The sequence below is a fragment of the Dryas octopetala genome, chromosome 7, assembly GCF_963921425.1.
Source record: "Dryas octopetala chromosome 7, drDryOcto1.1, whole genome shotgun sequence".
In the NCBI taxonomy this organism is placed as follows: Eukaryota; Viridiplantae; Streptophyta; class Magnoliopsida; order Rosales; family Rosaceae; genus Dryas; species Dryas octopetala.
This window is the reverse complement of record NC_141372.1, coordinates 11,733,037-11,805,125: the sequence shown is the minus strand read 5'-3', so window position 1 is coordinate 11,805,125 and position 72,089 is coordinate 11,733,037. Positions and strand designations below refer to the sequence as shown.

Sequence of the window (72,089 nt, the reverse complement as noted above, 5' to 3'; positions counted from 1 at the left end):
AGATTAAGGCTAGGCCTATAAGGTATTCCAGAATTATATTAATGAAAAACCCATCGGCAAGCATAGAAAATATGGAGTGCAACGAAAACTCCATGGGTACACCCAAAAATTGGGAAAATTTAGAGTGGCAGTAGACAGAAGATCATCTCTAATCAGTATTCAACACTGTCATGCAAACGATCTAAGCCCCAGGTCCGCTGCACACACAAACACGCTTATATATTTATCATAAACCTACATATTGCAGTAAACAGTTGTAATTTATAGAATTTGAGGAGAAAACACCTCATGTTTACGTAACTAACTCATCCGTTTACTTCTTTATATTATAACCATGTAATGAGAAGTCTGAAAAGGTGGTGCTCAGAATAGTTCAAGGAAAGTTGAATCCTAGCAGATGTTCTCAATATTTTAAGTAGAAGATTACTTCTTAACAGCAGAAAATACAATACTTATCATCCTGTACTAATAACATCCTCAATTCTATCAATGGTATGGCATGCCAGCATGCTTGTCTAATACAAGCAGCCATAAATGTGAGCTACTTAGATATGAATAAGAGAAACCCTTGTAAGTGAAAAGACACTAGGACCTATTCTAAGAGGTTTGGCTGCAGAATTACTGCATGTTTGTTTGAAAATTCAATTTATCAAGTCTTAAGTTCCTTTTGGCATCCTGTATCAGAAGGGGGGCAAAAGAGGAAGCTAGCTTTCTCCTAGAGCGTAATGCTGCACCTAATACATACATCTTTGGACATACTTAATAATAATGGCAAGGAAAACACACACACACACAAACAACCTTTCTGGATCATCAAAATTTGTTTGTGTGTGTGTGTGTGTGTGTTTTCCTTACAAAAAAAAAAAAGTATTGAGACAAAATCACGAGGATAGCTTGAGGATATTTTAAGTATAGAGTTATTCAGAAAAACGAACCATGAAGTACATAAGCAATTATCTTAAGCAAAAAGAGATATGTTGCCGGTCATTCAATCATTGAATAATAGAGAAGAAACCAATTAATGTTCAATCAGGAGCTACTCAAAGAACCGGGTTTTGAGTCCAAATTAGTGATGACATACAATGCAGCAGCCAACCCTTGTAACATCCATGTTACAGTAGGCTATGTCCTACATATCATTAAGCAACATAATAACTGCACAAAGCAAGAAGAAAGCATGGAAATGCGGCCTCATACAGTGAAGCAAATGAAAAAAATAAGACTCTTAAAAGTATTTTCTGCAGAAATCTTATATGAAGTGATTTTTCTGTGTAACTGACAGCTAATCACAAAACATATAATATGAATCACCAAGGATGGATTAATAGATTCAATGAGCAAAAATTTTTGCATATGATTATCAGGTTATGATAGGATTACCAAAAAGAGTATGCTAGATTACAATTCATCAATATGGCTTGGGCATTTCAATTCTATTTCCAAGATTGATAATAGATAAATAACAAAGTTGTTCCAAATGAAATTTTTTAATATTGTAGATTAAAAATGTTATGTGCGCACTGCACAGGAAAAACCATTTCGTACCTTTCATTCTTACCAAACCCAAAGCGTGCACCAAAATAGAAAGCAACAGCAAGTAACCATGAATCGCTGTGAACTGCAACCAGTGACAACCAGTCCTTCTCCTGCATCCCATCCCTAGCAAAGTTTATACCTAATGCTGGCTCAGGAAGTTCAGGAGGCACTTCCTCAACAGGCAGGTTAACTTCCCATGTCTCATTAGGAAGTCCATACAGACACAAATTCTCCTTCTCTATAATCACAGAAATTTTGTTAAATGAAAACAAACAAAAATCATAAACTTGAAATGCTATTGAAATTGCGTCAAAATAGCACTTAAAATACTGAAGCACATTGTAAAGCAACTCCACATCAAGTACCATTTTGGTTATGCGTTCAACAATAAATTAAATGAGGCATATAAAAAGCATTTTCATATAGACTTGAAGAAAAAAACAAAAAAAAAATTAATAATTTTGGTATTAATTATTCTAAATATTTTACTACTCCAAACACAAAGGTAAAAAGTAATAAAAAACATGGTAACAACTCTATATATATATATTTTTTTTTTGATAGGAAAGGACTGTGTACATATAAAACTTCAAAAATCAAGTGACTAGGAATTTTCATTTTGGAACACAGAGCATAAGTTGCTTCAAAAGAGAAAAAAAAAAGGTTTTTTTTTTTGGGTAACATGCAGCAGGATCCAATGAACATTAAATATCCACAATAATGTAACCTATGTAGAAGAAAAGAAAAAACCAATATACATAACAGTGAACCCATCATGGAAGTAGTCTCAAAGGTGGCAAATTCACCTCCAATCATCTAATTGATTGTATTGACCATGATCTTACTTGTAGACCAACCTGAAAAAGGTGGTATATTCAAACCCATCTAACCAGAAACCAATTTACAGTAATATACATATCAAACTACATTTTAATGCACCTACTTTAGGACTTCAAATTTTAAACAACTCTTACAAAACATATGACAGATGTTAAACAGCCTAAAGAAACCATGAACTTATAACATTTGGCTTTGGACCTTGCTCTCTAACAGTAACATGCGTACTGGGTATATGAGGTAATGAAATTCAATGAGCAAAACCTCCAAACAAGTTAATTTTGGAAAGTATGTTTTACTTCTTAATACAGTAAGTTTTTTTTCTACAGCCAACAAATGCAACTAAAGAGAGATTCGGGATTTTATTCATGCCATTGGTGCAGCTAATTCACATTATAAATAAAACCCAATAATTAGAAATTCAAAATGAAACAAGCACATAAATGAAAATTAACACAACAAAATGACCCTTACTGCAAAAATCGGAAAGCATACACATAAGGAAAAGAAAAGAGAAACCCACCAGGATCGCACTGCTGGAAAAACTTCTGAACGTCTGAAAAAATTAAAAAAAAAAAAAAGAAAGTAAATTCATGTGGAGGAAATTGAAAGAGACCCACATATCTCTTTCAACGCAGATAGATATGTAAGAGGAGAAGAAGAAGAAGAAGAAGAAAGCGGACGAACCAGTGGTGAGGGCCTTAATCAAACCGGTGCGTCTGCCTCTGAAGTCGCTGAAGACTTCCTCCACTGTTCGAGGTACTGGGTGCGGTATGCCCTCCATTGTTGTGCTCTCTCTGTCTGTGTCTGTGTCTCTGTGTGTGTCTTTCAATCTCAATCTCAATTTCAACTGACACCACCAGTCGGAGAATACGGGTGCGAGAGGGAATTATCAGAGAGACATGGTGGTGGAAATTGAATTGGATATTCTTCTTCTGGAATGGGGAAATTAGGGTTTGTTGGTTTGGCGAATTGGGGATTTTAATTGTTGGTTGAATTTATATATATGTGTTATATAAATTAGACAGACAAAAAAGAAAAAGGGTATTCCTCTTGGCTCTTGTAAGTTGTAAGTATAAGGAAGACTGACTGGAATCGGAGACAACGAAATATATTTTAAACGACGACCAGTAATGCGAGTAGGATAGGATGGGATGATTTAAAGGAGGGGTTGAGATATGAGTAAATATATGAATATAAGGGGTTTTTACCTTTCACTTGGAATGCTACTATTCATTCACATTGCTTTCTCTCAATATTAGCTAAAAACAAACATTTGTTTTGTTCTCTCTTTCCCCTCCCTCCGCTACTCGGCCATGCTTTTTTTGTTCGCACTATTCCCACGCCCATTCCTATTTCCCCTTCCCCTCCAAATTTTAGAAGAGACTTGCTCTCTCTACTATATACACCTCTTTTCCTCTCATTACACATCCATTTAACTATTTTGTGAAATGACGAAAAACACACAAAGTTAAATTATCATAAAAGACAAAAAAGTGAAAAAATGACAAAACAACCAAAAAAAATGAACTGCCGATTCATGCTCTTGTCGCCCTACTCCCACCCACCACCGTCCTAGCCGGCAACGCATCTCCTCCTTCCTCTTGCCCTCTCTTTTTCTCTTTCTATCTTTCTCCTTCTCTTCTCTATGCTCTTTCACTTTCTCACTTTCGCAACCCCCTTGCCGGACGGAAAGGGAGGCCGACAAGAGGATTACAAAAGATAGAAAGAAAAAGAGAGAGGGAAGAGAAAGAGAGAGGGAGGAGGAGGTGCGCCTGTGACAGAATTCGGCGACATTTGACGGTTGTGTGCAAGGGTGGGTCGGGTATTAGGGTGTTTTTTAATTTTTTTTTTTTTAATTTTTCTGTGTAGGGGTTATTGGGAATTTTGGGGGTGTTTAGTAAGAAATTAAAAAAATGAAAAAAATAGTATAAGGTGTGTAAGAGTGAAGAGTGTGTAATGAGAGGAAAAAAAAGTGTGTTGTATGCATATAGCAGCCTTCTTTTAGAAACACCAATTACTTATCTCACCCATTATTATTCCCAAATTATCTCTACCCTTTTTATCTTCTACGTAGTCTCTTCCCCATTCCTCCTCCCATTTTTAACCTTAACCTTAAAAAGAAAAATACATAAAGGGAATTTCTATTTATACTCAACAAATTTCTTACCCAATCTTCTCACTACACCCATCATTAACTTTTTAATTTATTCATTTTCTTATTATACTCAACCCAATTGACTATTATACTCTCAATTTTGAATACCCAACACTAACATTGAAATTTCTATTGTAACCTAAAATAACTGATCTCACACTCAACATACCAAAATCCAAACTCAAGTTACGCCCAACTAGACCCACCACTACCACCACCTGTGCAAGGCCCCTTTCCCCTGCAGCGTTCGCTCCGTCTACCGCAACCGTCTTCTGCCGCCACCACCCCTACCAAATCGTAGCAACCCATCTCACAGCAACCTCTCTGTGGCAACCCTAAAGTTTTTAAATTTTTCATCAATTAGGTAACTTTTCTATGTTTAAGGGATAGATTTTTCATTCTTGTTGACAAATACAATGTTTTTGTATGAATTTGAAAAACAATAATTTGATTTTTTTGTGGGTTTATGAGGTTGATGGCATGATCATGGCGTGAGTTCGCTTGGTACTGATATACGGAATATGATGAAAATATTTAGCAGCATTTTTGAAACACTCCCACCGAATGACTCAAAAATTTTTTGCTTCTTATGTATATTCAGTGGGAGGGTTTCGAGTACTTATTAGTTGTTTGGCGGATTCCCACCGAATGAGATTATGTTGTTCGGTGATTGCCTGCCTGCCGAATGGTCCATTCGGTTGACACCCACCAAAATTTGTTATCATGTTCAATACTAGCCCACTAAATGAAACGTGAACTATAAATTTTCTAGGGTGTCATGCATGAAAAATTGCAAAAAAAAAAAAATGCACACATACCTTATTTGGAGGCTCCCAATGAATGATTTCACTTTGCATTCGTCTAAAAAACCTTGTTTGGATTCTATGCGGACACAAATTATTTAGGATTTGGAGTTGGTTTTGAAAGTGAGTTTGAGAACGACAATGACAGTGCAGTTGATCAATGGTTAGGTATAGAAAGAAAATTAGGTTTTTTTATTTTAAACATAATTTGTCCTCAATGGTCATTTCATCGTGGGATATAATGGTTCATGCATGGTCAAATATTTTGTTGGGTAAGAAAAGAAAATTGTTGCGTATACATAGAATTTCCCAAACAAAAAATAGGCTACCAAGCTGCCATGGGAGATGGCAAGGGAGAAAGTCGGTTGATGTGGAATTATGTTCAATCACAATCATGGATGAAAATATCCACGATATCGTCGATATATATATCCACCGAGATATCCTTAATTTCATTTATTGATATTTAAATGGGTTGTAATCGATATTTCTCCAATATTTTTATATGTCGACATAATATCGGTATATGTCGACAAAATTTCAGTATATATTGGCAGAATTGTATAAAAATTAATTTTCAAAATTAGGGAAGAAAAAGAGGAATATGATGAAATTAAACCAAATTCAGCCTTAATTAGATCAAAATTCATCCACTAACCTTAATTAATCAACAATAAACCAACAAAATAACAAAATCTAACTCAACTTTATTACACCGATATCTACTGAAATCTATATATCCGTAAATTTGATTTCTGATATTTAAGAATTTTCAATATTTTTATCCTTGATCACAACAGATGAAATTTTAGAACATGTATTTTTGCAATTCTTACAGTCGTAAGGAAAAGAGAGATGAGCTTAGAACTCAAAGGATTGTAAAATCTAAGATAATGGAAATGCAAAACAATTGCGATGATCAAAAGAGCTTTGCCCATCAATTTGCAACACCCCACATGTGGGTTTCTTGGGAGATAGGGCTGTTATGGCTCCTTCTTTCTTTGTTTATAAAATATCCTTTTTGGTAATTTTATAAAAAAGATAACGCGTGAATAATATGGATGAACAGATGCAGACTTTTTTAATTTAGCAAAAAGCGGGCCAGTTAGTTTTAGGCTTAAGAATCTTTGTCATTTTGTTTCCTAGATAAAGAATCCTTTTTTTATTTTTTTACCTTTTCAATGTTTGGTTGCTTAGAGAATTCTTTACAAATGGTGAGAAATTATGGGAAACTCGTGTGTTATAATACAAGATGTCCCGTTTAGTTTTGTCTCACTTCTTAGTTCTTACAGCTAGTATGAGTTCTATTTTCTTCTTTGTTTTTAATATGACATATGTTAGCAGTGGTGAGAGTGAGAGTGAGAGTGTTGTATGAGTTTTTGCGCTCTTGTAGTGGGCCGGAGAATTAAGAGTGAACCCATTTGAAAGTGATAAGTGAGGGCAAAGCATGGGTCTGGGTGAGGGCTATTTGAGCTAAGGGTAATGGGTTGGTGGGGCCCACCCATGTGGGAGAAAAAATGAGTTCAAAAATCGGGTAGGCAAAATGACTGAGAAGCCCTTTTGCATAGAATTGGAGATGTCGGTTTTAAAGGAATTGAGTAAAAGATGGAGGACAATTTGGTAAAATGAAGGGGAGGCAAAAAGTGGCCAGCATGCCACTATTGCACGCAGTGGTTGTCCTTTACCGCCCACCTGTGCGCGTGAAGGGGAGCATAGTCCAAATTAAAGGACCGTTGCAACTGGACAGTCCCAATTATTCGACTGTTACCCTTTAAAAAAAAACCGTTCTTTTTCATATATCCGTTGATGATCCAATGACTCTAATTAATTGACCGTTATAATTATATTAAAAAATACAAAAAAGAAAACAAAAAAATTTCAACGACTATTTCATCACTTTTCCTATAAATTGAGCATTCACACCTCATTTTTTAGCACATCTATCTTTTTCACTCACTCATCTATCTTTTGCATACTCACTTGTTGTAGAAAATTATTCTTTTCAATCATTGTAAATCCAAAGGGGAAGAATTGGTCCAATGAGGAAGAGGTAGCTCTAGTTGTAGCTTGGATGCAATACTCTAAATATTGTGAAATCGGCTCCAATCAAAGAAACAATGATTTTTTGCGTAAAGTGTACGATCATTTTATTCAAAATTGCTCTCGAGCCGTGGCTAATGGGAGACAAATTGAGGCGGTCATAGCTCACTTCAAGAAGATAGGGCAAGCCATCTCGAAATATCATAAATGTATCTTTGCGGTGGAACAATCACGCACTAACGGGCAAAGCCAAATTGATGTGGTGACTTTTTTTGTTAATTAAATTCAAATATTTTTATACCATTTATAATTCATTAATTTGTTTTCAGATTACTAGGTGAGCTTTGCCAACGCACGATACCAAGCAACCCACCCAACAAATCGTCCTTTTGGTTGGCATCATTGTTTTGCCAAGATGCAGCACTTTGTAAAATGGCAACATGAATCGTTGGGCACTCAAACAGACACCCCCACTGAGGCCGACAACCCCACTGATGTCGATGCCGATGCTGAAGCGATTCAATTGAGTGCAGATGAGGCTGCTTCGACCTTTCAACCACTTGGCGATAGTTGATCGCCTGAGGCCACTTGGCAAAAACAAGTCAAAGGGTCAGACAAGATGATACCCAAGCGGGTGAAATTGTCGAGAGTATCAGGACCTTTTGCCAATAGCAGAAAGCGATGTCTTCTTCACGCTAGCAATTGATCAAAGAGCATACCGATTTCAAACAAAAGCAACAAGACTTCAAGGTTATGAAAATGGACCTCATCAACATGCTCGGAGAACAACGAGCATTTTGGGAGGCACAACAGCGTGAAATTGTGGCAAAATAGAATGCAAGTGCTACTAACAAGACCAATCAGGGCACGTCACGCTCGGGAGGGTACTTCCCCAACACTAACTTTTCACCATATGACTAATGCTTCATTGTATTTTCAATTATGTTTGTCGTCTACTTTATATTTGTGTGTGTTTCATCAATATGTGTATACTTTATGTCGTGTAGTATTACGAATTGAAATAAAACATCCTATTATTAAATATGCCTCGGATTCCTTTACATTTCCAATATAATAAGATTCTAATTCATTTAAGTTTTCAAAATGATAAGATTCTGATTCGTTTAGATTTCACGTTTACATTACAACAAACCTAGCTAGTTCGTTGGATATATCGTTATATTTGATTTCACATGTATCTCTATAAATATCATTACTAAACCTCTACTTCAATCACACTCTGCTTCAATCACACTCTATTTCAGGATGTCTTTCACTAACGATTATGATGAAGAGGAAGATATGAGCAACTATACATGTGGGAAGATTTCCATGATAATTTCAATTGAGGCTGCCATTACTTGATATATTTATATATATATAGGTTTTTTTAAGTCAACCTTTTTCTTTAAACAGAACCTCATCTTACCTACTGTACCTGTGTTAACATGACATCACATGGGTAAAACAACTGCTAATAACACTTCAAGTTTGTTTTTCGAAAATAGGCGCTTCTAATACTTTGGACACAGCCACATCTAATTCCCGTACTAAGTCCATGTTTACTGGCAAATATTGCTAGTGCTTATTCAGTTGGCTATGATAGAATGGACTAACATGGATTTCTATGAGAAGAAAAGATATCAACTTTTATAAGAATTAGAAAGATATCCATTGGTATGAAAAACATATATATATTTCCAATTTAATTACAGCTGCTTCAGTCAGGTCCCCTATTGTATTTTTAAAGTTGTCTTGTTCATTCTTTCTTTCTGATGTTTCTTCTGTATTCTTGGCCTGCATTGTTCATCTATGTTCTTAAAATATAAATTTCTGGAAAAAACTTACATATAAATTGGTACACATTTTTTTTTTCTCTTCATTCTTGGTTTCTGTATGCTTCCCATATACATGAGTGTGCATGTATTTCCAAAAAACCGATTTTCTTATATATTAAAAAACAATTCAAAATAGACATGATTAAGTATTATATGAAATTCTTATAGAAAGAAAAAAAAAAGAAAAAAAAAACTATTATGTGAAGTTCACTGTAAACCAGGACCCTGTGTTGTTGACAACGTTGACACTGTGTCCTGCAATCTTAAGGTCCATATGCTGTGATAGATTTTTTATTGTAACTCAGTTGTAATCCTTGTAATCTGGTTTTTGGTTTTTTGTTTCTGGAAATGTTTTCCTTTTCCAAAAGCCAGACTCCATATAGTCTGCTGTTCAATGCTTTATACTCCAGATATTAGAAGTTCATAACTGAGAAGAGATGATCGAGAAGACATTGTATTTCATTTTACTGCAACTTTGGCTCATACAATATCAAATGAGCTTATGCACATTTATACTCTATAGATTATGAAGATATCAGTGTAACATTTTTTTTTGTGTGTGTGGAAAGATGTCAATAACATTGCTTGATAGAAATTAACGACACTCTGATCTTACTAGATGAGCTCGGTAGTGTATATGACATCTGTATGGATAATTTAACTTGCAATTTCAAATGGCTTAATGATACAATTAAAGATAGAATGTTTTGGATAGCATATAGAAGGTTGTGATGTGATAGATTGGGAATAATTTCAAGCAATCTGAATCCTATTGTATTTTTGAGGTGCTGGAGGTGTTTTGGGATGGACATTTGGACATGAAATTGCATACCACTGGCTGCAACTTTACAGGTCGGACACCTTGGCTGCACAAACTAAGTTCCTGGAGTGGTGGGAAGACAAGAGTGAGGGATGGTGTTAAACTTAGACTACTCTTGGAAGCAATATAATAACTCGAAGTTTCATTTCAAGCAAACACGCTTATGTTGAAAAATGTAATGGTAAAAGATTGCACTTTTGCTTTATGCTAGTTTCACTACTACAAATTCTGTTATTCTTGGCGGACAATGCTAGCATATTAGATCTGTCCGCCAGAAATGCTCAAGAATTCATGGCGGAAGTTTTGGTCCGCCAGGATTGCTCAGATGTGGCAGATTGGACCACCATGATTTCTAGTTGTGGCGGTTCTATCCCACAGGAATAAGTAAGCGGGAAAATTCCCGCCCATCAAAAGTCCAGTTGGCGGTGGAACTCAATCTTGTCGGATTGGACCGCCATCAAATATATATTTTTTATTTTTTTATTTGTTTCTTGCGGTCCAAACCGCCAAAATTGCTCCTAAGTCAATCTTGTCAGATTAGGCCGCCAGTATTTTTATTTTTTATTTATTTATGGCGACCTAAACTGCCAAGATAGCTCTTGACCTAATTCATGTGACACCTCCCCTCTTCATTTCATCTTCTCTTTTTTCTTCCTCTCCACTTTCTTCTCCTTCTTTCTCCTTCTTTCTTCTTCTTATTTTCGCCTTCATATATTTCATTTCGATCTTCCTCTTTTCTTCCGAAAATTTTCTTCTTCTTCTTCTTCTTAAAATTAATTTTCTGCATATTAAACTTAATTTCTTATGGTTCCTCTTCTTTTCAAGTGCGGCAATGGCAATTTGCAGAGAAAAGATCGATTGGTAGCTAGGTTTGATTTGGGTTCCTCTTATTTGGAACTCAATTATGTGCATACTTTGAGTTTTAGGTTGATTTTTCAATTTAGCCTTTGATTTGGGTCATTGATTTAAGATTTGATTTAAATTTAATATTTGATTTTTGTGTTTATTTTGCAGGCCAACCCATGTTAATCCTTTGGTGCAACAAGGTTTGGCTAAAGATTTTGATTTGGCAACAAGGTTTTTCTATGCCTTAGATATATATATATATATTTTTTTTGTTTTTTGTTTTTTGTTTTTTTTTTTTTTTGTGGTTGTATGTTGATGTGTTGATATATTAGATTTGTGTTCATTTTGTGCATTGCATGTTAGTGTTAATATCTTAAGGGCATGTTTACCTAAAGGGAATGAGAGCATGAAAATGATTCTCATTCCTATGTTTACTAACATTTGGGAATCATTCTCATTCTTATTCCCGTGTTTACTTAACAGTTGGGAATGAGAATGATTATCATTCCCTTGTCTATTTAACAGTTGAGAATGAGAATGATTCTCATTCCCTTATTTACTAAACTTGGAGGGGAAAATGAATGCATGTGGGGCCCACCAAAATCAGGAATGAGAATGAGATTCCTTAGGGGGGCTCCGAAATGAAGGAGGGGAAATCGGAATGAAATTTTTATGTCCAAAATGCCCCCACATTTTTTATGAAAAACAAAAAATATCCTTAATTTTATCATTTAAAATGAATATTTAAATAAATATTCATCTTTTTGAATATTTATCATTTACAAAATTGTGATTAATAAATATAATGGATTAAAAATTTGATAGAAATATAATGGATTAAAAAAATTGTGAATATTAAATAGTTGATAGAAATAAATTGTAAAGTATATTAAAATTGTAAATATAAATAGTTAGCAAATGGATTAATAAATAAAAATATTAAAATTGTGAATATTAATAAATACAAATACTAAAATTGTGAATATTAAAATTGTGATTAATAAATATAATGGATAAATAAATAGTTGCTAGAAATATAAATAGTAGTAAAATGAATATTTATCATTTAAAAAATTGTGATTAATAAATAGCATCTAAAAAATATAATGGATGTTGTATAAGGGCATTTTAGTAATCAAACTCATTTTTATTCTGATTCCTACTAGTTAGTAAACACGTTTATGGAAATCAACTTTATTTTCATTCTCATTCATAACAGTTAGTAAACACATTAATAAAAATAGCTGATTACGATTCATGTTCATTCTAATTCATGCTCATTCCGATTCCAATTTAATAAACATACCCTAATAGAGTAGTACATCTTTATTAATTCTTTATATAATTGTATTTTTAATTTAGACAATAAGATTTATTTATTTAAAGTTAATTAATGCATAAAATTAATTATTTAGCTAACATAATACTTAAGTTTAAAAAATTCATGTATCCACCTTAAAAATAAAAATAATAAGAGACAAATTTAAAATTTTAAAAATTTGGTTAATTAGATAAATAAACATACAACTTATTTGTGAGTTTAATTTATTTGTTCCACTTCAAATTGAAAATAAAAAATAGAAAAGTTTAAAAAATTTGGGTTAATTAGATAAGTAAACATAGAACAACTTATTTGTGGATATAATTTATTTGTTACACTTCAAATAAAAAAAATGGTTAAGTAGATTAATAAACATACAACTTATTTGTGAATTTTTTGTGAATTTAATTTTTTTTGTTCCACTTAAATAAATAATCATAATTTATTATTGAATATTTTTTTAATTTAATCTAATAGGTATGGATAGATACGCCTGCATGATAGAGATTGAAAGATTGTAGGCTTCAGGGTTTAGAGTTTTCATCTAAGAGTCGACGTAATCTCTTATAGTTATTAGGAGGTAAAGCATGGATTAGAGTTGGTTGGCCATACCGCGACAGTTAGATGCATACACAGATGCAATCAATTTGTTTTTGGATCAAGCAGTTGCAAATGGTGTTGGAACAGATAAGTTCAAATGTCCTTGTAAAAATGTTGCAATCGATATATCCTAGGAAGAAAAATTATTGTGGATCATCTTGTTTAACATGATATGGATAAAGATTATAAAAAAGTTTGGTGGCGGTATCATGGGGAGCCATCGGAGCAAAGAGGGGTAAATGTTAAACTATTTTTTTTTTCCCATGATGTGTATTTTATGTTCTTAAATTTTAATTACAAATTTATCTAAATATATGTTTATTAGGTGTCCATAGAGAGTTCCGTTGACTCATGGGTTGAGTCTAGAGCGGATGACACTTCTAAACTTCACACAGAAGTGTATGTTGAGGAGATGGGTCCTGAGTGAAAAAATAGATTTCGGCTTTATGGACATGGGGTGACACCTGATATGGTGCCTTATGCTAAGGCACAAGCTAGTAGTTCTTCTCAGAGATCATCAAAGACAAGAGAAGCTCTTTTGGAGGCACAATGCCTCAAATGGCAGAGGAAGCATGACGCTCTAAGCAGGATGCCCAAGCTGAGGCAATTGAGCAATTAAGGACTCAGTTACAGCAGCAGCAGATGATGATGTTTATGCAGCAACATCAATAGGTGATGATGCAGACATAGAACCACCCGCAAAGCTTGCATCCACAGCAGGCTTCTGGCCAGAGTCATCCTATACATTCTCCTTATGCTATGTATTCCATGAATCCTATGTACCATATGCCTTTTATGCTTCACTCATCGATCGTTGTAGATGCCAGGATATCGACCAAAAGTACTTTCACAGCATTCACCTAGTGCCTCACATCATTCTACAGGTGTCTCAGGTGGTGGATTTGCGGGATTGCTTTCCAGTCATATAGCTGATGAGGACTTTTTAAGACATTTCAGTCCACAGGGAGGATCAGGGTCATATTCAGCCTTTGGTTCGGGTTCTGCTCATGGACTTAGTAGATCATTTTAGTTTGTATAAACTTTTTTACTGGCGGATAATTATTATTTGAAATGTTTTGTGAATTTATTAGTTTATTTTATATTTATATAAATTATTTCAAATATAATTGTATTTTTTTTGTATTAAATGATCTGGCGGTTATATCTGCCAGAAAATAATATTTTCATATATTATTACTTTTCATGTCGATTATATCCGACAAGAACAATAAATATGCTGGCAGATTGGTCTGACGCGAAAGCTTTCCTGTCAGATTGGTCGGACAAGAATAATAAATATGTTGGCAGTTTAATCCGACGCGAATACTTTTCCCGTCGGATTTAAACCCTGATGCCTTGTCAGCACAAAATTAATTTCTAATCCGCTAGGAAAAGTGCTTTCCCTGCGCAATCAAACCTGTCGGAGACCCTTTCCGCCAATGCTATGCAATCCTAGCGGATTTTGCAATTTTTCCGCCAGGAAATTCTTTTTGCTAGCAAATTGAGACCGCCATAAATAGAGTGTTTTGTAATAATGTTTGTTTTATTCGAAGCTCGAGGAATTATCTGATTCTTTCTCAAAATCAATATGGAATCGAAACATTTTGTAATGTTTTTCTTTGTTTCGCTGCTTTATATTTCTCTTTGTAATAGTTTGAACTTTGTAATTGATGATTGTGATGATTTTTCTGTGGGCTGAAAATAATGCAGCATTTGGTGATTATTTAGATGTTATGGGTGACATCTCACATATGGCTGCTACAGATACATGGTATTGGTATCAAGCAAAACTACATTCTCAATAGGTTGGGCATTATATTAAAGAACGTGCATGGTACGATCAAATTTGCTAATGCCTTAAGGCTTTTATGGGAATCCCTGCCAAGAAATCTAAGGCCAAAGGTGCTGGCATGAACAAATTCGTGGTTGGTTGATTTCTTGAGTACAACTGTAAAAGATGGTAGATTAGATCCTTGGTCAGACATTAGGTTTATTTATTTTTCAGCCACACACGGTGGCTTAAAAATGTTATCTTTTTTCGAGACGTTATTCAAGTGATGGGCATTTGAACATTGTTTTTCTCTTCAACAAATTGCAATTACAATTTACACCTATGAGGTTTGGAGTGTTTCACAATTTGCACTCTACTGTTTCAATTTTTTCAATTTAGTACCTAATATTTTCATTTACTTACAATTAACTATTGTCATTTGTCTGACTGTCTAATTAGACGTTACTTGATGATGTGGCACTTGCGGATCCCACATTTTTGCCGACCCATAAGGCCAAATGACAACTCTTCATGGACATTTTCAGTAATTAAGTTTGATATGAATTTTGGGAGGTTGTTCAAAAACCAAAATCCATATCAAATAACTAAAGCACTTCTTATGAGGGCATTATTGGAAGTTGTTCGGCCTTACGAGTTAGCAAAAATGTGGGACCCACAACTGCCACATCATCAATTAATGTTTAATTAGACGATTAAATAGACAACAATAGTCAATTGTAAGTAAATCAAAACATAAGGAACAAAATTGAAAAAATTAAAACGGTAGGTTGCAAGTTGGGAAACACTCTAAACCTCAGGGGTGTAAGTTGTAATTTGTTCTTTTTTCTTTGAGTGAATAGCACCATTGATCCACCTACTTTCTAATTTTCCCACTTTGGTCCACAATTTAATTTTTGTGCCACTATATAGTCCAGCTGCTTCTTAACGTTTCCCATTCTGATCCATTCGGTCAATGGTGTGACAACCGTCTATTTTAGTCACGTGCCGCATATGTAGGCTACTATTAAAGAAAAATTGGGACTTCACACAAGAACATTCTTCCCCAACCCCTGACCATGAACAACCTTTTTCCCTCCTGCCAATTTATTGTGCCATCCCCACCAAAACATCTTTTTTTTTTTTTTTTGCTATTTTTCTCGGCCATTAGATCCATTGTTGGGGTTAAGTAGCCCTAAAACACAACAGAGATATGAAATTCAAGATCCATCTTTGAAAAATGCCAAAAATTCGAAACCCCACAGTGATTAACCTTGTTTAATTAGATTGATCCAATGAATTTCAAATTTAATCGCAAGTTTTTCCCAAAAACCCTTAGCCCCACACTTATTAACCTTGTTTAATTAATTAGCTTGATCCAATGAATTCTAAGTTTAATCGCAAGTTTGTCCCAAAAACCCTTAGCCCCTCCAATTTGATCGAATAAACTAAGTGCAAAATGACTTGAACACCTTTTTGCCCCAATTGATCCCATTTGACCTTCCAATCTCGCATGAAGTCCCAATTTTGCCCTCAATAGTAGCACATGTGTGCGGAACGTGACTAAATAAAATAGTTGTCACACCAAAACTGACGGAATGAACCAGAATGAGAAATGTTAAGAAGCAACTAGACTATAGTGGCACAAAAACTAGATCACGGACCAAAGTGGAAATAATATTTAGAAAGAAGGTGGACCAATTATGCAATTCACTTTTTATTTTTTTTCACTCATGAATTGATTGAATATATTGTAACTCTTAGGTTTAAGTTTAGGGTTTAAGGTCCAGTACTTATCACTTTATTCTAAAACACAAGTTAAAACTCTAAATCTTAAGTCGTGAGGTTTAAATACAATCAAAAATCAGTTTAATTGAACCTATGACTCTTGAGGAGTTACACTTTGTTGAAAGGGCAAATGATTATTTTGGTCCCTGTAGTTTGGTTGTTATTTCCATTCATATTGTTTCAATTTTTTCAATCAAATACTCATAGTTTACATTTTTTTTAAATCAAGTCTAAAATTAAAATTTCGTCCAAATTTAGATGGTGAAATCCTTGTTTTTTCCAACGCGGGAGTGCAACTATACTAATTTTATGACAATTTTGCTTCTAAACTCACAAAGGATAACATATATTGCACGTGGTTTTACATGAAAATCATGTCTAAAACTTGACGAAATTTGATTTTGGACTTGTTTCTAATGAAACCTAAATCACGAGGGACTTGATCGATTGAAAAATTGAAACAACATGGATGAAAATTGAAACAATGGTCAAACTACATGGACCATGCAAAATGATCATTTTCCTTTTTGAAAAGTGTAATTTTGTGAATTACTAAGAAAAAAATTTACATTGACTTTTCAAACACTCATGCAAACGCTCTTAAGACAGCATAAACAAAAAAGGATCTTCATTCTCTAATGCACCAGTACATAGATCAAAGTTTTGACGCGGGAATTAGTGATGCAACATAGGTGATGAATCTAAACTAATGCACACAAAACCCTATACTTGTTGATCCTCTAGATTGTGAATACCAAGAGGAGGGGGCTCTATAACCTTGTTGATCTGGTAGGATACCAAGTTGATATGGGTTTGAGAAAGTTCTCAATTTTTCATTATCCAATAAAACTACCAAACCAATTCCAAAACATTAAATATCAACCAAACCCTAGGGTACTAGAAAAGGTAAACGCATCATCCAAACAAAATAAGAAAAGTAATAACTAACAATTACAAAATTGCCCAAAAATCTAAAAAAATAAAAATTCAAAACGTTGATTTGACCTAGTAAATAAGCTTATTCGCCCAAAAAATTGAAAATAACTTAAAATGCTGAATTTGTCTCATCTTTCTTTTCTGAAAAGGTATAGTGTGCAAAAATCGATTAAACATCAAGAACCTAATTTTCAGATTTGTGTCGATCAAATTGAAATAGATAATTATGCACAATGCAGACCGCATCGATCAATTAGGCTTCTCTACGAGAAGTTGGATCTCCAGAAGTGAACTCTACAGGTTAGGACTCTAATTTTGATAATTCATACGTACTGATCAAAAACCCATATATAAAAGCAATATGTAGGGCGAGCAAGTGTTTCTTTGTTGGTGCATGCGCGTGCAAGAGAGGCAAGCAGACAACATTGAAGAAGAGAAATCTAAACAAATATACTAGCGCCACGGGCTAGGTCCTACTTTACTGATTTTTTTTTCATACGATTTGGGTAAATTTGAGCAATAATAGTCTATTTGTTTTAACTTATTTTCCCTGCGGTTTGGCTATATATTGTTTTTGAGTGAGCTAGCCAACTTGATTGGGCTAATTCCTCTATTTATACAAACAACAAACGATTTGAGCAATAACATATGTAGTCTAATTGTATATCAGTGTAGTGTATGCACAATAGAAAAAGTTTTTGTAAGTAGGATTGTAGGAATGCACGTATATTTAAAAGTAGAATTTATTTTAATATATTGGCTAAAATAGTATATTGAGTAATGTCTGTGAAAAAAATAGTGTTGAATTCATAATAAATATATGTGGGAACAAGTGTAAGTAAGAATAAAATTCAGTATTAACTCCAATGGCTACGGCACAAAAGTCATATATTGTGGTACGCATTAATATTTAATTGAACACACTGCCTATTGCCAAAACTTTAGCTAGTGTTTGCATCATGATGCATGGACCTCTCTAGCTAGCTCTAAGAAATCCACGAAACCAAGCTCAAGCTCAGCGTGACGCACAGCCGCCCGCAAAGTGCACACATGCGGGTCTCATTGACTTGTCAGTAGTCAGTACAATAATTACATATGCAACCTACTACGTACTACATTATATATATATATATATATATATATATACTACCAATTAATTCACACTCATGCTTATGCCCCATCCATCGAAGACTTGATCAGCTCTACTACTAGAGTACTACTGCTAGCTGCTGGACCATATCCCAATGAGAATGCTATATGCATGCTCTGAAGTCTGAATAAATCTGAATTTGTGTGTGAGTGTGTGATCAGAGAGAGCGACAGCTGATTGAATCCAACTCCTATATATACCATCACATGAAGAACAATATATGTATGTCTCTATTTATAAATTAATGTAAATTAATGAATTTATTGGTGTCATTCATTCTAGCTAGAGATATGTAAATGCCTCATGGTGCTCTGACCCATCAAATTATTGATGTTTCATTTACATGTTGATGACCTAATTTAAATCACGCATACCAAGAATATGCAAAAACAAAATTTCTTATATACATAATATATATATAGCGGGCCAGGCCCCTATACTCACCAACCAAAGAAATTAAGAATGGGACAATCTTAGTTTCCTAGCTAGCTGTCTCCAATTTGTGCATAAATATGTAGACTTATTAATCACCTAGCTCTCTCTCACTCTAGAGACATCAAGAGAGAGAGGGGGGTTAATTTCCCCTACTCCTTAGATCCCATTTCAGGCTAAATCGTACCTAGCTAGGCATGCAAATTAACGAAATTAAAAGGATCGAGGATTTGATTTGATGGTGATCGAGGAAACCTACAAGAATAGCTAGCTCACTGGGTTGGGAGCCCTAATCAGTTCCAGTCAACGTGTACTAATTATAAATTTGTGATTCCACTACTCAGCTAGGCTGCGTATGTTCAAGGTTCCTGGAAAAGAAAAGAAAAACAAAAAAAAGCCAAAAAGCTATATAGCGAAAAGAAGATTGACTCCATATATATGACTTAAGTTAAAACCCTAATTTAGCACCTCATAATTCACCCATATATGTATATATATTTCGGTTTGTCTGCTTTTTGTAAGGATAATCTTTGAATGATGTCTTATAATATGAATAGTTTCGATCATTAAAATTCGTTATTGGATGAATAAGTGAGCGATGAATTCGTCGCTCTATGATGAGCGAGTGATCATTATTGTATATATATATATATACACACACACACAAACATGTACTAATTAATTAATTAGTGGCCATGAACAAAAGGTAATAGGAATTATATGAAATTAGGCTTATTCACACCATTGCCCCCTGTAAGATACACTTTTTTTCACTTTGCCCCCTGAAACTTAAATCTTCTCAGTTTGCCACTTGAACTTCACAAAGTTGTTGCAAAAGACCCTATAACGTTAACTCTGTCAATTTTTCCGTTAAAATAGCTGACATGACACCTATATGGCATGAGTGAGACCCTTTTTTAGTTATGTAAGATCCATGTAGACAAGCAAAATTATAAAAAATTGACATGGATCTTATTATTTTTAGTTTAAAATTTTTTTTTTTGTCTACATGGATCTTACATAACTAAAAAAGGGTCTCACTCATGCCATATAGGTGTCATGTCAGCTATTTTAACGGAAAAATTGACAGAGTTAACGGCATAGGGTCTTTTGCAATAACTTTGTGAAGTTCAGGTGGCAAACTGAGAGGATTTAAGTTTCAGGGGGCAAAGTGAAAAAAAGTGTATCTTACAGGGGGCAATGGTGTAAATAAGCCATGAAATTAATACCCCATTAATAAAACCCAAAACCCTATCAAAGCAACATAAATATACGTATGTATGATCATATATATATATGGATTCCAATAATCCAATATGAGTCACATCCCACATATATATAAAGAAAAGAAGTATAATTAAGAACATTAATCATTAATTAGAGTCGATATATATATATATATATATATATTCTAGAAATTAATTAAGGACTAGCTAGGTTTTGCTAGATAATTAATCATGATGGTTCAATATATATTAGGATTTAGAAGCTAGTAGCAAGCATAATTAATTAAGTAGTACGTAGTGTACCGATCTATATATCACATGTATATATAGATTGATCTTATGGATGAGTAAGCTAGTTGATTGATTACTTGAATGGATTGTTGTCGTTGTTGTAGTGCTGGTGATTATGATGATCCCTTGGGGGGTTTGGGTCTGAGAATATTGGATTCCATTCCCAAAGGCGGTCAGAGAAAGCAGTTGGAAGCGCTGCATTGGGGCCGCCTACGCCCAGCTGAGCGTGTTGTGTGGTGGACGGCTGTGATTGCGGTGCTGGGAATAATAAACTGGAGATCATCAAATGGTTGTTGGCCTGTTGGTGGTGGTGGTGCTGCTGCTGATGATAGTATTGTTGGTGATTGACAACACCGGAATTAGCTGCGTGTTGGGGTTGGAAATTGAAAAGTCTATGAAGGTCATCAATTGCATTAAGATTATTAGAGCTGGAGGAGTTAACAACGGCAGAAGAAGAAGCAGCGGCGCCGCCAGCGAAGAGCGTTGCTGCAGCTGATGAAGTAGTGAAGCAATTAGCTGCTTGATTAGGATCATCATCAGGATCCACAAGTACTAGTGGATGATGAGCTGAATATGCATTATTATGAGTTGTAGAAAGCGCAACAACTGTACTTGTCACATCCGAGTTTCCGCTGCTTCCTTCTGTTTCGCTCATCATCATCTTTTGATGATGATCCACCTGCTGCAGCTGATGAGGATGATGATGATCGCCAAGTTCAATTTGCTGCTGTATATGTGGTAATTGGGCGGCGGATCCGAAAGCCTGGAGTTTTTCCATGACACTGTGAACTGTATTAATGCTACTGTTATTCATGTGCTGCTTTTTATTATTGTCGACCGACGTCGTCGACTGAGCTGCCAGTGATCTGGATGTGGATGCTCGGGAGGCCGCCGCGGGGAGACACCGAGGGAGCGATGGGTGATCTTCAACTCCGGCTCTCTTGTACACTCGGCAAAGCGATATTTCTCCCTGCACCCAAATTAAACGCGCATATATATATATATATGCAATTACAAAATAATTATATATCCATCCAATGAATACATGGAGATAATTAAACTACATATATATTGAAAAATTCTCTGTGGTTCACTCAATTAATCTAGCTAATGAATTTTAGTAACAAAGATCAACGGATTGATGTAAACGAATAGGGAAACTGACAATTTTCAGTCTTGTTCCTGGAAAATTTTGTTACTTTTCTGATTCTATATGTGCATGCATCTTTCAGCTGCCAAACTATAACAAAAAAAAAAAAGAGGGATCCAACCCAAGATTGTGATCAAACTAGCTAGCTAGCTAGCTAGGTTTAGCAATTAACTGAACCTTTAGGTTGTGTACTTTTTCCTACATATTCTGAAGATCATGAAAGGGGTACGAACAATATTGATTGAGCTATAGTTTGCTCTCTCATCATCGATCAGTAATTCAAGCAACCAGAAAGCGATCCTCAAAGTCTCAAAGAGTCAAAAATTGCGACCTAATTAAGTTTCATATTTCCTTTTGGTTGTAGTACTTTCTCTTATATATGTATGTATGTATGCATGTGTACCTTTTGATATCGTTCAGTTTCATGATGTGGGAGGCGATACTCGTTCATGATCCAGCTGGTTCGGATGCCCTTGGGAGCTTTCCCGGAGTAGAAAACTAGGGTTTTCTTCAACCCAATTGACCGGAAGTTCTCACTTCGGATCATCCGATCGGCTCCGGTTGCTTTCCAATACCCAGAAGTAGTCACCCGGTTTGGCCTGTCGCCGTTCCGGTATTTTCGGTCTCTTGGGACATAAAAGAACCACTCTTTCTCTCCAATTGCAGCCATAGCTGCACACACACATATATGGTTAATTCGTTTTATGTACATATACATCGAACTAACTAATTAAAGAAGAAACTAACAAAAGAAATGAAATGAAATTGATGTAATATAGATAGATATATATATGTATGTATGTATACCTGGAAGTTCCCAAGGGTCGTAGCGATAAAGATCTAGAAAAGTAATGAGCTCAACATTGAAGCGCTTGCCCTCCACCTTACGGCGAAGGTAAAACTCTACAAGTTCCTCTTCAGTAGGGTGGAAACGAAAACCCGGCATCACCATGTCATGCTGATGCTCATCATGATCATCATCATGATCGGTGGTGGCCTTGTTCGAATCGACGTCGTGGTTCATAGTGGTTGATGATGAGGTTGCTAGAGCTGCAATTGCCATAAACTGATGATCCGGCCAGCCAATTAAAAAAGTAATCAATTAAGGGTTTAGTCACTCCTGGCTTGCTATATATATTGCTATTGCCTCTATGCTCTCATAAACTCAGTAAGAGGTAATATTGTACGAATTAAGTGGTATTTGCAACTGCAAGTGGTAGCTAGGCAAAGATAAGAGGTGGTTAATATGTCGTCGTACCATGCCCTTAAGAGTTTCTGTCTCTTTCTCTCTCTAGAGTTAACAGGACAGGACCAGAGAGGAAGAAGAGGAAAAAAAGAAAAAGAGAGAGAGAGAGAGAGAGAGAGAGAGAGAGGAGTTAATAGAAAGATCTACATAGCTTTCAGGCCCTACATGGGAAGAGGTATGCGCTAAGGTGTTTAAGATGAGAAAGTGACATTTCGGAATCAGGACAGGGTGGCCACAGCCCCATAGCGGTGCCCCTGGACCTTTCTTTCATTCATATATAAAAAATTATCAATTTTAATTCTTTTTATATATTTTTTTTTTATAACCTTCAATATTCCCATTTCCCAGTCTATTTTTACTGATCTGTATCCACCGTATTATGAAAAGAGTGGCTTATAGCTAGTTTTATCTGTAGTTGTAGAAATATGAGTATAAAGTTAATTGGCAATACTTGAATGGCCGGTCCAAGATATTAAATATTGTATAATAAAGTTAATGTTCACATTTTTATTGGGGAAGACTTTTTAAGACACTTTCTTATATGCTACATGATTAAAGTCCAATACGTAAACAACTTATATTGAATAATAAAAAAATTTGGGAAAATATATATTTTAAGGCAAAATATTACATTTATGATGGTGGATGTGTATTAATATTGAGTACGTATTCCTTCACACTCAATGTAACAGTTTGACATATTTATTAATTAATTAATTAATAGTTGATTATCATAATTGATATAATAAATACATATCAATTAACTCTCAACTAAAGTGGTACGAAAGTGTGATCGTAAGATATTTTTGATATGAAAAAGAAGTTGTCTAATCGGTCGCCCGTGTAAATGTTATGCACTCCTACACCATTACCCACACATCCATACATATGCTGCCATGCCAAGAAATTAATCTACATACAAGCATTATAGTACAATTTGTAAAAATGAGACATAATTTTTTCTGTTTCCTTATGGCTTAAGGTGTCTGACCCGTTTATATATATGGTGCAATTTGAACACTATGTTGAGGCTTGTTGATGGATTAATTAAAATTTTCATTTTCTTACTGTTATTGTATTTAATTAATATTCTATTTAAGAACTAGGTTGTGTTTGAGAGTGCCTTAATATTATGTGGTATTTTTGTACATAATTATGCAACGATTTAGAGTTTAAAGATAGGGTTTTTTTTTTTTTAAGTCCACTTACAAAATATGGCTGATAATCCAGTCCACACACTACAGTAAATCTCAGTCTAATTCACTTTAATGAAATGCGCGTGACACGGAACCCACCAAACGCTCAAAAATTGCCACTGCATGTGCAACAGTACGTAGCTATATATTTGAACTGCATAAAAATAATACTTATAAATATAATTTATGTATTTTCTTACATAAACATATCAAAAACTAATAAAACCAACATAAAATACATAATTCAAACTTATAAAGTCACATACACCCGTTTTATAACGTAAACATGACTATTACTAATTGCCACTGTCCAATGGAAATCTTCTAAATTATATTATCAAACAGTGGCAATATAATTAATGGATCTTTTGAATTATCTTTAATATGCAGATGTAGATCTTCTGCTTTTTTTTTCTACTTGTTTTTGTTTGGCGTAATTATCCAATGGTAAGGAATAAAAGATGAAATGAATTCGTAATAATTTTTAGATGTAAACGAAGTTACATAAACCCTTAAATTTATATTATACCGTTAAAATCAAAATAAGTAGATAATCCAAATCCTTTAAGTATGCATATATAATAAATTCTTGTAAGAGCTAGCAAAAAAAATCATAATTTATTAATTATCTAATCAAAGAATATATATTCAAGTTGCATGTATGATGTATGAAAGTAATTGGTAAGGAGGTGGTGGTGGGGCTTGAGGGGAGCAACGCATGCATGCATTATGCCATATGCATATATGATATATATGTATAGGTGGGGATGGGGATGGGATATATACTTATACAGTGCATATATATATATATATATATGTGAGTCAAGAGAAACCCGTGATCAATCTCCATCTTTTCCTGATGTCTGATCGATCGATGATGACATCAACTATATATGTCTTCTCTAATTTTTAATATGCATATATTACTTTTTACCGACTTTATTTTTTTGTTAAGATTTGACTGTTAAACTTAATCACGCACCACATATATTAATTTGTTGAGAATTATTGATTCATTGGAATGAATCACCACTTGCATTGCATATAAAATGGTGACTCCTAGCCTCCTCATCCAATCCTGTCATCATCATCATGCATCATGGTACCATCATTTCTCACTCTCTCTCAGTCTCTCATATACATATCCTTCCAAGTTTAATAAATGTAACTTTTTGTTTTTGGCGTTTAATTTGGTTTGCTATGTAAAAGCTAAACCGTGTCGTATTAGAGGACTAAATGCATCAAAATGGGTCCGCATGCAGCTGCAGGAATCCAAGAAAAAGAAAGGCTAAGCTTAATTATAATTAAGCTAGGTCGTTTCACTCCATCTGGATATATATCTCCATCTAAATTAACTAGTCACATACTCACATGCAAGTCACACATATATATATATAGGTAGCTAGTAGACATGAGTAGAAGCGCACACAAAATTTGAACGCGTGAAGAAAAACTCCTGATCATATTAGCTTGCTTAATTAATTAGCTTAGCTAGAGATCGAGGTTATTATCTCTGGAGGCATGGATGGAAGTGACCGGGTTAGTTTTGTCATTTTGTTTCCTAAGTCTCAAATGGGTTGAAACAAATTAAATAATGATGCATATATGCCTTCCAGAAACATCAATTGACTCTAGCTTTCACCGTGGGAGGCTGCATGCACTGAATACGTTTATATATAAATACAAAGAATTTTCAATGACAATGACAACCCTTTAATTACGAAAGTATTTTAAATACTAATATTTAATTAGTGTTATTATTATTTTTAATATTAAAGAAGTGGAATCTTGTAGTATTAGTATACATGAGAATTAAGAAGATATAATTATATATATATGCTGCAGGATGAGGAAGCTAAAACCCAGCAAGCTACGTACCTAACCAGAATCATATATATATAAGTAAAGGGTATTGTAGTAGTGGTATATATGACTTTGAGTCCTAGAATTCCAACTAGAAAGTAGAATCTATAGCTAAAAAGCTAGATTTGGTTACCAATTTGGTGACATAATTGGTTAATCAAATTGCTGCAGGTAGGTGATTCATGGGGATGGGCGCATTAACATACATATTGATATATCGATCGCGCGATGATGTTAGTTAGGCTTATAATTTTCACCCACTATTACATCACCAAGCCGATCAACATTGACTTTTTAATTATGTCTCTATACAACTGTATTAATTATTTCTTAATGATCAATGCCATGAAATTAATTATATAATATTATAACCTAATTAATTAATTATTAAATGGAGTACACTATTATTTACATAGCTATCATTTTCAGGGTGGACCGACCATTTGGCCCCCTAGCTAGCTAGTAGCTAACAAGTGAGATACAGATAAATATTTTTTTTGGCCACTTAAGATACAGATAAATCTTACATTCTGTTGTATGTATCAAAAGTTGTCGTTACTCTGGAAAGTTGTAGCCCCCCCCCGCTGCCCACTCTAATTTCTTCCACACCATTGACCTCCCAATTTTTCTCCATCGCTTTTTCCTTTATTTTTAGCTTTTAGTTCACTCACTTTTCCTTAATTTTGACTAGTTTTAGATATTTCACATACAAACCAAATACTCCTTCTAAACTTTCTAATTAATTCTTTATTAATTAGTGATATATGGCTAGCTATAGATTGACTCCACCTGCATGATGGACGGAAAGGTACACTAAGTCAGAAAGTTTAATTAATTGTCAATGCCAACTGGTTTCATACTTTCATGTATATTGTAGATTATTATACATTTTCTCTTATCCGAATGTTAATTCCAAACTCTTAATGCGGATATAGGTGTTGATCCATCCGCAATTCAAAACTTCGTCTCCTCAAGCAATCGGCAACTATTCATTGCTTAGTTTTAGGTTTTCACTCTTGCATTTTAAGCTAACACTCAAAATTCGGGATAAAAGACCTAAAATTTAAATTCTAATGGTGATTCTACGATCTGAATATTAAACTTATCAGGAATGAGATCGAATCATTGAAGCTTTTAGCCGGTGCAATTTCTATAGCACCAATTGATTGACCTCCTTGATGTCTAGAAGTTATTATTATTATTATTATTATTATTATTATTATTATTAGTATTATTATTATTATTATTATTATTATTATTATTATACGAAGCCGTTCAGGTGCGAACGTACATGTGCATGTTTGCAATTAATAATGAGCGCTCGGTATAGCTGTCAAGAGCTTAGAGCAATTTTTTTGTAAAAGGTGATCATTTCTTGCAGCGCTCAGTGTTGCTTCTTCCGTCCATTTTTTAGGGTATAGGGTAAGGGTCTACCTCATACCCTTTTAGGGTGTAAAATGACTTTACTCATAATTTCAAAGTTAAACCTTAACATAAAAACCGACAAACCAAATTTGAGCACTATATGCAAAAATATTTTACACTGCTGAGTACTCGGCAACAGTCACCTAATGCTTGACGCTATGTACAAATGTTTGCATCTGAATGCATCTGTATATATATATATATATATGTATATATCTCAATGCTTATTCCATACGATGTCTATGAATACAGGCATCGATTCATCAATAGTTGAAAATTTTGTCTCCTCAAATTGATCAGCATTCGGTTAATCACTTAGAAATTAAGTTTTGAGTTAAAACTTAAAATATAATATTTAATGGTAACTCTACACCCTAAAGCAAACAACCCTGTCAGAAATATTTGAGATAAAAAATGGAAAAGACGTTGTCGATCGAAGCATAGAAGCTTATGACAATGCTAGTTCTACGGTGCCGATCATCAAATTATGTATATATAGGAGCTAGCTTCCTGGCAGTGTAAATTCTACAGCGTCAATGGATCGAAGCTGTGTCTGAAATGTTTTCAAACCATTGAATGGTTATACCTATATATATATATATCAGTAGTGCTAAATATCCCACATTTTTATACCACAATTTCATACCATCTTATGTAGCAATTTACATGACATTCATACATTGGACACTAAAAAATAAAAATAAAAACCCAAAAAAGAAAAGAAAAACTTTGTCCAATAAAATAATAACACGTGAAATGGTATAAAAATGTGGTATAATTAAGAATATGGTAAGTATAGCATTATTCATATATATATATATATATGTGTGTGTGTGTGTTACATATGTGTGTATTTAAATAAGTAAAGGGATCTCTTTATAATTGTAGGAAAATTGATGGAATGGCAAATTGAATGGGAGCCATCACCTCGTCATCTGCTAAAAATATCTTAATTCCAAGGGTGGAAAGGTTGATGCCATGGTATAATCAAGACTCAAAAAAGGAGAGAATACATGACAATTAAAAGTTGTTTGGTTTACCACTATATTTTAAAATGTGTGACATTTCTTCTCACATGTCGTGTCTCTCTACCATTGGAGCTTAATGGTAGAATTTTTCACTCTGATAACATGATAAAGTTGAGAGAAAAACTTATGTATAGGAGAGATAAGAGTTGACTTGGTATCCCAAAAAATAGATTATGTTTTAAAATTAGAGAAATTGTTATGTGATAGAAGTATAAAAATATATGTGTTATCATATTATTAAATTAAGATACTAAATCAGTGGTATCCCTATTCCAAGAAAGTTGTTCTAATAAATTATTAGTACAAACTAACAATTAAATAAGTTGTTAAGATATTTTACAATTGTTTTATAGTACTCTTTTAACATATTAAAGATTAAGGAGAAGATGGGTCTCTCTCATTCTCATATATAGCTAGGCCTGCGCTAGAAGCTGCTTATGGGGCCACCTAGAGAGAAACATATGGACTGGACCCATTAGTTGAGGGTGCATTATTAAATTTCCATACATCACAAGCATCTCGTGGCTTGGACCAATTTGGCGGTTGTCAAACCTCTTCCTTGGAAGGACATGCATGTGACTATACATATATATGTCATGTATATGTATGCGAGACACATATATATATGTACAATACAAGCAAGTTGACATATATAAATGTACAATACAAGCAAGTTGCATTGATACATATATATATATATATATATACACACACTTGAGCAGGAGTTTCAAATAAAGATGTTTTTAAGAAAATAAAGACATTTTATCTCAAAGCTATAATTCAATTATCGTAATCGTTCATATTTTAGGATATTATCATACATTACTTTTGCTAAAAAAAAATATATATATTACTTTGCAAAAATTAGTCAAATTTAAAATTTTTTAGTCAATTTATTACCATTAATATCATTAAAATTTTATTTGACGGATTATATTTGTTTGCACAATTTAAATAACTATAAAATTACCGATTTGACTAATTTTTTACAAAATTAGTGCATGCTTGAGGAGGGACGTAAAAATTAGACATTCCGATCATTGAACTACATTGTTGAGCGCACCCAAAAAGGATATTTGTAGTTTCCTTAAAATAAGGACATCTCAATACATGTACTTATAATTATATATACACAAATACCACATATTGAAATCAGATTCCGAGAGAGAAAAAAAAAATCAGAGAGATGATGAATACATGATACATATTTATGCAGCAGGTAGCAGGCATGGATCAATATTTGGCCTACCCAGACAAGTTGAGTGTGGCCTGTGGGGGTGGGGGAATTGGCCATGGCAAAAATTCGCCGACCATATATGTACATATATATGAGATTGATAGATGTCGAGAATGCATGGGAGTTATGATGTCTCTGTAGGTTTTGGTGTTGAACCGTCGAACCAATCTGCTTTTGTAAAAGGACGCATGATTTGTCCTTGTTCTTCCATTTCTACCACTCAATAAAACCTACTTGCAAACAAAGCCATTAATATCATTATTTTCCTCTTTTGTTCCTCATGCAAAATTACAAACCCTACCTTTTTTGGATTTTCTCTTTCACATCAGGAGGAAAGAATTGAAGTGATAAATTAATGAATCTACCCTAAAGTTATGTCCACCGTGAAAACTACAAAAAAATTTCAACGTGCAGGCTATAAGTTGTTGATTAGTGAAAACTTTTTTTTTTTTTTCTTCTGCCACACTAAATCATGCACCCTTATGAAGTTTGACAAGCCCACTACATACTTAGGAACAAATACGTGTGCTAGCTAAAGAGAATGGTAACTTTCTAATCGCACTATAAATTGCACTGTTACTATGATCGATAATGTCATGCACCTTCTCAAGGCTAAGCTTTTAGGTTTTTATGGATTTTAAGCAACGGTCCAAATTTTGAGGGTTCAAACTTAAAATTTAATCTTTAATAGTGATTCTACATCCTTCTGATAATGAGATTTAAAAAGAGAGTCCATTAAATTTGAAGGTTGGACTACTAAGATTGTTAGTCTAAAGGGGACAACCAGTTCAAAATATTCATCTGCCTCTGCGGAGAGATGCATCTAGCATTTTGTCCTTTACACCAATTTATTAAGATATGATCTTTCTCACCAAATTTATTAATGGTTTGATATTAGTATCTAATTTACTATTTAAAATAGAGAAAGAAGCTGCCATTCGAAGCAACTATGCTTTTGAAGTGTAAAATTCGATCAATCAGTCATCTTTGTCGATCAGCGCTGAGTCTAGAAGTTAATAACTTTTGGACATCCGAACAGGCAAGTAAGATTTGACCTCAATATCACAGTTATATATATATATATATATATATATATTTGTAACTACACGTAATAAGGATTAAACACCTACCCAGATATGGATTCCAAACTTCATGACTATAGGGGTTGAATCAGTGTTTTTTAATTTCTCTTTTTTGCTAGGAATATTTTAAAATTTTGACCCCTTCCAATTATATCTTGTTTTTTCAGTAGTTCATGCATGCAATGTTCAACTACCTTTCAAACAATTGCATAAAGCATGACTCATATTGACGTACGTCACCCATAATTAAACTAGCTACCATTTGTCAATTGAAATATCAATAAGATAGGCCCTTCTTTACTCTATTTTAGTAGGAAAAGGTTGAGGGATGCAAATTAAAGGCAAAACGGAAGAGATCGATCTCAGTGGTGATCAATTAATTGTTTAATGTTTGGTAGGAGGGGGAGTAGAGGAGAAAGGAAAAGGCGAGGAAGATAGGAATTATAATAAGTCTCGAAGTCCAGTTTATTTTAGAGAACTGGAGAAGTAGCTGTCGAGCCACTACGTACTTTGGGGGCTTGTAGCTCTATTAATGGCGGGTCGAAAGTATTTACTCATACACGTAAGGCCGAATATTCCCTCCACCTTAATTAGTCTCCATTTAACAAAAATACTTTTAATTAAAAGTTTTTAAAAATTGATAAAACATTTTATATCCAACAAGTTTATAAATTCTTTATTTTTTAATTTTAAATATGAGAGTAATTAAGGATCCAACTCTTATCATGCATGGATGTGGAAATGATTTCTTGAGTTATAACTTATAAGTCCTTTATAAAAGTTTTTTCTAATTGATATTTTCTATTGGCAATAATCTCCTAAAGGTAGGTTGGTATCTTGTATTAGTATTCTTTGGATTACCTCATCTCTCTACGTACTCTACTATTTGACCAGAAAAACTTTAATGGGGAGTTGTTTGCCACCTCACCATGTTGAGTGGTAAGACTATTCACTAAAAGTTGCCACTTGTTGAATTGTTATTATAATTTTTCATTTATATATTATATTTTGAATTGTCAATTTTAGTTTTTATAGTAACAATTGAACAAGTGACAAATTTTTAGTGGGTGGTGTTGCTACTCAATGGCAAGCAACTCCCAACACAAGTTTTTTTCCACTATTTGACACCTCTTTTCAATATTTAAGACATAATGTATATCTTATATTAATTACCGAAAAAAGACACAATGTGCATTTCAATAAAATCTATAAAACCTAAAGTAAGGTATGTGCTAACTACCAACTAGTTATTGATTTAGTGAAATTTTGTCTATAATTTTTGAGAGGTCAAAATTCGAATTTCCCTCCAAATGAAAAGTAAATATTAAGAGCTAACTTATAGCTAAATGTTCAGATTATCTGCATGCTTATATATGTTTTATGTATTGATTTTTACGAAATCCGTTTAATCACTTTCTTAATATAACTAACTTGAAGTACTAAACCCATTCTGCTTAATCTAAACCTCAAAACCCATGTCATTTTGAACACGAATAAAAAATAGTATCTCCTTTCAACTTTCTAATAACAAAGGTAACATAACGTGTAAGATGAAAATAAAGGTGTTGCATTTGGTGTGGCATGCGTCTTGCCACAAGTCTCCATGCAAAATATATGCAGATTTTCAGTTGGAAAATTTTAAAGGAATCACATTTTTTTATGTAGTTGATCTCGACCACATAGAAAGTAAATATGTAAGTATTACATTAGTTATTATATGGACAACAACCGTGAATTAATACATTAATTTATCAATTTATATCGTCAATTAATGTGGCGCATTAGACAATGTATTCCCTCTAGCTAGCAATACTCTAGCTTTCATATCTATAGAGAAAAGCTTAACCTCAAAGCTTGCATAACAAAAGACAAAGTGTGGAAAGGAAATTATTATATGTTATATTTTATGCTATAGAGTGGAAGGCACATCATATCCATATCATTATATGAGTAGAAGAGGTGGAAGTTATGGCTGCCCTTACATGCTAGTGTCTTATATATATATATATATATATTATGAGATAATAAACTTCGAAGAAGTAGTTTTCATGAAGGGGTGGATCGGTGAAGTTTGGTAAAGCCATAATGGCTCTTATTAAGTGAAAGTTGGGTACTAGTCTTGGAGCTCCTAACCCCACAGCTTGTGAGCAATCACATTCAGACCGCTTTACGCCAAAACCCCACCAAGAAGACCAGAGACCTGACTGTTGAATGTTGATAAATGGAGGAATCAGATCGAAATGGAATACAAAAAAGACTTGTCTGTTATAAAATCACTACTCGATCGTACAACTTCATTGTCATATAATATGAATCAAAGGAAAGACAAGCATATATATATATATATTTTCAGCATTTTGTAGTTGTTGTGATTGTAGCTCCATCTATAATAGAATCTGCCGACTCTTAACTGCACCCACTGCAATTGGACTAGTCCACAGCATAATACAAAAGCAGTACTAGCTGCATTTGGATTTTGGTGCGGTGACCAGTGAGTGATAAGCATTGAGTGATTAGATGATTGTATTTGTATCTTAATTATAACCCAATAATAATTATAACAAACAAAAAAAATATGTGGGCCAAGAGATTGTTAAGATTAACTGTTAATCTGCATTACTGATTAGACTAAATACCGCATAAAAAGAAATATAAACTTAATTATTATGTACATCAAATTTCTGTAAAAGAAAAAACGAAATCCTACTCTCACATACAAAGAAAATTTACTTCTACGAGCGTATATTATTTGTATCCATCTATCAATATATGCTAGATAAATAATGAAAGAGATAGATACATATAATGTATAGACTCATGTAATGTAATGACCATTATGTTAATTTATATATATGGATAGTCAAAATCGTTTTAGATCGATTTAATTGGTTAGATAGATAACACAGCGTTAATTATCTTTTTGGCTCACAATCTCATAATTTACACCGTTCATTTTTAAGTGTCCATCAAACTTACAAAAAATTAATTAAATTAAAAATTATTTAACTATTTAATTATAATCACAATTATTTCAATATTTTTATCATAAAATTGTGGTTATCTATTTATTTAAGCATAGCTAGAATATTAAAGTTGATTAAACAATTTCTAATTAAGTTAATTTTTGTAAAAATGATCTTTAAATCATGACTTACAAAATAAACCGTTTGAATTATTAAAACACATCGGGTTGATCTACAAAAATAGTGAGTACTGTATTATCTTTCTAATAATGTAGAGCGCTATTCATGTACAGAAGTGTTAAAATGATAATAGGAGCACGTACAAGAGACAAAAGAGTGGCCGACGTTGACTTGACAGGTTATCACAATAAAAAAAACATGGGAGGGTCCACTGGCACCGTTGGATTTATTCATCCACCCATCCAACCGTCCATTCATTTATTGGGATCCTTAATTATATAAAGAGTCAAGCATTTGACTGTCTGACCAGAACCAGACCCTGACATTCCATTGACTTTCTGACTTGCCATTTAATGTGGTTTGAGTTTATTAAAGACCTGCAACCAACTTCTTCGATCTTCTTGTTTTTCTGTCTCTCTCTCTCGTTGATGCTTTGTTTTGTTTGTACCTTAATTTCTCAGTTTCTCTACATAATCTGATATACATGCGGCAGGAGTCCCGTGATTCATATAATATACAACCACTGTCAGAAGTTGACACTCCTGGCTAAATGCATTGCTTCCTCCAACATTTTTACCAATTATATATACGGTACTCTTTTGTCTTTAATTTCTCAATGTGTGATTAATAATTTGTACAACATTGCAATGTCTATGTGACAGATAAATCTTGTATATATATAACATTATATATTTTGGATTGAACTGATCGATCTAATTTAGGCCGTTTGTTTAGGTTTGTTTTAATCGATCGAGAAATTAATCTAGTGCATGTGTAGCTATTTGATACAGAAATGCCTAACCAATGACCAAACCTTGACTGACTAACAACGCGACCTTGCCCAACATGACTTGTAGAGGTAGAGGCCGGACAGGTATATACAAAGTACTATATATATTGTTACACCCTTTGTTCATCATTAGTGTTTCTTAATTTCTAAATTCTGAATTAGGATCGTTTTAGCGGTTATTCATTTGTCTTACGAAGAGTGTGTGAGTAAATAAATAGTGTATATATAACACTTTTTAAGTTTTAAAATATGTGACGTCAAATGTGAATAAGAATAAATAGTCATAATTGATATATGTGGTTGGTTATATAATATAAAAGTCTTATGCTCATGAATACTAACGAGATGACTAGATAAGAGAAGATTGTAAAGCCATCGTGGTCGATCGAATTGAGAAGTCTGGTGTCAACTAATTTTACTAGCTACTTACTGCCCTTAATTAAGAAGCTCCTGCAGCCCATGATGAAGATCTTTCTTATATATATATATATATATATATATATAGTCTCTTTCATATTAGAGTAGAGGATGGTACGTAGGTAATGAAAACAGGTCCAATGCAAACGGGTTTTCTAGCAGCATTAAATGCTTGCATTTTCATTAATATTAGATGATAGTATCAGAGCGGTGGTATGGTATATATGTACCAACTTCAACAATTGCAAAATTAATTAAATGAAATTAAACATACATGCATGCGTAGTTGCATAGTGCATACTATTGCTTTGTGGACAGCGAAACATGCAGCATTCATTCATGTACACTTTGATCAGCAGCGGTGGTGGTAGTTTCATTTCTTAAATTAATGGGCCTAACATCTGAATTTGATGTGAGGGACTGCCACTCTGCACGTTTTTACTTCTTATCAAGTTCATTAATTATCAATATCATTTGAAAACAACTAAAATATTTATTAAAAAAAAAAAAAAACATTTGCTTTGTTATATATTCTTATAGTATAAACTATCTTTTAGAAACACTAGTAAAGTTAAACTAACAAAAGTTAACACAAACACTTTAATAAGAGAGGTTTTAATAAATTCAAAAATGTTGACTGATCATGAAGTTGGGCACTGACATAGTGACAATTAATGCTACTTGGCTGCTTCTCTCATAACAATGTTCCTAACTGGTTATTTGGTTAATGTTTATGAATCTATGACTGACTTATGATCGATACTATCTCCTCCCTAGAGTTTGGGCTCTTTAAGCCCAGCCTAATTTAATTTAGCTGGACATGGAAATTTGGATAAGTATTTGAATTGCCAACAATAACAGAAGGAAAAGTTTCCAAACCCAGCCCAAGGTGGTTTGGGTTTATTGTGATGGGTATTGCTGTGCCTTGGGACCACTAACTCACTAAGTACTAGGGATAGTAGTCTAAATCCTAAACGCAATTATTTAAACAAAGTTTATTAGGGTAGGGTGTAAAATTAAGGTCAAACCATAAATTTGATCAATGTAGTTTGTACTTACTTAATTTTGTAATTCGAGCATAACTTAGAGTTCCATCTATTCTCTAGATATATAGGGCATGTGACCTGCATTTGTTGAGATTTTTATATAATTTTGAGTGATTAAATTAGTTGTTAATTACCAATTAACTATTAATCTAGTGATATTTATCTCCACAATAATGTTGTTGGAGATATTCCAAATTAGACAAAACCCTATCCTTGAGTTGCAACATTAGATAAGTACGGAAGTATTATTGCTATGAGAAAAACTTACCTACAACAAGAGTATTGACGTGGTATCCCCAACATGAGAGAAGGAAGGGTTGAAACATTGGGTTATGAGACCCTTGCTTCTCTCATATTGGGATGTCACGTCACTATCCCTGTTAGGTAAGTTATACTCTATTGCCATAGTTGAAACTATATGGATGAAAATGGAAACTTTAGCAAAAGAAACAGGTCTTGTTTGGAGGGTGGGTTAGGACAGGACAAGTCCAATTAAAATGGACTAGTGTCCCTGGCCCATGCTTGGTGGGCTTACAACAATTCTGGACTGGAGTCACACTCTTACCCGACCCGACCCGAGCTCGGAGGTGGTTCTCTTTCGCGCCTCACGTTGTTTGTCTTCCTTTGCTGCTGGTTCTGCGCCAAGTCCCTGACTCACCTGGTATTATCTCTGGTTTTGCTTTGTTTGTTTATTGTATGATTCTTTTTTCTGGGTTTTCATCTCTGCGTCTCTTCAATGATGTTTTGGGTTTTGCTGTAAAGAGATATTCCATTGAGCTAGCTCGTTTTGGGTAATCATGCATGCTTTTAGGATTTTTTATTTTTTTTTGGGTGCAATGGTCTCTGCTGTCTGAAATTGAAACCAAAACTAAGATGCAAGAAGTAGATTTTAGAGTGCCTAAATTATCTCCCTACACTAAGATACTGGAGTAGATTTTGCCAAGATATCAACACCCAAGTGCTCATTATGGTTTAAGTGTTATCCTGACAAACTAATTAATTACAATAATGACAGAAGTTTAGTCTTCTCCTTGGCTTTTAGTAATTGGAAGTTTGTGAAACATCCCCAAATGACAGCTCAAAACTTTATGAGTTTCTTTCTCTTTCCATTTTGTTCATGATTTTTGGGTTTGCTGTTTTGTATCCGTTTTGATATCAATACCTTTTAGTTGGAAGTTTGAGCAGTGCTTCTCTGTTTTAGTTGCTGCAAGAACTTGAGCAGCTGGAACAACGTTGAAAAGTTGGATACTTTTTAGGGGGGGGGGGTGTTCAGACCACCCAAACCTGCTAAATTGACCACCCCATTCAAATTTTATCCCTTTTTGCCCATTTTGCCCTTGCATAAAAAAAAACCCACCCCTCCAATTTCGGCCGGCCACCTCTCCCCGCCGCCGGCGCAACCCACTCCACCCCTCCCCATGGCCGGCGCGACCCCCCCTCCCCTGGCCCGATCTCCTCTCTCTCTTCCCTCTCTCTGTCATCTTCTCTCTCTCCCCTCTGTCTGCCTCCCTCCCTCACCGGACCACCATGGGTGGCCGGCGCAACCCCATAGACCTCCAGATCGGGGGTGGGGGATGGGTGCGACGGGGGCTGGGGGGTGCGACGGGGGCTGGGCTTGGGGTGAGGGGGTGCGGGCGGGCTGGGGAGGGGTGCGACGGGGGCTAGGCTTGGGGTGAGGGGGTGCGGGCGGGCTGGGGATGGGTGCGACGGCGGCGGGGCTTGGGGTGAGGGGGTGCGGGCGGGCGGGCTGGGTAGGGGTGGGCTGGCTGGGGGCGGGCTGGGGAGGGGAGGGGATGGGTGGGGGAGTGGTGGCTGGGTGGGGGAGGAGGAGAGGAGGGGAGATGCGGTGGGGAGGGGTGGGGTCGCGCCGGCGGTGGAGAGGGGGTGGGGTTGCGCCGGCGGCGGAGAGGGGTGGCTGGCCAAAATCTGGAAAATGAGCATGCAGGGGCAAAATGGGCAAAATTTTAGGGGGGTGGTCAACTCAGCACAATAGGGTGGTCTGAATAGCCCCCCCTACTTTTTATCTTACATGTTGGGTTGCCTTTCAAAATGTGGAATTGTCATTTTAAATTGGCTGAGCAATTGAATTGCAAGCTTATTTGTATTTGTATTGTAAAGTCATGGGTCATGACGAATAATCTAGGAGTCAAATTCCAAATTTTGATATGTTTTTCCTTTGCCTCATAGGTTTTCTTTCTTCAGTTTTATTTATTTTTCATTCCATACTGCAGTTCATGTTTAATAGGTTTCATAACTTGGGATACTGTATTCTTGGTGAAGAGAAGCATATCTGATGTTGTGTAAAAATCTTCTTCGGAATGTTTTTAGCAATATAGAAAACCAATCAAAATGTTAAATAATTTTTTATTATTATGGTAATTTTGATATTTTGGCATTGATCTGCATTACATTGGTTTCAATCCCTTTGATATGGTTGTATACATGGATTCATGGAAAACCTCTCTATATGGATTTTGGCCTTTAATACATGGATTCACTGACATTGCTGTATATTGTGTTTTTTAGTCTCATGTCAGTGTTGCAATAATTAGTTATGAGCATGAGCTGTCTCTGCAGGCAGCATCAAGTCTTTTAAGTGTTTGATGTAAAAGCACGAGAAAGTACAATGTTTTGAAAAAATCACTTAAAAGCATTTTTACAAAGTGCTTAAAAGTACATATTCTGAAAAAATATTTTAAAATCACTGTGTCATGGGTCCTATTCCTAGCAGAACACTTGACCAAAAAGAAGCAGAGGGTCAAACATGTGGGACAAATATGCATCTGTTCCCAGTCTCATGGATAGTGCAACACAAGGAAAAGACCAAATTGTATTTGTACGTACACCAGATAATTACAAAAGACAGAAGGGCAAAAGGGTCAACCTGTCTTCCTTCCCTCAAGGTTGTTTCAGCCTCTTTTGTCCCACTCTTCTTTCACTGTGTGTGTTTGAGGCTTTGAGCTTCAGAAGAACAAAAAAAAACCCCTAATCCTGAATCCCATTCCCAATCCAAAACCCTAAACCCCTAGAAGGCTAGAACCCCCTCAAGACCCAGAAATGCAACAAAACCCTCTTCAATTGGAGTCAAACCAGGACGACCCAGATGGCCGTGGAAGGCGAAAGAAGGGAAGACCTGTTTTGGGAATGGAGTCGTCCTATAAGAAGCTTCAAATTCTGAGAGAAACCCTAAAACCCATACCCTTCGTACCCATTAAAAGGCTAGACTTTGAGCGCCACGAAAAGCTATTGAAGCGGCTACACTTGTGGGACTTTGTTCACATTGAGTTCGATCGGAGTGTTCAGGTCGATCTTCTTGCCCAATTGATTGCACACTACTGCCCCACCTATCGGCGTAGCTACGTCAATGGTGTCCGGATTCGGGTCAGCCGACTCGACTTGGGACGCGCATTGAAGCTTCTGGTTCCGAACCGGGTTAAGACTAAGAAGAAGAACCGGGTTAAGACTAATAAGAAGAGTGGAGCAGTGGATGAAGTTGAGGAGCCTCCGGAGGTGTTGGAGGAGGAATCGGTGGCTTTCATTGAGGATTTTTTGTCGAATTGGGTGCTTTTGCACGAGGAGGGTACGCAGATGATGCCGGGGGAGGTGTTGGATTGGACTAAAGCAATCAAAGAGGGGCACTTTGGGAAGGTGGATTGGGCTGGTTTAATTTGGTTCATGGTGGAGAAGGAGTTGGTTCAGGCCCCAAATTTGGGGAATTGTTACTATGCATCACATTTGCAGCATTTGATAAAATCGCAGCGTGAGGAGTTGTTTTTGGTGAAAGAACAACATTATAACGTTCAGACTAATGTGGAGGAGGGAGATGAAGAGAATGGTAACAGGGATGTGGAAATGGGTGACTTTCAGGGACGCGGATTGGAGGAGCACAACATTGAATTGTGTCTTGGGCAAGAGAATGTGGAGAAAGTTTATGGTGGTCAGGGGAATGTGGAGAAAGTTGATGATGGTCAAGGCACTGCTGAGGAAGTTGGTGTTGTAAAGGAGCAAGGTGAGGATCAGGATGTAATGGATTCTGAAGAATGCAAGGTGGAGGAGCCTGCCCAATGGCTTTTGAATGGGAAGGATGATGCAACCGGACCTTTTTTGCGGCGGTGTAATCTTGGTGAAGTTGATGCTTTGAATGATAACTCTCATCATGCTTTGAATGGTAATAAGCGGTTGAGGACTGATCGCCCTTGGGATAGTAAGTTGCCGGGTGACTTTGAAAAGTGTATGGAACAAATACAACAGTGGATGGGAAAAGCTAGGATGGTGTATGAGGCAAAAGAACAAGCTTTTGAACAATCTAATATGGACCATCAGATTTTATTGGATGTGTTGCAGGACGTCTTTATTGATCGCTTGCAAATGGTCAAGAATGAAGAGCAACAGAAGAGACAAACGCTTGAGCATGAGCTCTGTTTAATGGGAAATCTCGTGGATAAATATAAGGAGGCTTTAAAGGAAACACAAGAAGCATTTTCTGAATATAGAGCACGTTGTCCGCAGGTTGATGAGCCACACTGCAGGGATGTTCCTTGGTGGATTAGCAAATTTGAAGCATACCCCAAGACTGTTGAATTATTGAGTAACAGGTTGCTGGATGTAGAGAAGGAAATGAAACTTCTTAATGAACGGCTTGCAAAACGGAGGATTCCAAAAGCACCAAAATCTGCTCCAAATGTGTTATGAGATGCTTGGTGAGTCATCTCTTTGTGTTATCAATTTGTAAAGTAGATACAGCTTCTATTAGTAAGTTAGATAACGCAACTTTGTCATCATGTTTTGGTGCAGTCTCACTCCTTATAACCTGATACATGCTTTGATATCTTAAAGTAAAGTTGAGACCATTTTATTCTTGTTTGTATGTGCTTGCACGTGTGTACACTGTACCCATGCACTGATACCTGAATCCAAGTTTCCAAGTAATTCTTTTACGTTCGCAAGAGATCCTGGTTGATGTCAATGTAAAATCTCTTTTATTCTCCTGTTGGAATTGTGTAACAAGATTTTGAGTAAACTATTCATTAATATTTAATTCATGAATCCCTGGTTAACTTTTTGCGTGTGATTGTTTTTTATGCAGGTTGGAAACCGTTAAGTTCTTCTGCAAACTTATACTACAAAGCCTGGTGCATGTGTGGACTGGATGAGGATGCAATATATGAGGAAAGCTCAATGTTTTGAAGTGTTCTTAGTTGGCACTAACCTTTTGTTTAACTGGTAGTAGGCTTGATATTAGGATATGCTAGTAGGCTTAACTGGAGCTTTTGCGTGTTAGGATATGCTTCTAAGTTCTAATGAATGATATAACCTTTTACTTAACTGGTAGTAGGCAATAGGCATGATATTAGAGGTTGTATTGTATGCGTAAATGTATATGGAGCTGTTGCATGTTAGGATATGCTTCTAAGTTCTAATGAATGATAAACAAGCTGCTTAACTGTTGACCAAAAAAAAAAACTGCTCAACTTATTTTCATTGGGCCTAATTTGCATAAGAGTAGAAGCACTTATATATGCTTATGAACCAGAGGATATTTGTAGTTTATGTTAGGCAACTATGTTCTCTTTCCAAAATATATATGGAGCCAATCGGTCATTGGCAATTGTATCTATATATATCCCAGCATCCCATTTGACAGGGCCTGCTTAGTGATGTCCTTTAACCCAAGCATGAAGCCATTGAGGCTGATCTATCTCGTCGTCTGGAAATGCATAATATAATTGATGATATAAACTTGTGCCTTCTGAGTAGAAGTAGGATAAGCATTGCATTATGTTATTCCTTTGTGTTGTTTTGTATCAGCCTTTATCTGAATTTTAGGGAACCATTCCTTGATGAGAAAAACCTCCCCGATAATAACCAAGGAGGGTACTTTCTAAAAGGGTAAAACCTCTCCAATTTGGTGCCGTGGCAGGTTTAGGATTTATTTGATGATTTTTCGGTAGTTTTGGTATTGTATGGTTTGGGTTGTTTTAGTTTGTGATTTCTGTTGTTGCTGTCTGGCCTGTACCTCTGCCGTTCGCCACACTCACATGGTTTCCTCTGCCGCTGCTGCGTGGTTCCCTGGTTGAATGGTTTTGCGCATAGGTTCTGTTTCTTGTTTTGGGCCACTGTGTTGTCTTCGGCCTTTTTGGTTGTAAATGTGTACATTGGGTTTGTGTTGGGACGCTCTGGATTCTGGTATGTGTTTTCCACGTTTTACTCAAAGGATGCCTCTCAACCCTTTTTGGTAATTACATGGAGCACCTTGGTAGGCATGGAAACATACGTGAATGCAAGGAAACATAGTAGAGTTGAGAGTTGGGTCAATTACACTTTGGATTCCCCTAGATTTGGGTGAATTTGTACTTTGGTCATTATTTTCAAAACATAGCAATATTCAACCTTACATTTAGTTGAGATTGCGTCATTCTACACTAAAAATGAGTGAAATATCAAAATGAAACAAATGATATTTATCTGTTTTTTCATTAACACTTCGCGTAAGATTAGAATTCAAATATCATTTGCAAAGGTAGCATGCCAGATGTTATAGAGCAAACTATACATGTAAGATTTCAGTTTTCAATCAAGAATCAGTAGATTCGCCTACACAGTGTGATCCCATCACCCAAAGAAGCATGCGAAATTTGGACACGGAGGATCAGCTGTAAGATTCTTGTTCAGCTCAATAGTCGCATGCTTGCCTTGTTTCATGTGTTTTAGAATCAACTCATCGTTATCAATTTATCATAGACGACTACACCGCCCACCTTCAACAGCTTTATCAGCCTCTCATGGTAATTCCAATTTATCAATGAACGCAAAGTCAAAACTGCCTTCATTTTCATGCTGCAATAATCCCCGAACTCATGAGAAAAGCACAAAAGTCACAACTATGGCTTTTTCAGTTTAACTGGTCTGGTTTTTACAACTATGGTTTGAGATGCACAATACTCACGGATTCTAATAGGTTATCAAGCACTGGTAGGGCCTCAGATTCAATGAAGTCAATTTTGTGCTCAACACCAGCTTTCTTTATGATTGGCAGCCCTATTTGGTCATATGTCTGACGGTTTACATCTGTGGCTACAATCTGCAAAAAGGTCTTCAGAACCATAAATATTTTCAAGGTCATCATTGACAGCCACAGGAAAGCAAATTCAGAACTTGGTAGTAAAAGACCATGCCATCCTCAGGAATTGTAAGAGCTGTGAGAGAAGAGAGTATCCTGTGAAAACTCCAACTTCAATTGTCTTCTTTGCATCTACTAGCTTCAACAGCATGGTCATAAATCCCAGCCCTGAAAAATAACAAGCTAATAATCCTCCCTGTACACAATTTGATCATTCACTCACTCACTTTAAAGGCATCTCAAGTTCTTGCTTGGTGATCAAGAAGCTTAATGAAATTTTATGATGCAGGCCACCTAGGATATCATCTTGTCAAAATAATAAAACTATTTGTATTACATTTATTGACTACATTACTGACCGCATCTCTCACAAAAGTAGAACCGATGCAGAGATGTCACCAACAATGTACAATGTAATATGTGATTACCTGGGGTGGCTGGCAGTGGCATCCTTGTTTGTCATGATACATAAAACATAGAAAATGCAACAGGCCTTGACGCACATTTGTTTTGAGTGCCTCGTGCAGAGCAGCAAATTTTGTGATATATGCACAATGCAGACAAACAAGAAAGATGTATCTGACCACTCCTTTAGATGCTAGAATTTGAAATGAAATCCAACAACTAGTAGAAGAGAGTGCAACAGAAGACCTACAAGTGTGGGTTATACGGAGAAGGTATTTGGGACAACACTCTTGAAGAGTGCATACAATGGATGAGACTGTTAACACAGTGACAAGTGGCATAACATGATTTGTGTCCACAAAGAAAATAATAGGATCCTTTATGGTCAAACAATATATGCTTCCCATCATATATGTTACACTTAATACACATAAAGATATGCATAAAAAACCAATTCCAACAACCAAACAAAAACAAAAACAGAAGAGTGAAATCATCCAATATGACCCATCCCAAACATACTTTTGCTATTATTTTAAAAGATAATATTATTCAAAGAAACATGAAAAGAAAAGGAAACATGATGGAGATGAAGATCTTAATGATGTTCACAGACAAAAAAAAAAAAAAAAATTATAAGCAAGCACAATAGCTCAACAATTGATGAAGTGGGTGTCATCAAGGTAGCTGGCTAAATGGTGGAATACTTTAGTTATTTTGTTTTCTTCAAATGGTTGTCGTTTATAAATGCAACTCCATAACAGTAGAGAGTGAAATGGTATCATATATGTATATTTACTTTTTAAGTCATATAAATTACATGGAAACACATTTGATCATATGAATTTTGGAGCAAGGGTTCATTCTTAAAGGCTCAGGAAACTGTCAACATTAGCTTTAACCAGGCGAACCCTAAAGAAAAAAAAAAGTGAAAAAAGTTACCATTGATGAGTGGAATTGCAGAAATACAAGAATCAAGCTCTAAATGAAACATAAGAAAGCAAGGCCCCACATATACAGTCAAGCATGTCATCAACTTACAATGCTCCTATGGAATTTTCTAGCTAGCAAAGTAGCAATAGCATTGGCGACTATAGCTAATTGTAGGTACCCAATCTCCTCTAATAATGAATAAAAAATTAATGTTATTTTTATACACAACCAACCTCAGGTAATGCCAATTGCAAAGAAACTGACTGCTAAACCCAAGAAAGCTCCAAAACCCCATAAATTCATACTATTTGCACCAACCCTTTTAAGATCAAAACCATAACACTTTTTTTTGGTGTTAAGAAACTTCATTAAACCCATAAAAACAAATAAAAAGAGAGCAACAGTTTAAAGATACACTGTGGATGCAAGTATTATATTAACGAAAAACAGAGCAACAGTCAAAAGATACAGAGATACAAACAAAACATGAAAACAAAACAGAGATTAACCAAACAGTTAAGAAGCTATATCAGTATAATCTACTGGACAAGTGCAGGAAACCAACGTACAGACGCATCAATCCACAGAAAAATATATAACTTATGATAATTGGGATTTGAGAGACAAAGAAGGAATTGAATAAAAAAAGATCATTCAAAAACGCATATATTAAATCCAAAAAAAAATTAAAAGTTGACAATTGGTGTTCCAAGTTCATAAATCAAGAGAGATAAGTGTAATGGGGTTGTGAGAGAGAATACAACAGAGAGAACAAGTGATTTTGAAGAGAAAATGGAAAACATTAATTAAACCCTAAAATTAAAGAGAAAGAGGACGATTTAATAATGAAAAAATATAAAATACCTGGGTTCTGCTGCTCCTAGAGAGTGGAAGAACTTCACCGAAAAGAAGCAGAAGGAGGAAGAACAGAATTGAATTGGCCAAAAATATAGCAGTATTTTTGGCCAATCCAAATAACAAAAGGAAAACACCTTCTAAAAATTGAGCCTCTCTCCTGGCTGACTAAGTGCAATTCAATTCTGACTTCAGAAAGCTGCTATAAAATGGTTTCTGAAGCAGAGGAATTTGCAAGAATAATCATAAACTACTTGCTTTGAACACCGGATTACAACATTGTGCATGGCACAATATGGTAGAAAAAGAAGAGACTATAAACTTCAGTCTTGTGACCATTTACATATACTTCTAATTTTTGCAGCCAGATGTAGCCTTTACAAAATCTGTCCTTTTTTTATTCCAAGAAAGGCCGTTTAGAACTCAGTGACGTAGATAAACACAAATCCCACCTTCGGTCACTAAGAACTTGGAGATAAATGAATTTAATTTTTTATGAAAGAAGCCTTTTGAACTTGATGATGTAGATACAAAAATTGATCCTACCTCAGGTCACTAAGAACTTGAGAGAGAAATTTAAAAAAAAAAATCTAATCATATTATATTGTTAATATTTTCAATTAACAAGGTAAAGGGGAACTCTTGGTCATGCAAATACTGAATGTCTTTCTTTTTTTTGCCTGGTATGCAATATTGAATGTCGAATAAGGTCAAAAGGTCTAAGTTTCTTTAACATAAGAAGAAGGTGCAATTAAGGTGAAAAACAATAAAAAGAATAAAGAAGACATCAATATAGGGCGACTGCTTGCCATTCCAACGGAGTTCAGTTTGATGATTATGTTTTTGTTTTTCCTCTCTTGATCAGTAAAAGAGTAATTTCACTAACAAGACAGAGCAAACCAGCCAGCATTTAACAAAGCGTTCAAGACGGGAAAAAAAGAAAGAAAAATACTAGAAACACAACCCCAAGAAAGGTAAAGAGCAGATACACAAATCTACTCACATATCAACAAATAACTCGATTAACCAAAGTACAATAGTAGCTAAATTGAGCTTACCATCCTGAATATCTGTCTGGTCTAGTGCTAAAACAAGCGATGCCATGACTACTAGAAGCAGAAACACCTGAGTTCTTTGATCCATTATTCAACAAAAACAAGGTCCAAGACCTCACAATACCGTTCAAATTTCTGACAGTGAGCAAGAATATTCCAGAGAAACTTCAGCTGGAACTCATCTGTGAAACAATGAGTAAATAATGCATGCAACACCATAGTTAAACAACATTCAATCAATATCAATGTCTTATTCTAGTTTTCTACCAGATGTTTCACTAAAAGGCTGAATGAGACTTCTTTGTTGGCATGATAAAACACAGTGGCCACTTACCATGATATTTTCTCCTCTTTTTTCCCCTTGTTCTATTTATTTAAAGAATGACAGTAAGTGGCATATTTACTACAGAAAAGGTCAATAGCCATGCATAATTTGTTTTGAAATACAATTGCTTTTTGGTTTGAAAACTTCCACACAAAGAGGTAAATACAAAAAACCCAACTCTAAGTCATTGAGTCATTGAGACACACACAGGTTGGTTTTGGTTGGGGACCTCTGTTACAAGAAGATGGTTTTGGCTTTGTATGAAGAAAAAGCTTCCTCTCTCAAGTCATTGTCAGAGGAACAATAATAACAATATAGACTTTTGGGTATGAAGTTTAGGATTTAATAGTGGCAATAGTTGATCAGAGAGTGGGGAGCAAATTACTTGGCCAATTTGTACTTACTTGATAGTATGAAAGACCTACTCGTTGTTTTAGTGTGTTAGAGTTCAGGAATCAGGATATCATAATCTTTCAAGCGTCCACTGCATGACTTAATAGGAATATGGAGTAATGGCGCACATACCAACTCTATTCTCTTCTGTGTCTCGTTTGGTATGATAGGGTGCTCGTTACTGCCCAAGGCCTAAAAGGAAATAACAGCCTACCTAACTACATCAATCAAGGAGCAATTATTAAATATCCTCTCAACTAGTAGAGGCAAATTAGGCTGAAGGTGCTCATTTTCCAAGTAACGCCTTATCTGTCTCTCTTTACCAAGTTGCCAATCCCCAAACCAACCACTCCTCTTTGACCCAAGACACTACATAGTCTACATCCCAGCTGACTAATAGCTTTCTCAAGCCACCCTATTCAGACACAAATCTTTACTCACTTGCCCTTATTTTTTTTTAATATACAATCTTGAGAAAAATATCATAATTAACTTGTCTAAGTAGTAGGTGGCCAAAAAAAAACACTTATCTAAGTAATAGACTAATAGCATCTGCTGAAATCCCCCTCCCGGTCATTCCTAGTCTACATAACATAGTGATGAGATTATCATAAACATCACTACCGAATTTAATCAGTCCTACTACCTGAATAAGCATTAAGCAGAACCCAAAGCCAGAATTTTTAATAAGACAGCCAACAAATTTTAAAAATGTATATAGAAGCCACAACACTTAGATATTAGCAAATAGCAACCATGCATGCATGTTGATATGCACTATAATCATAAGACAGTTTGTTCAATTTAAACTTGGAAATAATCAAAATCATTGATAATATGATATCTAGCAAGATGTATTTACACAACCAGGTCACCGGAGTCAATCAAATGCAAAACTAAGCTGATAAATGAAAAAATTAGAGTTTGCAGTATCATTTCCAGCTGCCAAAGACAAGCTCAAAATTTATGGACAAGCTAGTCTTTTAAGTTCTTGATCTATGAATAATGCATACCGCACATACAGCCGTATACACCAACTCCATTACAGCCCAGAGCCACCTCAAATCCCATCAACTCTTCAAAGCCCTCTCTAAAACTCAATGTCTCCTTGTAAGAGAACTATTATGCATGTCAACCAACCTTTCAAGGGATACAAGAGACCAAGTTTCCTCTGTTTGGGCATATACCTTTTGATTTAGAGAGTCTACTATTATGCTTACATTACCAAAGCCATATATCTGGTGACCATTATGCATCCTCCCAGGTTTAGGCCTAAATAGTAAGCCATGCTGTTGCGCATGGGCTTCAATAACGTCCTTCAAACTCATCTCGTGACCAATGCCATCCATTTGGGCAGTGCCACCCAAATTAGCTTGGGCTGCTGCTGCTTTCTGTTGTGCCTCAAATTGCCTTTGTTCAAGCACCCTAAGGTAGCTAATATTCTCTTTCAGACCAGGCTGGACCACCTCCATACCCTCAACAGCCCGATTCATCATGTCAAGTCCACAATTAAGCTGAGAGCGAATACTTTCATTTGCATGAAGCTCCTTGGGAATAAGTTCCTTCCAGCCTTTATACCAATTCAAAACTTCTTCAAAGTTTGGATTCGAACATAACCAGTGATACAAAACCTGCAGCCACTTGGTGAAGAAAAGCCTCTCCATCATATCTACCATTAGATGAATCGGAATAGCAGAAGCCCAAGTCATCACCCAGTTAAACTGATCAAGTCTCTGATCTGGAGGGTTCACTTGGAAGTCTTGTAAGACAAGCTGCAACTTGGGTACTATAAACCGATGCATAAGTTGTTCCCAACTGGCAGAATCAAATACCTTCATCCATGGTGAGAGTATTGTATATGCAGACGCATCGCTGGGGTGCCAAGCACCGAGAATATTACTCAACTTGAAACGTATAGTTTGATAAACGTCCTCCAATTTGTGTCCCAAGAGTGGTAGCCATGGATGCACCCACACATGGATGGGAACAGTGTCCCGGTGAGGTTCCCACAAGTCAACTGCTTCCTTCAATTTGGGCAAGACTACCATATCCAATATGGCATGAAGGACAGAAGGGGGCAGCAAAATCTCCCAACACTCCAAAAAGCGAAGCATGGGTTCAGGGTCCTTTGGCTGCCAAGTATTGACACCAGCAATCCTCACTGCAGGCACCACAACCTCAGATACCAATTGGGTATAAGGCGGCATTGAATAATCCCAAATATCGAGGTACTGGTCTCTCTCATCCTCCCCATGAAGCAAATCCTTCCAAGAGGACACCACATCCAACCCATGCGAGGGGTTGCGAAGAGGATCCCAACCCTGAAACATCCTGATAAACAAAGGCAGAGCAAAGGAACAGGCAATGCAAGACAAGTTACATAACTTATAGTCATCTGCATATCTCCTCTGCAGGTCACCAAAGCCCTTTGCCAGCGAATCCAGTGTCAATGTTCCCATGGACTTCTCTTCTCCCAGTCGGTCCAACACAGTCATGATTTCCTCCAAGCCGTCCAAGTGCTGCTTCTGTCTGGCCGCCTCTGTTTCCAACCTCTCTTTCTCCTTATTCAAGCTGAGGGCCGTCTCCCTCTCATCCCTCAAATCCCTATCAATCTTCTGGATATCGAGCTCAGCCATGTCTAGAATCAACCTCACATTGTGCTGTAACTCGGGCATGGGAACATCATCTTCCCTGGACTTCTCTTCAGCATTCAAATTCTCCAAATTGGTCAAGACTCGAACCTGAGGTCCCCGCATATCAACCACCTTTTGCACAAAGACCTCAGCACCCTCGTCCTGCTTCTTGGCTAACAGCTCCTTGGCAGACACATACTGCTCCTTGTTACTCTTGTTGGCAACACCCTTCTTCCAGGAAAGCCTCTTTTTGGTGGCAGTAGTGGCAGCAGCCGGCAAAGGCTTGTTCTTTGCCTTTTCGTCATCCAATTCTTGCAAACTGGGCATCTTGATCTTCGTCTCCTTGTAATCATTAAAACCCATACCCATAAGTTTTGGCCTCAACTTGGCTTCAATAGGGGCGAGAATGCCTTGCTCGTTCTTGCCAAGCCCACCTCCTTTGTATCCCATGCTCCTAAGCATCTTCATCCCAATGCCCTTGGTATGTTTCTCAAATTCCCCAAGACCCCCATCCCCGCCGCCAATTGCTCCTTGAGATTCCGAATCTCTCCGAGAATGACTCGTCTGCTTCTGCTGCAATTTGAGCTTTTCCTTCTCCTTTTGTCTCCTCTCAGCTCCCTCCTTTATCTTCTTCCCAAACGCCGTGGGCAGAAAATTATTGTCATCATCATCATCCTCCTCATCACCCACCGGATTATTAAAACCCAAACCCGAATTATTAAACCCTAAACCCGAATTATTAAAACCTAAACCTGAATTACTGAAACCCAAACCTGAACCCGAATTGGCACCAAGGCCAAGACCAGGCCTATCATCATCGTTGTTTTGGTGCTTGGAATCGTTCTCCATCTCTTGGTTGGGCATCACAATGCCGGTGGAGACGAAATTGACGGGCTTGGTGAGGTCGACGACCTTGCGGTCCTTCCTGCGTTTTCTAGAGCCTTCGTTTTCGTCGTCGTCGTCGGAGTCGACGGAGAATATGCCGTAGAGGACGTCGTCTTTGGACTGCACGCGCTTCTCCTTGCGCTTGCGGTAATAGAACTCGCCGCCGATCCACTGGCCGTCCTCGTAATCGTTGTCCATTCCGAACCTCTCCATCTCCTGATAATCATCCATACCTGTGATTTTCAAAGCAAAGTCAGGAGAATGGTGGAAGTTTCAGAAAAAAGTGAGATTGGGGAAACCCTAACAATGGTGATTGAGGAGAGAGAGCGAGGGTGAGATTGAACAAACCTTATGGAATTGAGGAAGAGCTGAAAATTGAAAGCGAATGAGAGACTGAGACGGGCTGTTGTAATTTGAAAAGATGAGTGCTGGGTTAGGGTATGTTTTGCTAATTGCTAATAGAGGTCAGGAAGAGATGAATAAAACGAGCTCAAATCTCCTGTCCCCCAAACTTTCTACTCCCTTCCTATCTCCTATCTCATATATTGACATCTGTGCCTTCACTTAACACCATTGAAGCACATTTAACTCTTTTTTTTTTTTTTTTTAGTGGCCAAAAAAAAAACTCTTTTTTTTTTTAAACACATTTAACTCTTAATTAAAAAAAAACCTAATCTAATAATTTGTGGGATGAAGAGATTAAGGGAAGGTATTCAATATGGAGTTTGATAGATTTTAATGAAAATTAAAAGTCTACTAAACTTTATAAATGTTTAATAGCGTTCAATTTATACTTTAAAAAAGTCTATAAAAGTTTAGTAGTATTCACTTTAGGTAGGGGGACTATGTCATTATACCACATTTATGGTACCACATGATATGGCTTCCTAATCTAAAGAGAGAGAGGGAGAGAGGAAAAGAGATCAAGGGTAGCTAGGGCTGGGTCGGTAGCCCGAAAAAACCGAACCGCAACCGGAAGCCGACGTAACCGAACCAATTTACACCGGTCCGATGGCTGACCGCCTAATCGGTTCGGTAATATGACCGAACCGTGGAGGGGGCGGTGCGAAGGCGGTAGACAAATTCGTAAACCGTCGGTATACCGATACCGACAGTATATATATTTATTATTATTAATTTTTTTTTTCTTGTTTGATTTAAAATTTACCGTTGGATGTAGGGTACAAGATCTTTATCATGCACCCTACACCACCAGATCCTTAAAAAAACCTAAATCATCTCATTCTGTCTCTTGACTCTCTTCGGTCTTCACCCTCGACTCTCTTCTCTCTCTCTTCGTCTTTGCATCTCAGCCTACACCAGTAACACCACAAACCACACAACCACCATCTCAGCCTACACCACCACCGCTCAACGCCACCACTCACCTCTCATCTCTCATCTATCTTCTATTCTCTCATCTCTCATCTCTCTCTCTTCGTCTTTGCATCTCAGCCTACACCAGTAACACCACAAACCACACAACCACCATCTCAGCCTACACCACCACCGCTCAACGCCACCACTCACCTCTCATCTCTCATCTATCTTCTATTCTCTCATCTCTCATCTCTCTTCTTTGTCTTTTTTCTCTGCGATCTCCCTCTGTCTCTTCTCTTTCTGTTCATCTGAGACCACCACAAGTCGAACCCAGCCCTAACTACCATAACATCCAAACTCCAAAGTTCCAAACGCCACCACCACCAGAGGTAAGATCACCACAACATGTAAATTTTGAATTACAATTTTAGGGTTTTTAAAATTGGGGGTTTAGAGTTTCGGGAAATTGGGGCTTCTAGGGTTTAAAATTGGGGGTTTTTGGTTTTTAAACTTTTAAATCAATTCAATTCGTGATATATGAATTGAAATTTCACATTGGAATTTTAGGGTTTTTAAAAATTGGGGGTTTTAGGGTTTCGGAAAATTGGGGCTTCTGGGGTTTTAAATTGGGGGTGTTTGGACTTTAAAAGTTTAAATTAGTTCAATTCAATCATGAATTGAAAGTTCGACTTGGAATTTTAGGGTTTTATGGTTTCGGGAAACTGGGTTTTTTGGGGTTTAAACTTTTAAACTTTAAAATTAAGGGGTTTTAGGTTTCAATTCACATTGTTTAATGTTTATGATTGATTGCTGATTTGCTAACAATGTGAATAATTTTGTATTGTAGGAACTAGTTGATGAGTGCTTGCTGAAGTAGGGAGTGCTTGCTGGATTGCTGCATTGCTGCATTGCTGAAGTGGTTAGTTACTAAGTCTAAGACTCTAAACTTCTAAAGTGTATTGTTGAATGCTGACTTGCTGAGTGTATGCAATTGTTGAATGCTGAGTGCCTGAGTGTATACAACTATACATAAATACATAATACATATTGATATTGTTGAATGCTGAGTGTATATTGTATAAGACTATAATTTATCAACGTGTAAGTATAAATTTATAAGCAACCACTATAAGTTATAAATTATAATGTATAATTAATCTGTTTATAATATAAGTTATAAATTATAATGCATGATTAATCTGCTTAGTAAGTTAGTATGTATCAAATGCTTGCTACCAATATGTGATGATTAATGTATGTTGACTATGTTATGTTGTAGAGTCTAAGGTTTGAGTTAAATAATTATTAATGTATGTTATGTTGTGTTTTGTACTTTTGTTATAGAGTCTAGGATGGAGTCTAACCAATCAAACACACAGGGTGCCTCTATTAGTGTAAATGCTCCTAGTATAACCTCAGGCCCACCCCAAACAACACAAATACCTCCACCTATATGTCCTACACCCATACCCCAACCAGAAAGTAACCAACCTGAACCCCAAGATGAACAAGGAGAGTCTGAACCAGTGATGGCTAAGAAGAGTAGGGGTTCTGATGTGTGGTCATTTTGCACCAAAGTTACCAAGCAAAATTCAAAAGGGGTCATGTATCCTTGGGCTGTTTGCAACACTTGCAAACATGAAATGCCTGCCCATGCCAAACACAATGGGACAACTGGTATTAGGAATCACATAGAGAAAAAGTGTCCAAACAATCCTGGTTACAAGGGAAATGTTCTTCCTAAAGGCCAATCCACTCTAACACAAGACGGTATGGGGGCTCCATTGGTTCCCCATACATTTAATCAAAAAAGGCTTGAGGAGAAGGTTGTTAGGTGGGTGATAATGGATGAAATGCCTTTTAGGGTGGTTGAGGCAGCTGGTTTTAAGGACCTGATATCTGACTTGTGTCCCAAGTTTAAGATACCAGATAGGAAGAAGGTTGCTGCAGGTGTCTTAGACTTATTCAATTTGGAGAAGGCTAAAATTATGAGTGTTATAGGTGATCAAAGGGTTAGTATCACCACTGATACTTGGACAAGTGTCCAAAACATTAACTATATGGTGGTCACTGCCCATTTTATGGACAGTGAGTGGAAATTACACAAAAGGATAATTAATTTCACAAAAATCACAAGTCACAAAGGTGAAGACATAGGGAGGTGTTTGGGGAGTTGTTTGAGAGGTTGGGGGATTGAAAAGATCTTTAGCATTACAGTTGATAATGCTTCTGCCAATGATGGGGCTGTAGAATACATGGCCAAGAGATTGAAGGAGATGAATAATTTGATGTTTGATGGGATGTATTTACATATGAGATGTGCTTGTCACATACTCAATCTTATAGTTAAGGATGGGTTGAAGGAGCTGGCTAGCTCAATAGAGGCAATCAGAAACTGTGCCAAATACATTCACTCAAGTCCTGCAAGGTTAGACAAGTTTAGGGAGTATTGTGTGGTGTTGAAGAAGGGGGCAATGAGCAATGTGCCCATGGATGTTGTAACTAGGTGGAATTCCACCTATAAGATGCTAGATGGGGCTGCTAAGTTTAAATTGGTGTTTAAAAGGATGGCAGAGGAGAATGCTCCTTTTGTGAATTATTTTAATGAGAAAGAGGGTGGTGGCAGTAAGAGGGTGGGGCCCCCAAGTGATGAAGATTGGGAGAAAGCAGATGCATTTGTTCATTTTCTGAAAATTTTTTATGATGCTACACTGACCTTAAGTGCAACCAAAACTGCTACCTCTCATCTATTGTTTGTTGTGTTATCTGAGTTGCAAATAGAAATCATAGAAAAAACCCAAATGTATAGTAATCTGGTTTTGATGAAGGTGGCAGAATCCATGCTGACCAAGTTCAATAAGTATTGGGGTAGTTTTGAAGGCTTGAACAAATTGGTTTTTGTTTCCCATGTCCTAGACCCTAGATACAAACTTGAAGCCATCAAAACAGTGCTTGAGGAGACTGGGGCAGATGCTGAAAGGATCTCACAGGTTGTTGGTGAGATTAAACAGTGCTTGTTGAATCTGTATAATGAGTACAGAGGGGCAGGCAGCAGCAGTGTCCCAGTGCCTCCAACTTCCAGCTAGCCTGTAGCACCAGAAAGTGGACTTTCAAGACTTGAGTTGAAACTCAAAAGGAAAAGAATGGAGGAAGAAGCAGCAGAGATTAGCAATGAGGTTGATAAGTATTTCAGTGACCCTTTTGAAAAATTAGAAAACAATAACTTTGATCTCTTAGATTGGTGGAAGGTGAATCAATCTTGGTATCCAACACTTGCTAAGGTTGCAAAAGATATACTCTCAATCCCAACTTCAACAGTAGCTAGTGAAAATGCTTTTAGCTTGGGTAGGAGGATTGTAGATCCCTTTAGAGCTTCCTTGACTCCCAAAATGGTAGAGGCACTAGTGTGTACTAGTGATTGGCTTAGAGCTGAAGATTTCAATTTCTACAAGGAGCCAGCTGATGAGGAAGTGGAATTCTACAAGGAACTTGAAGATTTAGAATCCACTCAATACAGTAAGTTACTAAGTTTAATACTTGATTACTTTATTTGTTTATAGCTTGCATTTTTGGTTTATTACATTCTTGTATCCTGCTGCTTGTAGCTTGCATTTTTTGTTGTTGATTGATTGTTTAAACTTTAAACTTTAATGCCTTTGATTTCTTTTTGCAGTGTGCACTAGTTCACACTCAACAACAACAGTAGCATGAAGTTGGTTACTGCTGAATGTTGCTGCTCAAGGTATGCAATAATATTGTAGCTGACATGCATTTTCTTGAATGTTCCTGCTCATGATTTGTATTGAATGTTGCTGATAGTAAAAAGTTAATTTGTTGATAGCTGATGAAGGTTAGGTTCCTGCCAATCTTAGTGAATGGTCAATGGTTGCTTGTTGGTGAAGGTCACATTTTTATGAATGGTTTAACTTGCTCGGTTGCTGATGAGAAATTGAGAATAGTGCTTGGCATGCAGTGCATGCTTGTTGTTGGCAAGTTTTATTTAGTTATGTATATTACTATATTTTTATTTTGATAATAGTTTGTAATTTGAAGTTTCAACAAACTGATATTGTAATGAATTAATGTTAAGTATGTTTAAACATTTTAATGGTATGGTTATTTACTTATTTTATTTAACTTATTTTCTTAAGTTGCTTGTGAGTTGTGACTGTATAATTGTGTAAATGTTTTAGGCCAATTTATGGGTTTAAAACTACCCATAATGTGTTTTAAACTCAGAAATTGGCCTAAAACATAACCACAAACCTATAAAAAGCCTCACATTTTGGGCCCAAACCGAAGCCCAATAATCATATTTTTGGCCCAAATGAAGCCCAATAACCATGGTCGGAATGGATCCAGACCGAACCGTTCCGATCAATATATCGGTATACCGAAAAGTCGGTTGACCGATCCTGGCGGAGGCGGAGGCGGGACGAATTTGGCCATTCCGACCAGTGTCGGTTCGGTGGTCGGTTGGGGTCAATCGGTTCGGTAACCGTACCGAACCCAGCCCTAAGGGTAGCTAAGAAACCACATCATGTGGTACCACAAATATGGTATAAAAATATGGTGTCCCTAGCATTTTCCGTTCACTTTTATAAAGTCTATAAAAGTTATGTGGTATTCATGATGAAGTTCATGAACTTTACAATATAAAATATAAATAGCAAAGTCTATCAATTCTCCAACTTTCTCCCTAGAGATTTCTATGGAGTATGAATTTCAAAATTTAACATTTTTTTTCTAAAAAGGCGTTGGTTATAACAAATACATCTAGTAAAACCTTTGCCTGTAAACTTCATTTCTGTAGGTAAACTACCTTGTCCATCCTCTTCAAATGAGACAATTTGTAGCTAATATTTCAATTTTTTTTTTTTTTTCCTAAATTTCAAATGCCAGCGTACTATGTCAACATGAAATATTTAAACTGGTATTAAATATGCTATGGCACTTCTCTTGCGAACAAGTAACTACTAAACTTTCTAGGAAATCAAGCAAGGTTCATTTGTTTATAAGAACCTAATTGCAATAACAGTCGTGGTAAAATTAAAGTATTCAACTCAAATTAATTATCAGTTGTAATTAATCAATGATTGGTGGACAGTTACGAAATATTTGCACGTATTTAGTGTTGATGCATGAAACCTAAATATTTGCATGTATTTATCTTTTCAGCATTGACTATGTTGGTATGATTGCAATGACAAATTAATTAATAAATAATATGGAGGACAAAAAAATAAAAAATATATTAGAGAAATTCTAAGATAAACAATTAAAAACTCTATTAAAGTTATTAAAAAGTCAGACAAACTCTGCTAAAACTCTAAATAGAATTCTGCTAAAGTTTATGTGAAAATTATGAAAGTCATTAAAAATTCATTAACTCTACCAAAATCAATAACTTTTAAAAACTTTACAAAAATTCATTAAAATTCTAGTTAAATACACCCCCCCCTAAAGCTTACTAATGCTCCACAATATTAGTTTTGGCGCCATTCGCTTATGCTATAGGTTGTTTCAGCTCCACAATATTAGTTTTAGTCGCAGTTTTTATATATTTATTAATCAATTATCGTCTATTAGATTTGAATGCAGAATCACTTCATACAAAAAAAAATTATTTGCATCCATGACCAAATGGTTGTTGACAATCATAATTTTGTATTGTAATTTTTCGTTATTCCTTTAAAAAAAAAAAAAAAATTAAATTTTGAAATTAATAAGTAGAAAACAAGACAACCCGCCCACTTAATTTTCCTAGATTAAAATGATGAATAAGTAAATGAGTGTCTTTCTTAATATTCGATTGAAAACTTCTATTTTATTTATATTATCTTTTAGACAACTATTTATTTCCTAGTCTAATATTAAATCCCAACCGGATTCTACTCTACCTCCTATCCTAATGAGTAAGAGGAGGTTAACTTGTAGGCTTGAGCAAAACGAAAATCGTGCAAAACTACTATCCATCTGGATATTTATCTTACAAATAGAACAAGACCTTGATGTTTCATCTTTCTTATTCAAAGACTGAAAGGTTGGTCCAATCAGATACCTTTAGACATGTTTGTATCTCATATAAACTCCAACTTAGAAACTGAGATGCTTTGTATGTCATCTCACTTGACCTCAAAAAAATTGAGGTAAGAATTAGTGCCATTAAGATTATTTTTATCTCATGCCGCCTTTAAGATTAGCTCAAGTGATGATGATGGATGAAGTAACCCTAAGACTCAGGATTAGGCTAGGTCCATCCTTCGATTTCCCGAAAAAAAATTTATAAAAAAAAATTTATTCTTATCTCATTCCGACTCAACCCATCTGAGTTAAGTGAACACTACTTGGGCTTTCAAATTGACTTGCTATATTGGTTAGGAAGCACTGCGCAAGGCGAGCAAGGGAAATCTTAAGCATAGGAATAAGGTTTTTCTTCTCTCAACAAGAATTTATTATCAAGTCATTAATACATGAGAAACATTACATTTTGACAAACACTTATCCACACGTTTGAATGTCTTATATTACATGCAACTAATTGAAAACAACGTATGAAAATCCCTTGCACTGTAGAACCCTAAAGAAATTCCTCAATGGCCATGGCAACTGTTGATTTGCACTACAACTTGCTGAAGAATGACAACCGGTACATCAGTATCCTATACCATATGTACAGGCTAAGAATCACATAACTTCTTTCTAAGATCCATGAGAGCTTGATCTGGAAACTAAACCTGATCAACTAGTTGATTCTGGTTCAGATAACTTCCTTTTAAGATCCTTGAGAGCATCTACAACTTCTGAGTCAAGATTGTGCTTTAATAATCTCCCTTGAAAAGAAGTAGACCTGAAAAGGTAAAACAGAAATCAATAGTTGGCATCTTTCAGCAAACTCTGGGATGATGATACTCAGAACAAGAACCTCAAATGCTTCATTAATCTTATTGTACTAGAACCTATGATTCGTAGGACACTTCTTCCATAAAAAATTTTCTGAGGACACGGTTCTCGTATTCACACGTGTCAATCACTTCTTTAAATACTTAATTTTACACCATTTACTTAAAAAGAATGCAACATTATCAAGAAAATTACACAAAATTACACATGGTTATCATCTTCATAATTATTGGCATGTCGACAGGTATGTACTTTTGGAAGTTGATGTGTCGTTCACCCTGTGAGTTATGTGACCATGCCGACACATGACACTGGTCTCAGTGTCCTCAAATCATAGACTAGACTCTTCAAGTTATACAGGTTGCTAGGCTGGCATGGGAAATGTCTGCAGGTCAGACACCCCTCCTTAAAGGCATGAAACTTCCCCTAATTAGATCTCACCCTAACAACCATACGTGTAGAATTTCTCTTTGTGAGTCAATCATGGATCAACCCAAGTGAACACCACCGAAATGTCCAAAGTTCTCATCCTGTAAGGACTCAACTCAAGAGCATTTTTCCAGAAGTTAAAAAAATCAAGCAGCATAGCCCTTAACCAGAACAATAAACATGTAAAACAGTCAGATCCTATAAGATAGTGTTGTTTATAATCTGGTGCTGCAAACATTACATTTCCTCTGAACATGATAAATGCTGCATCTTTTGATCCCAGAAATTGGTAAGTGGTAGTGGGAATAGCTTTTTCTGGTTATCCTCAAGCACATTTAAGGCCATTCTAGAGTAGCACAAGTTCATAGTTCTGAATGCTATAAGGAAGAAATGAAAATGCATGAACATAACTCATACATTTATACTTTTTCAAGAGCAGAAAATAAGATACAAAGTTTCATGTCAAGTAGAACAAACCTGTGTTCTTGAAGCATCATCTCAACCTCCTTCTGTGATGCTTTAATCTATACTCAAATTACCAAAAAGAAAAAAGAGTTTACATGATATATAAAGACAGCAATGCATCTAAATTGAGATTCATACATCAAATTATAGGGATTTTAGCCCCATGCAACTCTCTCATTTCTATCTTATTGTAAGTTTTAACTGAAAATAAACAAAAGCATGTCTTATATAATGTAATCATATGAATTGCATTCTAACAGTCAATCACTAAACAGCGAGAGAGGACAAAAGCATAACATGAAAAAAAGGATTACAAGTCTAAAGGAACTCATAAGCATTTCGGCTCTAACAATTATATATTAAATGGGAGTTATGAATGAAACAAACCATTCCTAACGCATGGATGTTAAGACAAGAACATAAATAATGATTTTAACTACATACTGGATTGTCCAAACTACCCGAGATCATTAAATAAAATGCCAATACATCATAAAGTTAACATGCCTCACCTCAGAAACCAATGCCTTGCAACTCCAAATGAAGGCTCCCTGAAAGATAACAGTAAAAGAATCTATATCAGGCTGCTAAGGTCATAATTCAGCAAATGTTGAAGAGCATCAGCAATGTGAACATCAAGGTGCCTAATGCCTATATCTTGTTTTTCAAATTATAAGGGAATAGAAATGCTACAAAAAAAAAAAAAAATGCTATCCCACAACCATGATGTATGGAAACATACTTTTTATTTGTTTCAAGAAGGGGCCAATGCCACTAGGTCTCATCGCTACAAAGATTAATGAAAGTGAAAGTTCTGACTCCAAAACTTTTGATAAAGATCTTCTTTCTTTCCTATTTACCCCTGTTAAATCCATTGTCTTGAAATGGACTAAGCACTCAATTTAATCTCATTCTAAACAATATAAGATTGAATAACAAGATGAACAGGACTAGAAAGGGAAAATAGAGGCGGCCAAACACCCATATGAAATGGACTTTATTATTAAAAGAAAAACTGAGAGTGTTGTATGTTGGAGTACTCACAACTATTTTAACTGAAGTTAACAGATTGACGAGTAGATAGAAGTGGAGAAGTAATGTGATACCCCAATCTGAATGTGTTGAGTCGCAACAGTCAAGTACTAGGTCGATCTGGGTTATATAAGTGATTACAGGGGGCTCATTAGTGACTAGTCCTTTTGGGGTAGAGCACTGATGTGACGAGTGTCACTGAGTAATAACAAATAGTATCATAGCCAACCCGATACCATTAGTGACTAGTCCTTTTGAAGTATCGTACTGATGTGACAAATGCATCCCCAAATCATGTCAAATGGTATCAGAACCAACCCGGTATAGTCATGTAAGTACGAGGGACTGGAGCACAAGTTAGGGTCTGACAAGATTGCCAGGATTTGATTGTGGACCCAGATGAGAAAATCATTGTTTTGAGTGGGGAGATTGTGCTACTCCAGTTTATTAAGTATTAAGTCCAACATCAGTTGTGTACTAGATTGATAAAGGCTATATATATGACTACGGAGAGCCGCATTAATGACTAGTCTTTATAGGAAAGAAACAATCAATTTAAAAGAATAAAAGAAAGTGATGGGCTTTAAGGCATTAAAATAATAACTGTTTTAAAAAAATAATAAAGAGAATTAGCTTGCAAGAGTGCTCCACTGAGTCATGAAACCAAAGAAGTTGTACAAGAAGTATAAACATGAAAAACACAGGAATTATAAATAGATTACTTGCAAAAGATTAGTAAGCACCACTTAAACCCAACCAGCATCTCAAGGTTTTGGCTGTATATAGTATGCTGCACAAGCAGCAAAGCTCACGGAAGCCAGAGACTGGACATGTAGTACAGGGAAATACAAATATATTATATGCTTAGACTTTCTGCATAAAAAATGGAACTCCTTGATAATTGAAGTAGTTTGATAAAGATAACAGTCCAAATTTACATAATAGTTATAGGACCAACAAAAAATTTCTCATTTAAATTGGAATTATGAGGAGAACACATACTGCTCCATGTGCTGCATGCTGCTGAATATGATCAGAAGTCACAACCCACACTTTGGGACATCCATCCTCCTTTAAGGCTGCAACCTGTAACATACACAAAAAGCACAAGTTATAGATCAAGGGAAAAAACAAAAAACAAAAAGATTACACAAAACATATTAGAGAAACAAATACAAGATGCAACAAGAAAATCAGCTTCTACAGCAGAGAGTAACTGAAAATGTGATAGCAAAGCTGACCGGGCCTAGAGCAGTGCACAAATGCAGTTGTGTATGAGAAACTGACATGAAGGAGATCAAGTTCTTTCAAACTTTTATACTGCCAACACGATGCAACTCTTTGTGTACCAAGTAATGTTTAAGAAATATAAGACTCTTAGATTAGAAGAGATATGAGGGCCCTGCCCACAACCCAAGTAATTCACAACTTCTCAGCCCTAGGGTCTGCCTGGCAAGGAGGTTCCTGTGGCCGATGCCATGCATGGAAATAACCTTTGAAGTATGTATAAGAAAAACCTTCTCCCTACTCCCCACACCCTTATCTTCTTTCAGAAAGTCCTCCAATAACTATAATGCATTTGTGCTATGGTCTTACTCCAAGAAAAATGTTCATGAAAAAAATACCAGTACTTTGTAGGGTACCATTGCAACAAACAGTTAGCATGCCGACACAGATGCATTTCTAGAGAGTTATCATCTTATTAATTAGACAACTACAACTAAAACAAGTTCTTTGTATTATTCATTAAGACAATTAATAATTGTGACCAACAAATGGACCAGAACGAGAGTAATAGTATGACCAATATATGGAAGGATGTGATGTCATATAACAAGCAATATATGCCTGTTGCATTCACTCCAATTTTATAAAAAAAAAAATATATATATATATATTTTTCTTTCTCATTTATAATTTAGTTTTCAAGACAATGCCTAAGCCTTTGAAATTGCAATGAGATGCCATATTCTTATAAGGTTAAAGGGGTGTTTGACACACCATATTAAAAAAATTGTGATTAATATAATTAATACTATAATGAGGTTTTTCTATGTTATTTTTCAATACAAATAGTTTCTTGAACTTTTGGGAGCCGATATTCGCACTCCCTTTTTTACTTTTGCACTCCATTCTTTATTTTTATTTCCAAAACTGCTCTTAATAACATTTTAGCTCTTTGAAACCTTTTGACTGGCTTTTCTACCTCCATCACCTACATCATGTTTAACATAAACCTCTACTGGCACCTTATCCCATATCACCACTAACCCTAACTACACTAATACAGTAGTACTCTAACTAGTAACTACAACCCTTTTTGTTTTTTACTTGGATAGACTATTTTTTTTCTTGAGAAAACTGGGATTGAGTAGCATTACATCTCTCTCTTATCACTTGCATAGCTCTACCACAACATATTCCTTTTCCTCTTCTACTCGACCCCATCAAAGGCCACACACACACCTCCTCTTCAATCGTACCCAAGTCTCGTCCTTTGGCAGAAATTGACCATCGGTCCAGTGATTCTATAAGTAGCTTTGATCTGCCTAGTAGTGAAATTTTTGTGTTTATGACATTGTATTTTGACGAGGACTCTGATTTGTTGGGATTGGAAGTTATGTTTGGTGGTAATATGGAATGAGCTAGGTGCAGATTTTGGGATGATGTGGTTTTCTGTTCCACTCTACCTGTAATTGATGTGTTTAATATACTAAGAAACACCAATTCTATTCCAAAATTCTATCTCCACCTAAACTTAGCCACCTGTTTCTTAACTACGACTTGTTGCTTCTACAAAAACAAAGTTACTGTTCTCGGGGTTCTACTCATAGCCACAAAACAAAACCACTGACCTGGGTTCCTCTTATTCCCTTCAATTACAAACCTTTTCCCCTTTCTTTCATCATAAATCCTTGGTTTCCTTAAATCTTTCCACCCCCAATCCTAACTTCCTAAACCACTTGAAATAAAGGGCCTAGTTAATGCAGTGATGAACTAAAGATCCAACATTATAATTGGTATCAATGCCTACTAAATCTCTTCATCCTGCATCACATTTTTTACCACTTTCTCAAGTGCATATGAGCGGTCCTACATCAAATAATAAAAAGGCAAGCATGGGATGTTGTGTTACCAACAAAATATGAACTGGGAACTCAAATCAGATTTAACAAACCAACATATTTTCCATTTTTGGACTGGACAATTCTAAAGTTGGTTTCAGCTTCAAGTCATTCCTCACCTCTTTCTCAATCCATGCATCAGCACAAGATTCACCTGAGAAAACTACATCAACACTGCAACATTGTGAATTCTTAGCAATAATGCCTTACATGAAGTTATTTAGTACCAAGGGGATTTAATAAAATATACAAATTAACATCTGAAATTCTGAATATAACATTTCTGATCAAGTTAAAAAAGAAATTTCAAGAAGATGAACTTGACCTTCACGAATAAAAGAACAATATATTCATTAATACGTCTCTTTTCCCAACAATTAAATAAATAAAGAAAAGAGAGAAACATTTATGGAAAGTCTAGAAAACAGAAAACCATTTAACCATTCAACTAAAGTCAACTACAAAAATGTTTCTTAAGTTATCTCTTTCAAAAGGAGGCAACATGCAAGTATGTTCGCCATTATATAGTCCTGAATCTCCTGATATCTGATTCAAAATGTCATTATGCGAGGCCCATAAAATGAATAATGTTTCAGAAACACAAGGGTTAATGGAATTTTTCGTTTTTGGTCATCTGACCTTGTTTGTGTAAGAAAATGACCCCAAAAATGATCTCCTGTATGAGTTTTAAATGTAACAAATGAAGAGAAATATTCCCCTAGAAATGTTTCAAACAAAACCATTTCAAACAGTGATTTCCTTGAACTCGCATTGGAGCTCATCTGCAAAACACATATCAAAACTCTTGATGATGTATGTTTAATAAATGTCTCAAATCAAGTTGAGTCAAAATTGAGATGTTCGCCAATTTTTGACTAATATGTGACTAGATTTTTGTGTGGTTTTGGAAAAATTATATTCTTTGAACATGCATTGGCATATTCTTATTTCCAGAGCATTCAAGTCATTCAAGGTTTACATGTTGAAGATTAAAGCCCTTTCACGTCAGGCTCATCATCCAAATTCAAAGTAATTACACAAGTATACTGAACTTAAACAAAATGAGAATGTTGGAAGCAAAAAGTGAAATTACACTCACAAACATGCACATGCAAAAGGACAGTAGAACAAGTCAAGATTTTAATGAAGTAGTAAATCACAACAGATAATTGCAGTTTGAGTTCATAAATGGTACCCGGCAAAATTTTCCTTGTGTGTGGGGAGTCCAGACATCATGGCATCAAATACAGCCACCACTTTCACCTCTGGAAATGTTTGAGAAATAAATAGGTGACATAATGACATTCAGATATAGAAAAAAAAAAAAAAAAAAAAAGGATTAGAAAACCCATTCCATTGAAAAGTATTCAACATGATACACACATCATTGAGTCACTAAGTTATCATAGAAATTCTTTTCTAAGTATTATATTACAGAAAAACTTGATGAAGGTGCTGATGAAACTAAACAAAATATACTGGGATGCCATTAGAAGGAGACTTGAAAAATATTTTGCCTTTGCTCTTTGTTAACAAAAAATCAAAAGAATAGTCCGATCAACCCTGGTGCACACTGATTTAATTTATAGGATTTCCATCAGTGAGTATAAATAACTAAGTGACATAGAAAATAAGAAATCAGACACTCAGCTAGTTATAAATTTAAGTTGGATCAATTTAGTTTGCACTGTCAATTTTTGCGCCTTCACTCCACGTCAGGAGTAAATGACAATTACCAAATACACGTATGTTAGTGTAAAAACTTAAAAGAAGAATGCCAAAGCCCATGCCCCACCTAGATTGTTCAACAGTCTTGTTCCAGTTGTATTTGTTAAGGCACATAACTACTGGGAAAGGGCCAGAAAGAAATAAAATTTAGAAAAAAACAAAAAAAAACCAGAAAGTTGATGTGTTAAACTAATTACATATGATGTAAAAGCTCTGTTGCAAGGACTTGTACATAATATGTTCATTCACTACACAACAGACTCACTAACACCACAACTTCTTTCTTATTTTTTCCTTATTTTGATAAGAAACTAACACCACAACTTCTAGTAGCCAGACAAAACCTTATTCTTCTTCTTTTAATCCTTTTCTTCTTAAAGCCATCATTTCACAGCACTCTGTCAAAGTTGGCTCAAGTTTCCTATAATTAGATCTAACCACCTAGTATGATGTTTATTCATTATATATAGAAGAAAGTGCAAACCTCTTAGCATACTGAAAGTTATAAGTTCATCAATTAGCTTTTGGCGAGCAATATCAAGTCTCCCATTCATAAAATGTTTCTTCAGCTTCGCCCAATAACCGCAAACGTTGTACCCATCAACAAGCAAGACGGGCACCGCATCATCAAAACCCTGGTTAGTACTGAAGAAAAAAAAAATATAGAAATTTAGGAACCAAAAGAGAAATAGTTTCCCAAGAAGCTTAAAAGGGTACAGATGAAATGAAGAAATGATGGAAGAAAGGAACCTGACAGAGAGTATTACTAGTAGAGGGTCATGGTAGGATCACGATAGAGGTCTGGGTCTTGGGGAAGGTCTTCCTTGTGCACCTTCTTTCTGCGGTAACTAGTAGAATGCTTAGGTGTGCTAGACTTTCTCTTTTGGAATTCCTAGAAGATGTTTACCAGATTAGATAAAACATGGATGAAGATTTAACACTTTTGCAAGAATGAGTAGTGAGTAGGACACTAGGACTGTAGTCTGTAGGTAAACTACCTTCCATAACTTTAAGAGCTGCAAATTCTGCCTCACATTTGATGTAATCCTGGGAGGGCTAGGCTCAGAGCCCTGTCAACAGAAACTCTGTTAAACAAAGGAGCAAAGGACCCAGACCAATAGTTATACAGTTATGTAACTTGTTTTGGGCATAACCCATAATTCATAGGATACCCAGATTAGTTTTCAGTCAAAATATGAAAATACCAAAGTGAAGGGGCAGATTATTCAATACATTTTTCCAGGAATGACTAAATGACTAAATGTCCTTTAATCCTCGAGGCTCAAGCACAGTATTATTGAATTCACATTGGAAAATAATGGAAAGAATTCATGAAGCAATTAAAAATGAAATGAATTGCATAGAAAACAAAAAAAGTGAAATGAAAGAGAAAAAGAGAGAACCATAGGAGATGCAGGTTGTTGAGACTTGTTCTTGCTCTTGGCCATTACGACAAACTTGTAAGAAGAAGAACAAGAATAGCAGCCACGTGGCAACAGAAAGAGAAGGGACGACGATGGCGCCGATTTCATGGACCTCTCTCACTCACTGTCTCACTCGTCTTCTTCAGTCTCTCACTGTCTCTCAGTTCCTCATAATTTCTCGGTTTCCTCCACTGCCCCCGACTCCCTCGCTCATCCCAAGAAGTCAACAACTATAACTAGGCCTCTTTTCCGCCACCAATCTTTATCCACTTGGCATCTTTTCTCTTTTTATTGTTTTTTTTTTCTTAATTACAAATTGGATAATTCCAAACTCTTGCAGTTACAGTAAGAGCTAATTTGGTATTGCTGTAAAAAAAAAAAATAACTATGAACTAAAATAGTTATGAACTAAAGTCAATTATAAAGTAAAACAGTTGAGTGTTTGATAAACTATATTTTAAAAAATGTTGTGAGTGCAAAAAACAGTATCAAAGGGTTTAGTAAATGTTAATATAAAAGTATTGTGACTATGTATAATTACTAAAATAGATATAATACTGAAAGTGTCTTTCACTTATTTGTTTGGTAAAAATAAAATATTTTTTTACTTGTTTTTTAAATTTGTGGCAACAAATTTTTATTAGCATTAATTTTTTTAAAAAACAATATTATTAAAATAAGTATGCTTATTATTTTTTTAGGTATATTATAATTTTAAACGTATAAATAAAATATCATAATTAATTATTACAATATAAAATATAACTAACAATGAAAATATTTTTTAATTTAAAATAAACAAATAAAAATTATAGAAATCAATAAGGGTATTATGGGTAAAATAAAATATTCATTGTTGCTATGATTCACTGCAACTTTCAAAACCACCTATAAATTTGCTTTCTGTTTTTGTTGTGGGGAGTTGAGAATTGCGAGAAAAAATAATTTTTAATTTTTTTACCAAACACCAAAACTGCTGTATGTGATTGAGAATTGTTATCTACAACAGCTTTTGGGTCCTCCACCGCAATCTCAAACGGGGCCTAAGGGCCAGTTTGGTATTGCTGTGAGAAAAAACAGTTGTGAAGTAAAACAGCTATAAAGTAAAACAGTTGAGTGTTTGGTAAATGTTAATATAAAAATGATGTGACTGTGTATAATTACTAAAATCGACATGATGCTGAAAGCGCATTTCACTTATGAGAAAATTTGGGTTAAATACCTAATCCCAATAATTTTTTAGAAAACCAGTAAGCCCATATAATTTTTAGGTTGGGCTACTAATTAATAGAGTTAATTTTCAGAATAGGTCACAAACTAACAGCCTGTTCTTTTGGGCCTTATTATTGACAGATTTACCATTTGGCCCATGTCTGATGAAAGTTGAAGTTTGTTAAAATGGTTTTGACGAAATTGCGAACTCTTTTAAATTGGGTCGTATCATTTCTCAATCTTGTTCACCAACCTTGCTATCGAATCCCAAAGAGAGATAGAGAGAGCTCCATAGTTCCATAGTTCCATAGCTCCGTAGCTCTGTAGCTCTGCACCAAGCTATTCACTTCACGGATCTAAGAGAGAGAGAGAGAGAGACATGTTTGGTGCAGATGCTGGAGTTGGCGTTGGGTTTCGTTCAGCGGCTCGGTGACGAACACGGTGGTGGTAATCGAGACGACTTTGATTGCGCTGGTGATTGTGGTTTTGGTGTTGGTGTGGAGGAGATCGTCAGATTAGGGAATTGGTGTTGGTTTGGTAATCTTGATCTTGAGTTTGATCTAAATTTTTTGTTCATATACTGCAATTTTAATTTGTTTTGATATATGTTGCTTATGAATTTCTTTTATTAATTTTCTTAGGGTTTGATCTTTGGATTTTGTTCTCTTTGAGTAATTAGCTCGTTGGGGTGCTTCTTGATATTGGATCTCAGAAGCCAGTGTTTCACTGCAGATTTGGATTTGGTCATTCTACTTGTTGGGTTCGTTTAGATATATACATGGAGAATGCAATGGATGGCAAACAACTTTCTACTAAATCAGCTATTGATATACTTGCAGGTAAAATCCTTTTGAAGAGTCTCATATGAATTTATATTTGATATAATTTCGGTGTGTATGTAATATGTATGCATGCATGTATTCCTTTCATTCAAATCGAATAAACAACAATGTTTAAGAAAACTGTAAGCAATTCAATTAATTCATAATTTCACTGACTTAACTGCAGAAGGAATTATGACACTCCAAGTATTTAACCAGGCAAGCTGGCAAGAAACCTTCCTAGGACTCTGGCTCTCAGCCCTTCGGCTTGTGCAACGAGTTGAGACAAATCCATGTTAACATATCTTTTAATTGGAAAAAAAAAAAAGTTAACATAGATAGTTACGTTCCCCTTCATTCTTTGTTTGCAGGAACGTGATCCTCTTGAAGGCCCTATACCACATCTTGAGGCCCGTCTTTGTGTCCGTTTGTCTATTGTCCCCCTGGCAATTGCTAATGTTTTGGGGAATGAGACCAAATTGAAGTCCTCTTCTCTTCAGGGAGATACATCATCTGGGAATGTGGAAAATGGATATGCACATGAAATGGATGACAAAGCTAATACTTCAAGGAAACAGGGACTGATTTCTTCTCTCCAGGTCCTTGGAAACTTCTCTGGCCTCTTGTGCCCTCCTTCATCAGTTGTTGATTCAGCTAATAGAGTGGCAGCAAAAGCAGCTCGCTTTATACTTAATTCCAAGAATGAAAAGGATGCATCAGGTGGAGGCAGTTGTGGGGATGCTTCTATAAAAGCAGGTTTATTATAAATTTTTAGTTCACTTTTAATCTCAGTCACAACTTCAAATTTTGTTAATTGGTTGTTATATGAGTTTTGGGGGTGGTTTATGTGCACTTTCTATAGTTTTCATGTTGGAGTTTAGGACATTAGGGTCTATCTTTTGAGAACCTAAACTTATCTCTTTCAATATCAGTCACACTTTAGATTTAGTTATGACTGTAGGACAGTCACAATTTCAGATGCAGTTGTGACTACCAAACAGTCACAACTAAATTGTGACAGTCACAGTTAATTTTTTATTATTTTTAGGTGTTCTGTATTAATCCGTTTGATTTTTTATTTTTTCTATTTGAATCCTTTGTGTGTGAATTGAAAGCCAAATGCATGACTCTTTATTCATATGTAATTGCAGATTTCTTAAAAAAACTCTTTCTTATAATAGTAGTCCTTCTAATGATTTTGTTTTTGTTTAATTTAGGGATATAGGGTTGGGTTATGAAGTTGGTTAATGGTACCAAGCACTCGGCAGTGACTTTTTTATAACAACTGAGCACTTCTTCCGGCGCTCGGCTCTAGTTCCTCCGTCCATTTGAATGGTACATAAAAAAAAAAATTAGGCTGAAGTTGTCTTTAAGAATAGGCTGCCTTTCTACCTTAAAGTTAGTCACAACTAAATCTAAAGTTGTGACGAAACAGTCACAACTTAGATTTAAGATGGTATCTTCTAAATGGAAGCAAAAATAGAGATGAATGTCAAATTATTTATGTTTAATAGTCACATGTTTAATTTCCTCCTAAAGAGGGTATATGTTTAATGCAAATTTCCTTTTTATGTTAGCTTTTATGTTAATTAAACATGTAGGTGTTTTATGTTAAACTTATTTTTTTATGAATATCATTCACAACTTCAAATTTTGTTAATTCGTTGTTATATGAATTTTGGGGGTGCTTTAGGTGCATAGTCTTTAGTTTTCATGTTAGAGTTTAGGAATTTTTTAGTTATGAATATCATTCGATCACAACTAAATCAGTCACACTTTAGATTTAGTTATGAGATAGTCACATCTTAAATCAGTCACAATTAAATCTAAAAACAGTTACAACTTAATTGTGATAGTTACAACTTTAGATTAGTTGTGACTAATTGGATTAATTATTTTTTTAAAAAAATATACAATAGTATAGTATACATTAGGTTAGAGCAATACTTTTGTATAGTAGTTAACTTACTGTAATGGTGAGAGATATTTCATTCCTCTTGAATGAGAGGGGTTTGAATCCCCTCCATGTTAAATGTTAATTTAATTTTTTGTCTAATGAGTAGAGCTTGGCCGGAGTTCGGCCGGAGGTCGGCCAGAGGATGATGGCCAGAAGTCGGCCGGAGGACGGTGGCCGGAGGTCGGCCAGAAAACAGTGGCCGGAGGTCATTCATGTTGCTGATGAGGGAAAGGTAGATTTGTATTTTTCACAATAGCATATTAAGTAAATATAGAACTGTTGAAGGCTTTTTAATTTCATTAAAGTTTGACTATTCAACTAATATCTAATCTAAAATGGTATTTAATTTTGGTACATAAACCAAAAAGTTATTAAAGTTTGGTAGTTAAAATCAATGAACCTTTCACTTATTTGTTTGGTAAAAATAAAATGTTTTTTTTACTTGTTTTTGAAATTTTTTACTACAAATTTTTATTAGCATTAATTTTTCTAAGAACAACATTATTTTTTTAGGTATATTATAATTTTAATCGTATAAATAAAATATCATAATTAATTATCATAATATAAAATATAACTAACAATGAACATATTTTTTAATTTAAAATAAACAAATAAAAATTATAGAAATCAATGAGGGTATTATGTGTAAAATAAAATATTTATTGTTGTTGTGAGTCACTGCAGTTTTCAAAAACACATAAAAACCTATTTTCTGTTTTTACTGTGGAGAGTTGAGAATTGTGGGGAAAAATAGTTTTTTATTTTTTTACCAAACACCAAAATTGTTGTAGGTGATTGAGAATTGTCATCCACAGCAACTTTTGGGTCCTCCACCGCAATCCCAAACGGGGCCTAAAACCAACAGTAATTTTAGCATTTTTGTATTCTAAAATTGTCTATTTTATTATTTAATATATTTTAAACTAAAAAATCATGTCATGATTCATTCTCCATTTCGAAATATATATATAGATGTCTAAGCGCTCGGCCTAAGTTTAGATACGTCGTTTGGTACATTTCATGTGTATCAATTGTGGGATTGGTACATTTTAG

General features: G+C 35.5%; 5 protein-coding genes across 12 annotated transcripts in view; 1 reads left to right on the top strand and 4 right to left on the bottom strand.

Moving 5' to 3' along the window:
* Positions 1–3,515, bottom strand: part of AL6 (alfin-like 6) — a 4,920-nt gene extending 1,405 nt beyond the window's left edge. Inside the window, exons 1-3 of one of the 3 annotated variants that reach the window (XM_086249600.1) lie at positions 3,061–3,515; positions 2,897–2,929; positions 1,546–1,774 (exon numbers count right to left, since the gene is read on the bottom strand). In XM_086249600.1, coding sequence (XP_086105726.1) covers positions 1,546–1,774; positions 2,897–2,929; positions 3,061–3,157 — 359 coding nt within the window. In that variant the 5' untranslated portion in view covers positions 3,158–3,515. The remainder of the gene's footprint in view (positions 1–1,545; positions 1,775–2,896; positions 2,930–3,060) is intronic. The other 2 variants (XM_086249602.1, XM_086249601.1) reach the window with 2 other exon arrangements.
* Positions 3,516–20,279: 16,764 nt separating this feature from the next.
* Positions 20,280–22,846, bottom strand: LOV1 (NAC domain containing protein 35). 2 transcript variants are annotated; one of them, XM_086250781.1, is made up of 4 exons: positions 22,348–22,846; positions 21,944–22,212; positions 21,003–21,360; positions 20,280–20,882 (listed from the first exon to the last, which is right to left on the bottom strand). In XM_086250781.1, the coding sequence occupies exons 1-4, from the start codon at positions 22,601–22,603 to the stop codon at positions 20,464–20,466; spliced, it is 1,302 nt and encodes a 433-aa protein (XP_086106907.1). In that variant the 5' UTR covers positions 22,604–22,846; the 3' UTR covers positions 20,280–20,463. The 2 variants fall into 2 exon arrangements, with proteins under 2 accessions (XP_086106907.1, XP_086106905.1); XM_086250779.1 differs by having other exon boundaries at positions 20,280–21,360; positions 22,348–22,844.
* Positions 22,847–38,952: 16,106 nt separating this feature from the next.
* On the top strand, positions 38,953–41,494 carry LOC147279719 (uncharacterized). Its single transcript, XM_086251628.1, has 2 exons — positions 38,953–40,713; positions 41,100–41,494. Exon 1 carries the CDS (start codon positions 39,071–39,073, stop codon positions 40,703–40,705), a length of 1,635 nt encoding a protein of 544 aa, XP_086107754.1. The 5' UTR covers positions 38,953–39,070; the 3' UTR covers positions 40,706–40,713; positions 41,100–41,494.
* A 5,695-nt stretch (positions 41,495–47,189) lies between these two features.
* On the bottom strand, positions 47,190–51,111 carry LOC147279718 (septin and tuftelin-interacting protein 1 homolog 1-like). The gene is made up of 2 exons (XM_086252531.1): positions 50,966–51,111; positions 47,190–50,850 (listed from the first exon to the last, which is right to left on the bottom strand). The coding sequence occupies exon 2, from the start codon at positions 50,846–50,848 to the stop codon at positions 48,197–48,199; it is 2,652 nt and encodes an 883-aa protein (XP_086108657.1). The 5' UTR covers positions 50,849–50,850; positions 50,966–51,111; the 3' UTR covers positions 47,190–48,196.
* Positions 51,112–58,354: 7,243 nt separating this feature from the next.
* LOC147279717 (yacP-like NYN domain protein) lies at positions 58,355–67,265 on the bottom strand. Of its 5 annotated transcripts, none has more exons than XM_086250446.1 (11): positions 67,023–67,265; positions 66,618–66,689; positions 66,387–66,511; positions 66,104–66,264; positions 65,087–65,156; positions 64,011–64,065; positions 61,769–61,852; positions 60,247–60,285; positions 59,747–59,793; positions 58,675–58,787; positions 58,355–58,569 (listed from the first exon to the last, which is right to left on the bottom strand). In XM_086250446.1, the coding sequence occupies exons 1-10, from the start codon at positions 67,149–67,151 to the stop codon at positions 58,679–58,681; spliced, it is 891 nt and encodes a 296-aa protein (XP_086106572.1). In that variant the 5' UTR covers positions 67,152–67,265; the 3' UTR covers positions 58,355–58,569; positions 58,675–58,678. The 5 variants fall into 5 exon arrangements, 3 of the variants coding, with proteins under 3 accessions (XP_086106572.1, XP_086106573.1, XP_086106571.1); XR_015123327.1 differs by lacking the exon at positions 58,355–58,569 and adding an exon at positions 61,510–61,590 and having other exon boundaries at positions 58,740–58,787; XM_086250447.1 differs by having other exon boundaries at positions 58,355–58,787; positions 66,618–66,704; positions 67,023–67,153.
* Between the last annotated feature and the right edge of the window lie 4,824 nt (positions 67,266–72,089).

Coding starts and splice junctions, on each gene's coding strand:
- LOV1 (XM_086250779.1), bottom strand. CDS start 22,603: ATGGCAATTGCAGCTCTAGCAACCTCATCATCAACCACTATGAACCAC. Junction 22,213..22,347: donor CGACCCTTGGGAACTTCCAG/GTATACATACAT, acceptor GTGTGTGTGCAG/CTATGGCTGCAATTGGAGAG. Junction 21,361..21,943: donor AAACTGAACGATATCAAAAG/GTACACATGCAT, acceptor ATTTGGGTGCAG/GGAGAAATATCGCTTTGCCG.
- LOC147279717 (XM_086250446.1), bottom strand. CDS start 67,151: ATGAAATCGGCGCCATCGTCGTCCCTTCTCTTTCTGTTGCCACGTGGC. Junction 65,157..66,103: donor AACTTTCAGTATGCTAAGAG/GTTTGCACTTTC, acceptor AAACATTTCCAG/AGGTGAAAGTGGTGGCTGTA. Junction 58,788..59,746: donor ATGATGCTTCAAGAACACAG/GTTTGTTCTACT, acceptor TTACCTTTTCAG/GTCTACTTCTTTTCAAGGGA.
- LOC147279718 (XM_086252531.1), bottom strand. CDS start 50,848: ATGGATGATTATCAGGAGATGGAGAGGTTCGGAATGGACAACGATTAC.
- LOC147279719 (XM_086251628.1), top strand. CDS start 39,071: ATGCAACAAAACCCTCTTCAATTGGAGTCAAACCAGGACGACCCAGAT.